The 72089-nt window shown below is 37.4% G+C and overlaps 4 protein-coding genes and 1 pseudogene across 4 annotated transcripts; 1 reads left to right on the plus strand and 4 right to left on the minus strand.

Annotated features, from left to right (window-relative positions):
• Nucleotides 1-7559: 7559 nt before the first annotated feature.
• Nucleotides 7560-8496, minus strand: LOC109267067 (olfactory receptor 52E4-like; annotated as a pseudogene).
• An 11049-nt stretch (nucleotides 8497-19545) lies between these two features.
• Nucleotides 19546-20496, minus strand: LOC109267015 (olfactory receptor 52J3-like). Its single transcript, XM_019449528.2, has one exon. The coding sequence runs from the start codon at nucleotides 20479-20481 to the stop codon at nucleotides 19546-19548; it is 936 nt and encodes a 311-aa protein (XP_019305073.1). The 5' UTR covers nucleotides 20482-20496.
• An 8224-nt stretch (nucleotides 20497-28720) lies between these two features.
• Nucleotides 28721-29662, minus strand: LOC109267068 (olfactory receptor 52E2-like). The gene has a single exon (XM_019449572.2). It carries the CDS (start codon nucleotides 29654-29656, stop codon nucleotides 28721-28723), a length of 936 nt encoding a protein of 311 aa, XP_019305117.2. The 5' UTR covers nucleotides 29657-29662.
• A 21120-nt stretch (nucleotides 29663-50782) lies between these two features.
• Nucleotides 50783-51757, plus strand: LOC109267016 (olfactory receptor 52D1-like). Its single transcript, XM_019449529.1, has one exon. The coding sequence runs from the start codon at nucleotides 50807-50809 to the stop codon at nucleotides 51755-51757; it is 951 nt and encodes a 316-aa protein (XP_019305074.1). The 5' UTR covers nucleotides 50783-50806.
• A 6316-nt stretch (nucleotides 51758-58073) lies between these two features.
• On the minus strand, nucleotides 58074-59015 carry LOC109267017 (olfactory receptor 52E1-like). The gene has a single exon (XM_019449530.1). It carries the CDS (start codon nucleotides 59013-59015, stop codon nucleotides 58074-58076), a length of 942 nt encoding a protein of 313 aa, XP_019305075.1.
• Nucleotides 59016-72089: the final 13074 nt, after the last annotated feature.

Consider the following 72089-nt stretch of genomic DNA (forward strand, 5'->3'; position numbering starts at 1 on the left):
GTATAAAACTGTCTGTGGACGTATGATGCAATTATCATAGGTAAAATTACATAGCAGTAATAAGCAAGGTTGCAGGATACAAGGTTAATATACAAAAGTCAATTACTTCCCAGACTTCTTGGAAAGATGGCAGAGTAGGAGGACCCTGGGCTCACCTCATCCCAAAGATACAACTAGATAACACTCACATCAGTGGTAATACCCCAGAAAATGACCTGAAGACTGGCAGAAGAAACTCCACAACTAAATATAAAGAAGAGACCACACCTAAAAGGGTAGAAAGGCAATGCAGTTGGAACTAATAGACTTTTGGGACTGTCCACAAGAGTGAGGGATGCTGCAGGCATATAGAGGGGAAAGAATCAAACCCTCACAACAGGGGGCCCACATGAAGAAGACAAATCACCATAACATTACCATAACACCAAGTTCCTACAACCAGAAGGACTTAAAACCTGGAATTAAAAAACAAACAAACAAACAAACAAACAGTGTGTTGGCCTCTGAGAGAGCCTGGAAGGAGAGGACACTGAGTCCTTGCCCTTAAAGAGACAGCACAACAAACAACCTAGAAGCAGCAGTTTGAAAGACGCCTAGGGGTGAGTTATTTACTAATCTCAAAATGTGTCCTGGAGGGATAGAAATCTCTAGGGAACTCCTCCAGGAAGACAACTGGCAAACACCATTTCCCTTCCCCAGGGTAAACACAGCGTCAACTGTGGACTCCCTACCTAACTTGCTAGCACTGCCTCACCCTCCACCCCTTCACACACACACTGTGGTTCCACCAATCCACCCCTCTGGACAGCCTGCCTCAGTCTGGGTGATGTAGGTGCCCTGGCACATGGCACCCTGCTGCATTGTACTTCAGCAGATCTGCCTTCTCCAATATGCTATTGGCAAGAGCCCACACAAAGAGGTGCCATAGACCAGGCAGTGTGCAAGCAGCACTACAGTGTCAACACCATTCCTAAGTGAGTCCTGCCCTAGAGAAAAGGAGAGATAACCTCATATACCAGTTAGATAGAGACCCAGCAGTGGGCTGAAAGGAGACAACTGGTCTGATTTGCAGGCTCCGCCCAACAAAAAAAGCTTCTCAGGACACCACAGGAAAAACACCCTTTGGTGCTACTGCGTCTCTGGAAAATGCCTGATCTGAGTCAACTAAAGCCCACGGTATCCCCAGACTGGGCCACTAACACCACAGGGACCAAACACTGCCCACAAAAGGCAAAGAGAGCCATTTCAGATGACTGGACTGAAGGAAAAAGTGGCCCAGCCACAATAGTAGGGCACACACATCACACATAAAAGACACCTATGAAGTGCCAGTTTCCAGTGAACAAAGGACACTGCACAGCAAAGCACTACAGGACTTCTTCATAAGGCCATTACTTTCAAGTGCAGGAGATATAGCTATCTTTTCCAACACACAGAAACAGACACAGAGTTAAACAAAATGAGGATACAGAAGAGTATATATCAAAGAACAGGACAAAATCATAGCAAAAGACTTAAGCAAAATGGAGGTGAGTAATATGCCTGATAGAGATATATAAAGTCATGATCATAGAGGCACCTGGGTGGCTCAGTCAGTTAAGTGTCTGACTCTTGATTTCAGCTCAGGTCAAGATCTTACAGTTCATGAGTTTGAACCCAGCACCAGGCTGTGCACTGATGTTGCAGAGCCTCCTTTGGATTCTGTCTCTCCTTCTCTCTGCCCCTCCCTTGCTCACTCTCTCTCTCTCTCTCTTGCTCTCAAAAATAAATAAATAAACTTTAAAAAAGTCATCATTATAAAGATACTGGACTTGAGAAAAGAGTAGAAGACATCAGTGAGACCCTTAACAATGGAATAAGAAAGAACCAAACAGAGATGAAGAATACAATAAATGAAATTAAAAATACTCTAGATGGAATAAATAGTAAATTTGACAAAGCAGAAGAACAAATCAAACTGGAGGACAGAGAAATGGAAAGTAATCAAGCAGAGCAGGGGAGAGGAAAAAATATTATGCAAAATGAAAATAGACTTAGAGAACTTGGTGACACCACAAGTGTCATAATATTTGCATTATAGGAATCTTAGAAGGAGAAGAGAAAAAAAAGGGATCAGAAAATTTGCTTGAAGAAATAATAGCTTAAAACATTCTGAATTTAGGGACGGAAACAGAAATCCAGATCCAGGATGCACAGAAATTGCCAAACAAAATCAACCCAAAGAGGTCTATAACAAGACACATAGCAATTAAGATGGCAAAATGTATTGATAAAGAGAGAATTTTAAAAGCAGTAAGAGAAAAGAAAGCAGTTATATATAAGGGAAAACCCATAAGGCTCTCAGCTGATTTTTCAGCAAAAACTTTGCAGGCCAGAAGGGAGTGGCAAAACATATTCAAAATGCTGAAAAGAAAAAAAAATCTACAACCAATGGAGCACCTAGGTGGCTCAGTCAGTCGAGTGTCCTACTCTTGATTTTGGCTCAGCTCATGATTCCAGGGTCTTGGGATCAAGCCCTGCATTGGGCTTTGCACTGGGCATAGAGCCTGCATAAGATATTCTCTCTCTCTTTCTCTGTCCCTCTCCCCAACTCATGCTGCTCTGTCTCTCTCTGTAAAATAAAAAAATAAAAAATAAATAAATAGGAAAAAATCTATAGCCAAGAATACTCTATCCAACAAGGTTATCATGAAGGAGATATAAAGAGTTTCTCGAACAAAAAAAGTTAAAGGAATTCATGACCCCTAAACCACCCCTACAAGAAATGTTAAAGAAGAATCTTTGAGTAGAAAGACCATAAGCAAGAGTTAGAAAAGCAAGAAGCACAAAAGCAGTAAAAATAAGCATATCTATAAAAATCAATCAAGGGACTCACAAAATAAAAGGATGGAAAGTGTGACACTTTTTCCCAAAAAGTGGTGGGGAGGAGAGGAGTAAGAATGGGTTCAAACCCAAGCTACCATCAACTTAAATATAGACTGCTATATATGGAAGGTGGTATATACAAACTGAATGGTAACCACAAATCAAAAATCAATAAAGATATGCAAAAAATAAAGATATAGCCATATAAATATATCACTAAAGAAAACCAACTTACTGTGAGCGAAGAGAGCAAGGAAAGAAAGTAGCAGAAAAGAGTTACAAAACAACCATAAAACAGGCAGCAAAATGGCAATAAATACACACCTACTAATAATTAGTTTGATTGTAAATAGACTAAAAACATCAATTAAAAGACATAGGGTGACAGAATGGATTTAAAAAAAAAAAAGACCCATCTATATGCTGCCTACAAGAGACTCATTTCAGACCTAAAGACACATGCAGATTGCAAGTGAGGAGATGGAAAAGCATTTATAATGCAAATTGATATGAAAAAAAAAGCCAAGTCAGCAATATTTATCTCAGACAAAATAAACTTTAAAACGAAGATTGTAACAAGAGACAAAGAAGGACACTATACAATCATTTAGGGGGCAATCCAACAAGAAGATGTAACAATTATAAATATTGGGGCACCTGAGTGGCTCAGTTGGTTGAGCATTTCACTCTTGATTTTAGCTCAGAACATGATCTCACCATTGTGAGATCAACCCCTGCATCAGACTCTGTGCTGGGTGTGGTGGAGCCTACTTAAGAATCTCTCTCCTCTGCCCCTCCCATTCACGAGCTCTCTCTTTCTCTTTAAAATAAAAACAAAACAAAAAACAATTGTAAATATTTATGCACCTAACAGGAAAGCAAACATAAAGGGGCACCTGGTGGCTCAGTCGGCTGAGCATCAGACTCTTGATTTTGACTCAGGCCATGATCCCAGGACTGTGGGATCAAGCCCCACACTGGGCTCTGTGCTGGGCATGGATCCTGCTTGGGATTCACTCTCTCCCTACGCCCCTCTCCCCTGCTCTCATACAAACTCTCTCTCTCTCTCTAAAATAAAAAATAACTAATAAAAAAAATTTTTAATGAAGGAAATAATTGATAGTGATACAATAACAGTAGGGGACTTTAACATCCCATATACATCAATGGACAGATCATCCAAACAGAAAACCAACAAGGAACCAGTGGCTTTGAATGTCACATTGGATCAGATGTATTTAATAGATATGTTCAAAATATTCCACCCTAAAACAGCAGAATACACATTCTTTTCAAGTGAACATGGAAAATTCTCCAGAATAGATCACATAGTAGCTCACAACACAGGCCTCAACAAATTCAAGAATATTAAAGTAATACCATTCATCTTTTCTGACCACAATGTTAATGAAACTGCAAATAACCACCAGGAAAAATCTGGAAAGGCCAAAAACACATGAAAGTTAAACAATATGCTACTAAACAATGAATGAGTTAATGAAGAAATCAAAGAGGAAATAAGAAAAGTGCATAAGAACAAACAAAAATGAAAATACAATGGTCCAAAATCTTTGGGATACAGCAAAAAATTTCTAACAGGTTAGTTTAGAGCAATACAGGCATACATCAAGAAGCAGGAAAAATCTCAAATAAACAGCCTAACCTTACACCTAAAGGAGCTAGAAAAAGAAGAACAAAAAAACACAAACCTAGCAAAATGAAGAAAATAATAAAGATTATACCAGAAAAAATTGACATAGGAACTAAGAAAATAATAGTTTCATTATTATTATTGAACTGTTGTTCAATGAAACCAGTAGTTGTTTCTTTGAAAAGATCAATAAAATTGATAAATCTCTAGCCAGACTTATAAAGAAAAGAAATAAATCAAATAAACAAACTCACAAGTTAAAGAGACAAAATAATAACCAACACCACAGAAATACAAATGATTGTAAGAGAATATTATGACAACTATATGCCAATAAAGTAGACAACTAAGAATAAATGGATAAATTCCTAGAAACATATATCCTACCAAAACTAAAGCAGCAAGAAATAAAAAAATATGAACAGACTTATTAGCAGCAAGGAGATTGAATCAGTAAAAGAAAACACAAACAAACAAACAAACAAAAACAAAACAAAACAAAACAAACAAAAGAAAACAATAAACAGAAGTCCTGAACCAGATGACATACTGTCAAGATGTTAGGTCTTCCCAACTTGATGTATAGATTTCTTATAATCCCAATCAATATCCCAGGAAGTTACTTGTGTATACTGGAAAACTGATTTTATAGTTTATATGAAGTGGAACAAGAGTCCCAGAGTAGCCAATGCAATATTGAAGGAAAAGAACAAAGTTGGAGAAGTTACATTTCCTGACCTGAAGACTTTCTGTAAGTCTACAATAATTAAGACAGTATGGTATTGGTAAAAGAATAAATACATAGGTCAATGGAACAGAATAGAGCCAGAAATAGGTCCCCATAAATATAGTCAACACATTTTTCAGTAAGTATCTTTAATTTTTGGACATCATAATAGTGTGTTGTATGTCACTGAGATTTTAAATAGATTTCCTAATTACTAATGATACTGAGAATGTTTTATGCAGTGATTTTCAATCTGTATATACCTTTTGATGAAAAATTCACTAAAATATCTTTTCCAATTCTATTGAATGGTTAGTTTTCTTTAATTTTGAAACTACTCTGTGTATACTAAATGAAAGTCCATTATCACATATTTAATTTGCAAAATTTTCTTGAACTCTGTAACCTGTGTTTGTATTCTCTTAATTGCATTTTGGAAAAACAAAAACTCTTAAATTTTATGAAATTCAGTTCAATAATTTAAAAAGTATATCTGATTATTATTCTTTAATATAATGTGTCCTAGAAGTTTTTTTAATTTTAAGTTTTACATTTAAATTTATGATCCACTTTTACTTTATTTTTGTATGGGATGTAAGGTATAGTTTGGGGTGCATATTTTCGTATATGATCATCTAATTGTTCCAAATCTATCCATTTTGTATTGAATTACCTTATCCTTATCATTTTGTTGAAAATCAACTAAGACTATATGTGCAGGTCTAGTTGGGGCTTCCTATGCTAATTTACTGATTAATTTTCATATCTTTATGCCACTAGCATTCTGTCTTTATTTCGTCCTCCAATTTTGTTAACATTGTTCAGTTACTTTACATTTCTATATAGATTTTAGAATCAGCTTTTCAATTTCTATAAGAAAAAGTGTGCTGGAAATTATATTGAAATGTGATTAAATCTATATATCAACTTGGAGAGAATAGAAATATTCACAATATCAAGACTTGGATATATGATGATTGTATACGTCTCCTTTTATATATGCCTTCATCAGTTTATCTTAGCAATACTTTTTAGTTATCTCTCTTCAGGTCTTACTTTTCTTTTTTTATCAAATGTGTCCCTAAATATTCTCTTTTTAGGCTATGGCAAGCAATATTTTTATTTAACTTTCTAATAGAATGCCATTAAAATAAGAAATTTAACTGTTTGTATAGTAAACTTGTATCCTCTGAACTCGATAAACTCACATATTAGATCTAGTAGGTTTAGTATGTTACATAAGATTTTCCTACATAGAAAAAAACAGATCATCAGGTAATTTCTTCCTAATATCAATGACTTTTATTTCCTTTTACTTACCTTAATGCATTGGCTAGAATCCCCAGTACAAAAGCAAATAGACATTATAAGAACAGGGAGCCTTGTATTTTTTTATAACAGAGACAAAATATTCAGTCTTTCTTCACTGTGATGTAATCTATCAAATTTCATAGGCTTCCTTTATCCTATTTGTAAGTTCCTTTCTCTTTCTAGTTTTCTGAAATTTTTATCAGGAATTCATGATGGATTTTGTCAAATGTTTTTTATGCATTTATTAACATCACATGTAGTTACTTTTGTCTGAAATTATGGGGGAAACATTAATTGATTTTTAAATGCAAAAATTTCCCCTGCATTTGTAAGATAAGTGCTTCTTGGTCATGATACAGGATAATGTTATATATCATTAAACTCAATTTGCATAATTTTGTTAATAGTTTTTATAGCTGCATTTATGAAGGAACTTGATAACTAATTTTATTTTCATGAATGTTTTCCTCTGCCTTAGGTATCATTATAAAGATGGCAATATAGAATGGGTTCAACTCTTTAAGAAGATAAATTGAGTGATAATTAGCATGCACATTGCAATAACCCTCTGAGTGAAATTAAGAAATAGCTCCAAGATGAAAGTAACATTGGCAGACAAATAGGTAGTTGAAGGACATATTCTAAAATATTGATGCATGAATATTTCCAAAACCTGAAAAATTTTATACCACCAAAATCTTCTTTTTTATCAAATCTGTACATAAATTTTACTGCTGGCATGTCCACATGCATTCAAGAATTTGATTACATCTTTTGCAAGGCCCCACAATCTTCTCTCACCTTCAGTGAGAAAAAGTAGTATATAATCTATTGAAAAAATGGAAATTACATAAAGGCACCAATAAATGTGAGTTTAAGAGACTATAATAAAGGCTGAAGTAATGTCTGAATGACCTTTAGATAATCCCAATATGGGACACCCTGAGAGATGTACAAGTTTAAGGTTAGCCTAGAAGAATTTATTAATTTTTTAATACATTTGGGTCATTCTTTATTTACAAATATTTTCACAACTCGGTCCTGAATTTGCTTTGTCCTGATTCCATAAATGACTGGATTTAAACAAGAGGGAACAACCACATACAGATTGGCCAGGAGGATGTGGATGTAGCAAGGAATATTACTACCAAATCAGTGAGTCATAAAAGAGAAAAATGCTGGTGTGTAAAATGCTAAAACGACACAGACGTGGGAGCCACATGTGCTGAGTGCTTTGAGTCTGGCATCCCTGGAAGGAAGGTGGAAAACAGCTTGTAGGATCTGAACATAGGAGAGGGCAATAAGGATCAAGTCAAAAATCAGGGCAGCAATGGTATATAAGCCATAGATGATGTTGACCCTTATGTTAGCACAGGAAGATGCACGATTCCCATGTGTTCACAGTAGGTGTGAGGAATAATGTAGTATCCACAAAAAGGCAATCATTTGAGAAGAGGGCAGAAAGGGATGACAAGAAGGACTGGCCTCCCCACTACAACAGAGGCCATGATGGCTACCACTCTGTTGGTGAGAATAGTGGTATATGTCAGTGGATAACAGATGGCAACAAAGCAGTCAGTTGCCATGCCAGCAGTACAACGGATTCCATGCCAGTGTAGGTATGGATAAAGAACATTTGGATGAGGCAGCCTTCAAATTTTATCTCCCTGAAGTTGAACCAGAAGATAGAGAGCATCTTGGGAATGGTAGAAGTGGAGAGGCCTAGATCAATAAAGGAGAGAAGAGCCAAAAAATAGAACATAGGTTGATGAAGACTCTGCTCAGTCTTGATCACAACCAGGATTGTGACATTTCCCACAAGTGCTATCAGATAAACAACAAAGAAAGGGAAACCAAACCAGATATGGAAAGCTTCCAGACCAGGTATACCCAGCAGAAGGAAGGCAGAGGGATTTGAAGCAGTGTCATTGACAGAGGACATCCTGCTGAGAACTATTGGAAAATATTCTATGCTCTTCTTCAGTATTTCTGGGGAGACATAAGGCAATATATGGTGTTTGGATATCACTATATATAGTAGCATACCAATTAGACACTAAAAATCATAATGGAAAGTCATTTGAGGACAATTGACTATTAAATTCAAATTATTGACTATCCCACTTAATATTCCATGGGAACTGTGGAAGTTAGAAACAGTCTTTTCTGGTGGTAGTGTGGTGTAGTGATCCATGATCATCTTTAGCTCATTCTTTTGTGAAATCCTCGTCTATATTCACTAGTACCAGCTGAAAACGCTGCCAGTAAGCAAAACTTGTATTACATTTTCAAGTTACTTTGATTAGTTGAGTGGAAACATAAGAGAAAACTACAATATATTGTGAAAAACTACAATATGTTGAGGAATTGGAATGGGAAGAAACTTTGGATATGAGGATCAAGAATGTCTACATATAAGGCTTATTTACCTGTCATAGTCCCTTCTTTGTTAAGTGTTACTTTTCACTTTATTTGCTTTAATGAGACTGTGTTTGTGTATATATACACAAACTTTTAATAAAATGGTGCTTTTATGCTATGGTTGGTGAATTTATTATTAGTATTTTTCTACTTTTACAGTAAAAAATTCACCACATAAACAACTCAAAGAAAAGATAATTTTAAAACAAGTAAAAACTAGTAATTAAATTTAGCATCCATATATGATACTTTAAAAAAGAAACTTAAAGCAAATTAGGCAAAAACTAAAAGTGGTTCAATTTAGTGAAAGGAATATATGAAAAATCTGCAGCTAATATCATACTGAATGGTGAAACACAGAAAGATTTGTTTCTAAGATTGGGAATAAGACAAACATATCGACTGGCATCAATTATATTAATATTTTACTGGAAGTTCCAACAAGGTCAATATATCAAGAAAAAATAAATAAAAAGACAGTAAGATTGGAATGAAAGAAGTCACCTTTCCCATTCATAAGCCACATGAACACTTAGATAAAAATCAAAGAATTTAAAACCATTTAGCTTATCAATTAATCAGGTATAGAATCAATATTTTTCTATATACTGTTAGCAAACAATGAGAAATTAAAATTTAAGTTAAAATTCTGTGAAAATTCATACTACCACTTACAGTGGCATCAAAAGCATGGAGTAGTTAGCCATAAGCACTTAAAATTATAAAACATGACAGTAATTAAAAAGACCTAAAAAAGTTTTAAAAGTGGTTTGAAAGACTGAAATATGTTAAGATGTCAGTTCTTCCTAAGTTGCTTAATAAAACAACTTCAATCAATAACCAAGAAATTTAAGCTCATTCTAAAATAATTATACGAATACCCTAAATTCATTGGAAAAAGAATAACAAAACATCGGAACTTAAAATAAAAGACTTCAAACTTTAAACAGTATAGTAAGTCATTATGATAACGGACAAATAGATAGGGAGTGCTTAATAGAAAGAACAGAATAGACATATTTTACGTCCTCAGTCAAATGTTCTAAAGTGACCAATGTAGTAATTCAGTGAAGATAGCACAGTTTCTTATACCAATAATTCTGGTGCAACTGAATATATATTTTTTATATATATACATGTGTGTGTACACACATACACACACACACACACACATATATATATAGAGCTTTGATTCCAACTTCACAACAAAATCAAATATTAATTACATTTCTAAATTAGAACTAAGTATTAAAAACAAAACAAAACTCCAATTTTAACATGTGTGAAATCAAAGGAAGAAGAGTATCTTTGCAACCCAGTAGGAAGTAATATTTTTTTAGAACACAAAAGCAATAACCATAAGAAAATAGCCTTGTTACATGTTATTAAATTTTGAAATTTACTGTTAAGTGGACTTAGAGGACAAAGACTGGGAGAAAGCATTCACAATCCCTTACTTCTGTAAGAGAATTTGTGTTAGGAACACATGACAATGCTTATAACTAACAAAATAAGAAAACAAGCAATGGGAAAAGGAGAGACCTACACTGACATTTAGCAGAGAAAAATATACAAATGACACTGAATGTCTCAAAATTATTAGGCTTCAGGAATTGTACATTAAAACTAACATGACATCTTGTTACATACCTACTAGAATGGCCAAAATTAAAAAGCACAACACCAAATTTTGGCAAGGATGTGGAGCAACAGATTCTCCTAATTACCTATGACTGAACTCCTAAGAGCTTACTCAAGATGAGGAAAGCATATGTCCACACAAAGAGTTGTATAAGAATGTTTGTAGCGGCTTTATCCACAACTGCCCTGTGTGGAAACAACACAAATACTCATCAACAGTGGATAGACAAATCAATTTTGGAATGTTTACCCAATGAAATTCTACTCAGCAATAAAAATGGATTGACTGTATGTGCAATAACATAGATGACTCTATATCATTATATTGAGCTATCGACTGCTACTAGTTACTAAAGAGTACTAATTATATAATTTCATTTATATGAAGATCCAGAGCATACAAAGAAAATGGGTATCTGGTTAGCTCAGTCAATAGATCCTGTGACTCTTGATCTCTGGGTTGTGAGTTTGAGCCCCATGTTGGGTGTAGAGATTACTTAAAAATAAAATCTTAAAAAAAAAAATGGGTACTGAAAATATCCATTCACTGGTTGCCTGGGGATTGAAATGGGTCACAGACAGATTGGGAAGGAACAAAGAGGATTTTTGGGGGTGATAGAAAAATATTATATCTTTATAAAGGTGTGGGATATATAGGTATATCCTTTTTCAAAACTGTACAGATAAGATTTGTATATTTAAACACATGCAAATTTTACTTTAAAAAATCAAATCCAAGCCTGGAGAGAATAGAATGTTTACAGTTGTTGACATTGTATGATGAGAGCATTATGCATTTGTGTTCATCTGTAGATGTTTGAAATGCTCCATAATTAAATGGTTTGATACATAAAACTACTGAAAATAAGTGCCATCTTTTTATGAAGTATGGTATCATTTGCTTTAATAGAATATTCTGTTTTGGAGCTTATTTTATTTTATTTTACTTTATTTTATTTTATTTTTTTAAGTTTATTTATTTTGAGAGAGAGAGAGGGAGAGATTGAGAGGGAGGGAGGGACAGAGAGAAGGAGAGACAGAATCCCAAGCGGCCCTGCGTCATCAGTGCAGAGACCTATGTGGGGCTCAAACTCACAAACTGTGAGATCATGACATGAGCAGAGATCAAGATTCGGACACTTAACCAACTCAGCCTCCAGGGTGCCCTGGAGCTTATTTTAAATACAGAATTATTTACCTCAATTAATACAGAGCTAAAAATCCAACTAAAATATTTCACAGCCCTACTCAGGGAGCATAAAATAAAATAAATAACCTATCTTAAGGTTATGATTTTGTTTGGAATAGAACTTAACATTTATTCTTGATATTTTTCTTTTTTTTTTTTTTAATTTTTTTTTTCAACGTTTTTTATTTATTTTTGGGACAGAGAGAGACAGAGCATGAACGGGGCAGGCGCAGAGAGAGAGGGAGACACAGAATCGGAAACAGGTTCCAGGCTCCGAGCCATCAGCCCAGAGCCTGACGCGGGGCTCGAACTCACGGACCGCGAGATCGTGACCTGGCTGAAGTCGGACGCTTAACCGACTGCGCCACCCAGGCGCCCCTTGATATTTTTCTTTTTATTCATACTCATACATAAGCTTTTAAGTCAAATGCTAACCATGGTATATTCTTTATGATTATTTGCAACAAATAATCTGATCAAAATTATTCTGAATAATGACATCCGATGGGAAGTATACAACCACACAGCATGCTAGCAGTATATCCGAGGATGTGCCTTAACTATTCCCTCTGAGCTTTCTTAAATGTATCATTTGTTTTGCTAGTAGTATGGTATTTTTGTGCCCTACTAAAATTGTTCAAACATCTTCCTGAACACACTCAATCAAATTTTATATTACTCTATTATTAAAATTCAAACTTATTTTAGGAAGCCAGAGCCTTCATCAACTGGGAATGTATCAATTGAGATGGCCTTTGGGATGTATATTTTTCTCTACTTCAGATATGTACATAGCTATTGTTCTGCTTTATTTGACTGACTTTATGCCAGCAAAAGTCAATCAAAGAAAATAATACTTACCAAACACTGTACTTGATGCTTTATAAATATTCTCATTCAAATTTCAAAACAACTCTCTGAGGTAGATGCTGTTATAGCAGATTTAAAGTCAAATTTAGTATAAATTTGTATAAAGTATAAAACCAAGTATAAAGCTAGGGTTAAGAGAGTCTAAGGCATTTGTCTTAGATAACTCATAAACATAAGTTGTATGATTAGAAATTGAGTATGTGTCTCTCTCCCTGTTACTAAATTCACCTTGAGCAATAGTGTTTTTGCTAAGGTAAATATAGAAGTATTTATAGAGGTAAATTTATAAGTTAAAAAGAAAATAAATCTTCTATTTAAAACTGTACAGCTATTTAAAGCCTATAGATCCATGGAAGTTACTTTATATAGTAAAGTATGGAAATTACTTTATATAGTAAAATATTCATTTTTTTCTTCCTGTTTTATTTTCTGTAGTGTTTAACAGTCAGACAATAAAATAAAAAAGATAATGTGTGTTCTTCAAGAATAAGAAGAAAGAGGTTGACAATTTAGACCATTAATCATCTGATCTAAACTTGGTGGGGGTCCAGGGTGTTCCCAGGGCCAGGAAGAGCTAAGACTGGAAGGAAAGAAAAGCCTGAAGATTTCAGTGGACCTTGGCAACTAGAGCAATGAAAATATGCTGACTTTTTGGGGGAAGGGAAGGGTTACACAAAGCAAAGGCAAGTGAATTTCAGGGAGCTATTTTTGGCTAGGAAAAGGTGTTGGAATTAAAACATAGCAAATACGACGTGTCATTCTCTAAGACTGTATCTCAACTCTATTTGTTGTTATGCTGATGATGCCTGGTAATCATGCTGATGATCTGGTAATAAGTACATCCATTTGAAACTGGAAATTTCAGTGGTTTAAAGTTTAATTAAAGAGAATCATAAACGTGAAGGTCAGACTTTTGAGGCTACTTGGTGAAAGCTTCTTTTCTGTTAACATCCAGAGAGAAAGTCAGTCCTCTCCTTTGTATCTATGGTTTTGCAACCATTTCCATGGTTCTGGGTTCTGATCACTCACCCAGGCTAACATTTGCAGCGAAGTCCACCATACCATAGAGTGCCTGGGTGCTTGCTTTCTGTGGGGCAGCTGAAAATAAAGGGCCCTTTCATCTGTGATATATCTGTAAATGGTACTACCTGGCACAACTTCCCAAAACTCTCCTCAGTGTCTACTGTGCTGAACTGCCCTGCCTATCTCAACTTTTTCATGGGAGACCTTCCACAAGTATAAAAATATAACCTGGGCTACCTTCCCAAGGACAATGTTCTGCCTCCTCTTGCAGTACCAGGCTGGCCTTCCTGCCCAAGATCCCCTACCAGTAAAATTATACATTATATGGTTATTTTTTATAATTAATAAACCAATATTAACTAAAGTTCATATTTTATTAAAGTTCATATGTTACTCAGATTCCCTTAGTTGTACTTGGATACCAAATTACAGTTACTAGTGATACCTAGTTAGTTCTGTTAGGTTCTCTTGACAGTGACAGTTACTACTCAGGCTTTTCTTAATTTTGATGACTTTACAGTTTTTAGAAGTAATAGTTAGGTTTTTGTAAAATATCCCCTAATTGAGATTAGTATGATTATCTCCTCCATGATTAGACTAAAGTTATATTATTGGAGAAGGAGATCGATGAGGTATACTACTACTTATGTCAAAACATATCAAGGGTATATACTATCAACATAGTTTATCACTATTGATATTAAGCTTCATCACCTGGCTGAGGATGTGTTTGTCAGGATTCTCTCTCTCTCCCCCATTTCCAAGTTTACTCTTTGGCAGTAAGTTGCAATGTGTAGCCCACAAATTAAACAGTGACTAGTTACGCTCCACCTCCTTTAGAATAGAGCATCCTCATAATATTGTTTGGGAATATTTTGCATGAGAGTTAATCTAGTCCCTTAGTTGTTTATGTATTCAATCATTTATTTTTATCAGTATGGGCTCTAATATTTATTTTATACTTTAGACCGTAATCCAATACTACTTTATTTTTTCACACTGACCAGCTTTGGCTATTAGGAACTCTTTCAGTTGACTCCTGTGTCCCTTTGACGTAACCTCACAATTGTGTGGGGTTTTTTTTTGGGGGGGGAGGGTCACCTCCTTACTTTTGGAACCATAAATTGCTACAGGTGTATCCTATATATCACCTGCCCCAATCTTAGACTGTGATATTTCTCCAAGGATTACTGATTCCTTTAATTGGATAAGGTTACTGGAAACAAAGTTTTGATGCTGGGTGTGCTTTGCTACTGGACTGTTGTTGGTTTAAGACCCTCTCAGCTGGCAGAGCAAGGAAATTTATATGTGTATCCTAGCCTGTGTGTATGTACACACATATATAAATATCCATCATCTATTTATCTATCATCTTTCTGTCATCTGTTGTCTATCTAATACTAAACATAGTAATGGCTAACTCTAATCTGTCACCACGAGAATTATTCTAGTATCCCTTCATGTTTCTCTGTAAACTGCCGTTCCAAAACTGAGAAACCTGGTCCCCACTATATGCCCTACAGTTACATAATTGTTCAATAACACTATGCATATGTAGCTGTATTAGAATTGTTAACCTATAACCCTATGGGGAAAAATTATCCACTAGAATACAATGCTGTATGTATAGGTCTTTTGCTTTTAGTCTCACAGACTCCACTCATTTCCTGAGTTAGTTAGGTTAAAACATTTTCCCCATCCATTTTAGTGAGGTTTTTCCCTACATTTTAACACACAGTGTTTCTCATATTTTTGTATTTCATCATGGATTCCCCTGAACTCCTTGTTGATTTTTTAAAATTTGCATACATTAAGATCATCTTTTGTGTTCTAAAATTCTAAGAGTTTTGCCAAATGCATATCATAACCCACCTTTATAGTATCATATAGAACCTAAAACCTTCCATGTGCTTCACATATTCAACATCTCCCCACTCTTGCTCCCCCTGGGATGCATGGATATGTTTGTGGTCTCGATAGCTTTGCTTTTTCATAATATAATTTCACTAGAGTCACCCAATATAAAGCCCTTTCAGATTCACTTCATTTACTTCAGAATATGCATTTAAGATTCATTTGTGGTTTTTTCATGGTTTGGTATCTTATTAATGCTGAATATATCCATTGTAGGAGGTACTACAGTTTGGATATTCATTTACCTATTGGAAGGCATCTTGGTTACTTCTAATTCTTTATGAATAAAGTTGCTGTAAGTATCCATGTGCAGGTTTATGTGTGGACATAGTTTTTAAACCCATTGGGTAAATTCTTTGGAATGTAATTGTGAATCACATGGTAAGACTATATTCAGCTTTGTAAGAAACTTCCATATGTTTTTCTTTTCTAAATAATTTTTTAATGTTTACTTTTATTTTTGAGACAGAGTGCTAGTAGGGGAGGGACAGAGAGAGAGAAGGAGACATAGAATCTAAGCAGGTTCCAGGCTCCAAGCTGTCAGCACAGAGCCCAATGTGGACCTCGAACTCACGAATTGAGAGATCATGACCTGAGCTGAAGTTGAACACTTAACCGACGGAGCCATTCAGACATCCCTCCATATGTTTTTCTAAAGTGACTGTGTCAGTTTGCATTTCCACCAAAAATGAGTGAAAAGTTCTCTTGCTTTCTTTGCACCCTGACCTACCTTTGATATTGCTTTATTTTTAATTTTAGCCATTGTGTGAAGTGGAATCTTATTGCATTTTTTAATTTGTAATTCCTTAATGGAAAAATATGCTGAGCATCTTTTCATGTGTTTATTTTCAATCTGTATATTCTATTTGTGGGGTGTCTGGACAAAATTTTTACTCAAGCTTTAACTGGGTTATTAATTACTTTTTAAATTTACGTATGTTCTAGTTCTAGGTTTTAATTTATTTTAATCAAATTGACGGAGCTCTCCTTTATTCCTTGTTTGCTTCATATTTTTATTAGAAATATGTGCTGTTGCCATTTAAAAAAAAATTTCCTTTGACCATTTATATGATCGATATGATTTTTCTTCTGTAGGCTGATGTTCTAGGCTACATTGTTTTCTGAATGTTAAATCAGTCTTATATACCAAAAATAGACACCATTTGGTCATGTTGTATAGTTATTTTGATAAATTATTAGCTTAAATTTACTAACATTTCATTGAAGATTTTTTCATCTGTTCATGAGATATAAGTTTGAGAAATGGTCTATATATATTTTTGGATATCTTTAACTGACTTTGGTGTTAGGATATGTCCAGCTTCATAAAATGAGTCAATATTCTTTATGATTCTATAATCTGGAAGTGATTTTAGAGGATTGACATAATTTCTTTAGTGTTCAGAAGAATTCATCAGTGAAATGATCAGAACCTGATTTTGGGGGGAAGGTTATTAATTAATGATGAAATTTATTTAATAAACAGAGATATCTAGAAATTTAGAACTGTAAATTTTCTTCTGTGCGCTTTATATCATTTATATATATTCAGTTGACTATTGAGCAACATGAATTTGAACTGCGTGAGTCCATGTGGATTTTTTTGTAAACACAGTACAATACTATAAATATATTTTCTCTTCCTTATGATTTTATTACTAACACTCACTTTTTTCTAGCTTACTTTATTGTAAGAATACAGTAGACAAAACATATATAAAATATGCTTTAATTGTTTATATTATTGGCAAGTCTTCAAGTCAACAGTGGGCTGTTAGTAGTTAAGTTTTGGGGGAGTCAAAAGTCATAAGTGGATTTTCAACTGCATCAGTGTGGGGGGGCACAGTGCTTGATCCCCAACAACATAGGGGTTAGGGGCACTGACCCTATATATAGTGTTTAAATATATTTTTAGTGTTGTTGCCACTAAACACTGCTTAGCTTTTAGTCGTAGTGCATGGAATTTATATCAAGAAATTTAGGGGATGATTTGAGACAATGAATATTATGACTATAAAAGACACAGTTAGGACATGAATATAAAGAAACCATTAAAATTTTAATAGAGAACATCACTACTTACAGATTAGCATATCTGAATCCTGTTAATCAGACCAACTGGAAATATGTATGAACTTTCCCTCAAAAGGTAGGACATCGAATTTAGTTTATTTGAGGAAATCATGTTGGCAATCCTGTGTGGCTTTGAAGGTAGGGGGTCATGTATTGAATGGAGATTTAAAATCAACTTATAAAAATAAAAATGTATAAATGTAAACAAATCAATTTTTATTTTATTTTGTTTGTTTTTTTGCTTTTTGGTTTTTGTTTTAAGTAGGCTCCATGCCCAGCATGGAGCCCAGTGCGGGGCTTGAACTCACAACCCTGAGATCAAGACCTGAACTGAGATAAAAAATTGGACACTTAACTGACTGAACCACCCAGGCACCCCTGTATTTTATTCTTAAATATTATTAAATTTGATCTGTAGTTAAAATGAGATGCAACATTCAAATAAAGAAAACACAGGGAAGAATGCTTTTGGGTTCACTTTTGACAAAAGAAGACATCAAAAACTCAGAATGTGCATCTTTCTATACCTAAGAGAAAAGAGCATTTAATGTGCTCACAGGAAATAAACTCTTCAGATAATCATATTTAGATACCCCTGTGTCATCGTCCACTAACTCCTTTCAGAAACTGTTTACCGAAGTCCATGTTCCTTGCTGAAATATAATCTTTCATACTTCCAAATCCTGAAGATACATGTTCTGGCTCAGTCACGTTGCAAAGTTGTACAATCATTTTCATACCATCACATAGTAAACATGCCATCAGGAAATTAGTTTCTAGGCTCCTGAGCAGTCATTTCTATGTTCTATTTCATTATTTTTATGCACACATCAGTTTCTGCTCACAACAAATTCAAGAAGAATAATAAAAAGATATTTGATCCTTAGGAGTCATAGAGGAGATATGTCCCCATAAGATTACACAAAATACTTGTAAATATATCCAGAAAATTCTTGTAAAGTAAGTGACTGAAAATTTAATCTCTACCTGAACTTGTCTAAGATTCATCTACTTTTGCAAAGCATCAAGTCCCAAAGGATGCATGTATGTTGCATTCCACAAATAAAGAGGGATTTGGAGAGGACAAAGTGGTCCTATGGATAACAGGTTGCCCAAATACGCTTCACACACACACGCACCACACTCCCAAGGAAAAATTCTGATTAAATATGACTCAAAACCACTGTTAGAATTTTATACATTCAAGCTTCTCTTAAAAACAAGAGTTTCATCCTTTAACACAAGTATTGTTTTCAGGTACTTTCACTTCATGATTCTCCATAAAGGTAGGAGGTGGCATACTGAGGGCACATAGTGCCTACAGGTTTTCATGAAGAATAAGGAAGAAGGTGCTGAAATGAAAGGTGAAAACCCGAGACATTTTTTTTAACTGCACGAAGTATCCCAGTATTGGCCTCAGAGAAATCGGATACAGAGTTTTTAACTGAGAAATCTATGAAGATCTTTCTTATTTTATATTCAAATTTAGTTATTTTTTTTTCTGAGAAAGCAAAGCAGTTGACATAAACTGATTGTGCCCAGCTGGAATACTATCCTATTTTCAAATACAGAGAGATAGAGGTTCACTAAATCTCCCTAGTTAAAAGGGAAGGGGCTTTGAGCGCGATGTTTGCCCTACTGTAATGGAACCCTATGGTCAGAAGAATATGCATTCAACACCAATATGGAGAGAAGGTATTGAGATTAAAGAACTGACAGCATTCTCCAAAGTTTGTAACTTTAAGATCTTCAGGATCTTTTGATATGAGGAGCATTTAAAAAATAATCAACCCAGAGTAGAGTAAAATTAACTTCCTTTAGTTATATCCACACCTTCAAGAGCTAAGGAAACAAGAGACTCTACTGGGAGGTGAGAGCATGGATCACATGCTCACGAATCTGCTTTGTCCTCACACCGTAGATAATAGGATTGAGGGCAGGTGGGAAGACTACGTAGAGATTGGCAACAAGGATGTGAACATAATGGGGAATTTTCTTGCCAAACCGGTGGGTGAGGAAGGAGAAGAGACACGGTGTGTAGAAAACACACATGACCCCAACATGTGACCCACATGTGCTCAAGGCTTTGTGACGAGCATCTCGAGATGGGAGGAGGAAAACTGCACGGAGGATGTAGGCATAAGAGATTCCAACAAGTACCACGTCCAAAATAAGAAAAGAAGCCACAAAAAGCCCGTAAATGGCATTAACTCGAATGCTGGCACAGGCCAACTTGGCAATGCCCATGTGCTCACAGTAGGAATGCGCAATAATTCGAGTCTCACAAAAGGGCAGACGATGGGTTAGGTAGAGAATGGGCAACATGAGCAGGACAGGACGCATTATAATGCCCACACCAATGCCTGCTAGCACCCGGGGTGTCAGGGTGGTTGTGTAGTGGAGTGGTACACAGATAGCCACATAGCGATCAAAAGCCATGGCCAACAGAACAGTAGACTCCATTCCTGTAAAGGTGTGTATCAGGAACATCTGAGCCACGCAGGCTCCAAAACCAATTTCATGTGCATCAAACCAGAAGATACCCAGCATTCGGGGCACTGACGATGTGGAGAGGGCCAGATCTATGGCTGATAAGATGGCTAGAAAGTAGAACATAGGATCCCGCAGAGTACGGTCAGACCAGATGATCAGCAAAATTGTAACATTGCCTAACAGAGCCATTAAGTAAATGGAGCAAAAAGGTAGGGAGATCCAGCCATGGGAACCCTCAAATCCTGGGATGCCTGTGAGAAAAAAGGTGTCTGGGTGGAAAGCGGAAGTGTTTGTGTGGAACATCTTGCCATTGATGAGAAGAGAAGTAGTTGAATACTTCTAGAAGGAAAAAACAAGAGCTATGAACACATTTCTCAAAAGTCTCCGGTAGGCTTAATTTTTATCTGTAGCTTTCTTATTATGAAAGCAAATACTAAAACTTGAGTTCAAAGTAATATGTAGGCACAGACTGAGCACTCTACAAATGGAAGAAACATTAACTTTATGAGAAGTATACTTCTCAGGTTTTGGACGTGAATATCATATTCATTTGCTGAAACCCCATATAAAACCTGGAATTAATTTAAAAAAACATGAAAGGACTTATATTGAGATATCAATCCTCTTTGAGGACAAAATACACTTTACCTAAACACATCAACACAAAAAGCATGGAACAGATACAGACACCCGCACACAGAACATGACAATACATATAAGAATATAAGATACCTAGACCTGTAGAATGATAGGAAATACAGTAAGACTTCTTAAATCAGTTTGTTCTGTATCAGTTGTGACATTGATATATATTTAGAAAATCAGATCCAAAATGAAAAACGGTGTTTCATTAATGTGTCCCTCCATATTTACTCATATGCTCCCACAGACATGCTGTACTGTATCTGAGATATAATAAGAGTTGCACAAAGACAGACAGACACTGTACTATACAAAGATAGGAAAACACTGCAGCTGGAAGTCACCTCCAGCACAGAAATGCATCTCTTTGCTACAATATTCTGATAGGAATTAAATTAATAAAAAATCCCAAGGTTTCCATTGGTTGCCAAATTCTCAAGAATGTCCTAAGATATCCAACAATTCTACCTATCATTGCATAGGTGTGTGGGGGAGAGTTTGGGGGGAGGGAGATAGCGAAAAGACATATTGGAAGGAGAAGCATTGAGAAAAGTAAAGATTTGTTTCCAATGACAATAATGGTGGTCAACATCAGGCTTAAGAAATCCATGCTCCTGATTTACCACACTCTAGTTATGATTGCTCTCTCTCTCTCTCTCTCTCTCTCTTTCTCTCTCTCTCCATTCTTTCTTCCCTCCCTCCTTATTTTCCTTCCTTCCTTCTTCTTTCTTTTCTTTTTTCTTTCTTTCTTTCTTTCTTTCTTTCTTTCTTTCTTTCTTTCTTTCTTTCTTCTTCTTTCTTTCTCTTCCTGTCTTTCTGTCTGCCTGTCTTCCTATAGAAAAAGAAAAGAAATATAAGAGAGCACAATAGAAAAAAAATAAGTAAGGGATAGAGAAGTATAGGAAGAGAAAGGAGGAAAGGTAAAAAAAGAAGAAAGGAAAGCAAAACAGAAGGAAACATAAAGGAAGAAAGGTAGGAAGAAAGTTGATCTCAGCTCCAGTTGACTCCTGAGCAGAGTGACAGAGAAAAGTCCAAATTTGGGGAAATATTTTATTAATGACATTAAAAAAAATAGAGACTCTCCAGTTATGTAAGTACTGAAAGACTATAAATGTTCATCTCCAGGCTATTTATTTATCTTCTTCCTTCTTTGTAATCAATTTTAAAAACCTGCACTTAACTCTGGGCCCCTGATGAGCATATTTTAAAATTATTATTATAGAAGACCATGCCCTAATACACAGTTATCACTGAGAATTGAGGTTGTTTATACCACAACTATAAGTTCCCTCTGTAGATGGTTATTTTAAAAAATCTAAGTTGTCTTGGGGTGCCTGGATGGCTCAGTCAGTTAAGTGTCCAACTTTGGCTCAGGTCATGATCTCACAGTTCGTGAGTTCGAGCCCTGCCGTCAGGCTCTGTGCTGACAGCTCAGAGCCTAGAGTCTGGTTTGGATTCTGTGTCTCCCTCTCTCTCTGCCCCTCCCTCACTCATGCTCTCTCTCTCTCTTTCTCTTTCTCTCTCTCTCTCTCTCTAAAAAAAATAAATAAAACATTCAAAATTTTGATAAAAAAATCTATGTTGTTTCAGCATAATCCAGTAATGACCTCTTTCAGTCAGGAAATCTTTCTACGGTAGTGAGAATATAGTAGCTTAATAAATTTAGCTGTAACCTGTTCCTTAATTGTTAGACGAGAGTCTGTGATCACTGTTCATCTCCATCACACATTTAATAGGAAACTCACCTGCAGCAGGACTAGGGCTAGAGAGCTCTGGTATATCCAGTAATGGGAATAAGGTTTTATACTACCTATATTTAGGGCCCTTGGGGGCCTGTCTGAACACAAAGCCAAATCCCCTGCATGAACCATAGCTAACACCACAGAACCTCCTGAGAAAGATTCCATTATCTGCACTTAGGATAAAGGGACTGATGGAGAAGCAAACATCTTCCCTACATCCCCTACACATCTTGTCAATAGAAAATCAGAGATGCGAAACTAATGCTACCAAATGTGTTCATATGAAATATGACGTGAACAGAATCTCTTATTGGGTAAATTTTGCATCATAATTTTATTAGATATCATAGCAATGCACATTTAGAACATAATTTACCTATATATATATACCTATATATAGGTATACCTATATATAGGTATATATATATATATATATATATATATATATATATATATCCCCTTCCCACATCCATGTCTTACTACTCATCAATAATATATCATAGCTATCGAATAAGACAAAATATCTTATTTCTATCCTATGTAGTGCTAGTCTTACTGGCTTTATTTATTTATTTATTTATTCATTAAAGTTTATTTTTATTTTTTTTTTAAATTTTGATTTATTTTTGAAGGAGAGAGAGAGAGAGAGAAAGCATAAGCAGGGGAGGGGCAGAGAGAGGGAGACGCAGAATCTGAAGCCAGCTCCAGGCTCTGAGCCATCAGCACAAAGCCTGACGCCAGGCTTGAACTCACCCAACTGTGAGACCACGACCTGAACCAAAGTTGGTGCTTGGCCGACTGAGCCACCCAGGTGCCCCAAATAGAAGTTAATAAAAATTAATTTAACATAAAAATGAAAAAAAAACCCATGAATTTATGTTTGTTTGTTTGTTTGTTTGTTTTAAATGTTTACTTATTTATTTTGAGACAGAGAAAGAGAGCAGAAGCACATGAGCGGGGCAGGGGCAGAAAGAGGGAGAGAGAGAGAATCCCAAGCAGTTTCTGCACTGCCAGCATAGAGCCTGGCACAGGCTTGATCTCACAAACAGTGAGATCATGACCTGAGCCAAAACCAGAAGTCAGACACTTAACCAATTGAGCCACCCAGGCACCCCACATGAAATGTATTTAGAGACATGAAACACATGGAAACCAAAGAAAAAGATCCATTACACTAGTATTACAAAATAAGGCCAAATGTATTTTTCAATGTAATGAATAAAAATAAAGTGAAATTACATTACTTAATCATAGAAAAATATAAAGGGCAGCTGGGTGGCTCAATCAGTGAGGCATCAACTCTTGGTTTTGGTTCAGGTCATGATCTTAGGATCCCTGACTTCAAGCCCCATGTGGGGCTCTGTGCTGATAGCATGAAGCCTGCTTGGGATTCTCTCTCCCTCTCCTTCTGCCCCTCTCCCCTCTCATGCTCATTCATGCTCTCTCTCAAAAAATAATTGTTTTAATTAATTTTTAAAAAGAGTGAAAAATATAAGAACACCACTTACCAAAATTTCTATTAGGATGGTGACACAGGAGGAAAATCACTGACTGGGAGGTGATGTTCCCAATACATATATTGGTTAAAACACTTATATTAATAACACATTAAAATAGTGAATTGAAATTATTATTAATCTATAAAGAAATGACAAAACAATGTAAAATATAAGAGCAAATACTTACTCTGGCACTTTAAAGGAAAATAATATCCAATGAGCATAAGAAAATTTTTTCATCACTGTTACTCATCAGGAAAATAAAGCACCATGCTATACCTACAATCTTTCCAGTATGGCTGAAAATTAAGACCGCTAATTCCAAGTGTTCATAAAGATAGGAGCATCTGCTGACCACTTTGGAAATTGGAAGTGTCTGCTAATTCTAAATATTCCCAGCAATTACTATTACATAAATGTCCAAAGGAAATGAGTGATTATGTTCACCAAAATACATACACAAAAATGTTCATAGGGATTTATTCAGAATAGAGAAAAAAATTAAATAATTAAAATTATTCAACAACAGTAGAATATATAAATTAATTGGGTTTATTCATTAAAGAAAATACTATCAGGGCACCTGGGTGGTTCAATGGGACACCTGGGTGGCTCAGTCGGTTAAATGTCTGACTTTGGCTCAGGTCATGATCTTGCAGTTCGTGAGTTTGAGCCCTGCTTCGGGCTCTGTGCTGACAGCTCAGAGCCTGGAGCCTGCTTCGGATTCTGTGTCTCCCTCTCTCTCTGCCCCTCCCCTGCTCATGCTCTGTCTCTGTCTCTGTCTCTCTCTCTCTCTGTCAAAAATAAATAAACATTAAATTTTTTTAAAAAAAGAAAATACTATCTATGAAGAAATAAAACAGCACAATAAAAACAATAAGAAGCAAACCAAAAGAAAATTCAAATGAATTACTATTACATGCAAAATGGATTAATCTAACAAATCTTGTAAAGCAAAAACTGGACACATCAAATTGTGTTAAGATTTTGATGCTTGAATGTTTTTATGTGAAACTCTGGGGCAAGAAAAAAGACAAAAAGAAAAAAGAAAAAGAAAAAACCACTATACTATATCTGCATGAACCAGAAGATAAAAATAAGAAGAGATGAAGTGAGTGTTAAGCCAAGGAATGAGTGAAAATTGGAAATATGCAGATAATCATAATGGCTTAAGAGGTAACAGGACTATCAAGAAAAAATCACTGTTGCACATCTGCCAGATTGTAGTCTTATTATGATGCACATGGTAAATGCATTGAAATAAGCAAAATCAAAAATACAATGCTTGCAATGTTTGCTTTTTATTTTCCTAGAATGTACCAATTATTCTATGCCCAGAGAAATCAATTTACCCTTCCATACAGCTTGACTGTGCTCTCTTTCCTGATTGATCATCACCACCCTCATATCTCTCCCTGCCTCCCTTTCATTATATACACACAGCCCTCATTGTTTTCATTTGGAACATCATGTATGCTGATATTTCTCATCTACTAGGGAGCAAATTCCTGAAATTATCATGTACATCCTTATGCATACCCCAGTAGTTGGCACAATATGCTGAGTAACATTTCTTATTAAATTTTGTTGAAAGAATGACTAAGTTATTGACCTGAGCAACATAAGTCATTTCAAATTAAAAAATGTAGTATTATGGAAGATAAATGCTAATAACATGAGATTATGGTATTTAATTTCAATTTTATATTCTTCAATGAGGAAATATTTTTATATGATCATAATTTATGTATCTTGATTAAATGGGTATGGCCCTACTTGTGCAAGAGAAAGAAAAGAGTCTGTAGTCAGTGTTTCTACTGAGGAAAGCACAGGGACATCTGGTTCTTAACTCAGGAAGTAAAAATCATGAAATAGTGTGCTAAGGCCACATTAGAAAGGCTTTCAAGAGGAAGGAATTTTGAATCAAGTTTTTAAATCACTATTAATGTGATATTGGTCATTTTAGAAGAAGTTGCATAACAGAATATTTTCCATTTTGTAAATTCCCCCAACATTGTGTGTATGTGTGTGTAAATCTATTTTTATGTGTTCATATACATATATACACGTGTGTGTGCAAGCACATGTTTAGGAGTGTGTGTGTACGTGTGTGTGTGTGTTTAAGAAAAAATGGCACAATGAGTAAAAAAAGAAGTAAAAATATGTATATTCCATTTTGCATTAATAAATCAGTTGAGTTGGAAACATGTGCTGTATGCACTCACTATTTTTAGAATTATATCATTTATTCACCTCTTTCTGATGTAGTATAATATCCTATTATCAGTCTGTTTTTGTACATTTTTTTAAATTTTGGCAATGTAGCTTACACCAATGCACACGTTTAATGTCAACTTTATTGTATTATATTGTGACTAATAGTAAGTACGTGCATTCTTTAATTCTTACTTAGATTGATTCATTCAGCATACATTATTGAGTAGCTGTGTGAGTCACACTATAAGTAACTAAGTGGATAAATAAAGTAATGTTAAATTCCTTATCGCCCAGGAAGAGAGAGGATGAAATGTACACATTGCAAGTGATTATAATATTAAGTTGTGAGTAAGAGAATGGAGCAGAAGTGCACAGAAGGCAAAGAAAAGTGAGTATTGCTCTATCTTCAACAGTATGAGGATAGTTACCCTAAAATGTGCATACATATAGAAATTCACTCCTATGTGAACCAATGTTTTTCTTTATCTGAAACAAGATTTTATTTGAATAGTAGACTTTGAAAATTAAAATGCAAATACCAGAAAATTGGTGTGCCATTAGTATTTAGCGAATGAAGGAGAGACAGGCAATAGGTCTTAGAAAGTAGGTATATTTGGAGTGTAGAGGGGTTTATGAAGGAATAGGCATATCTCTATAAAGCAAAAACCAAGGATGTTAATTGTGATATGAAACCTGAAATCAGGAGGATGTTTGGCATGGGCAATGTCACAAAGGTCCTAACATCACATGCTGGTCACTAGGAATACTAAATAAAATGGTACCACTGGAGACAGAAAACAAAATACCTGAGAGATATTTATGAAACAAAATCAGCTAGTCTGGAAGACTGGAAGTGGCTGATGATAGAGGTACTTCAGAGATAGAGTGATCACATACAAGAGATCAGGTTACAGAAAGTTAGAAAAAGGAACATATGAGTGAGATCAAGAGATATGAGCCCAAATAACAAAAGATTGTGGAGATAATGGAGATAACTTGCCTCGCATTACACAATGAGGAAGAGAAGGATAAATGATGAAAATAATTATTTCCAAATTAAAAATTTCTGTTTTAAAGACTAAGAGGTAATACCAAATATATACATGAAAAATATAAATGTCATTTTTGATGGAGTTAGGTAAAATGAGCATTTTGAAAATTTTCCTTAAATAATAACTTTAAGAAAATCAAGTTTTTATAAAATATCAACCAATTAGTTGTGGACTAGTATCTTGTGTGTGTGTGTGTGTGTGTGTGTGTGTGTGTGTGTGTAGTACATATACAATGTATATATTATGTTAGATACTTTTTGTACTTTGTGTCACTTTAGCTTCAGGTTATTTTATGTGAGGGTGGTATTAAAATAAAACCCATAAACACCTCTTATAGAAACACTGTTGTCAAGGGTGAGAATAATAAACAAAACATAGTAATACAAATAATGATAATACTAATGACTAACAATTATTTTGTATTTATTGCAAACAACATCCTGGGAACTATGCTGATGACTTTAGAAGCATCATATAATTAAGTCTTCATGCTTAATCTCTGAAATGAAACTATGACTATATTTGGAAAGTAAAGAAATTGAGGCCACTGAAACTTACGCATCAAAGATAGAAGTAGGAGTGGAATCAAGTTCTGTTTAACTGTTCAAATCATATATGAAAAGACAGGACAAAAGGAAACAACTACAAGATGACTCTCAAAGCAAGTGAAAAAACCAATAGAACCCAGGAGGTGACAGTGGGCAGCCTCTCCGGGCTGCAGGAGGTTTTTTCCTTCAAGTTTACATCAGAGTTGGGTCTATGTAAACCTAAATATATTTGTGAGAAACGCCACACAAAAATCTAGGAGGAAGGTTTTTGTAGCCACATTTATTTCTATGTATAAAACCAGGACTTAATCTTATGATATGATTCTGGATCTTTGCAGTATTTTGATGAAATCACAGGATATCACAATACGGTTTTTGTAATGCAATGAAAATTTGCATAATTTCTGAAGAGGAAAAAAAAAGAAAAAGAAGAACAGATGGGGGGGGGATGCAAAATAAGGAGAGAGAAACCAATACAGGGACACCTAGAGATAAAAAAGGAATAAGAATCATCAAAGAAAGAGCCATATAAATGATAAAGGGTAACCAGTACGTGTCCAAAAAAATACAGCATGCCCTATAAATTCTACTTTAAATCATCTACTAACACCATTTATTAAAAATCACATATAAAGACTCTGAAATGCCCTCACTTACCATATAAATTGGATAACAAAGCTTAAGCTTTCAGTCTCTGAATTCATTAAAATATTTACAGAATGGACCCCCTTCCCCCCCAAAAAATAAACACTGTCAAGCACATTTAAATTTACTAAATTTAATATCACAAGGCGTTTCTCTGCTCAGAAGTTCCATCTATATACATATTCCATTTTAATTCTTTATTTTTGCAATATTATTTTCTTCACACGGTCACAAATCTGTTTGGTTCTGACTCCGTATATGACAGGGTTGAGCATTGGTGGCACTACAACATAAAGATTGGCCAGGAGTATGTGGATATAGCGGGGGACGTTATGGCCAAAGCGATGTGTCATAAAGGAAAAGAGAGCTGGTGTATAGAAGGCAAGAATTACACAAACATGAGAACCACATGTGCTGAGGGACTTGAGTCGGGCTTCGCGGGAAGGAAGATGGAAAACGGCATAGAGTATCTGAATATAAGAAAGGGCAATGGCTATGATGTCAAATACTAGGATTGAAATAGCACCCAGGCCATAGATGATATTGCTCTTGATGCTGGCACAAGACAGACGAGCCAGACCCATGTGTTCACAATAGGTATGGGGAATGATATGATTCCCACAGAAGGGCAGTCGCAAAATAAGAAACACAAATGGAATAACAGAAATAAATGACCTCACTAACACACCAACACCAATCACAGAGACAACCTTGTTGGTGAGAATGGTGCTATATCGAAGTGGGTTGCATATGGCCACATAGCGGTCATAAGCCATTGCCAACAGGACTGCTGACTCCATACCAGTGAAGTTGTGGATAAAAAACATCTGGGTGAGACAAGCATCGAAGATTATCTCCCTGAGACTAAACCAGAAGATCCCAAGCATCTTGGGGATGGTAGCTGTGGACAGACCCAAATCAATGGTAGCCAACATGGCCAGGAAGTAGAACATGGGCTGGTGTAGGCTGCTGTCAACCTGGACCACAAACAAAATAGTGAGGTTTCCTATGAGTGCAATCATGTACACAGCGCAAAAGGGAAAGCCAATCCACATGTGGACAGTTTCCAGTCCTGGGATCCCCAGCAGCAAAAAGAAGGAGGGATGAAACTGGGTGTCATTGGGAAGGGACATGTTGATAGGTAACGCATAAGTCCATGTTCTTACAATTATATGTTCGTTAATCCTCAGGACACAAGGTAAAACTCTGCAACGTTTTAAACCTAAAGAAAAATAAGATCATACAATTTTGTACATTCTCCTCTTCAGTTAATTCACACAATTAAAATGTACAATCAGAAATCCATCTCGAGCAACGTGAGGAAGTGAATTCTCAGTGAAAACCTTTGGAAGCAGTTATGCAGTGGATTATAATAAAAAATTTTTCATAATATATTCATCTTTGTTAGCAACTTTCTTTTTTCTTTTTTAATTTGCAATGGTCTCACCACTGGTATTAGGCTAAGATTTTGCCTTAATACCTACTTCATTAATTATCTTCTGTCATCACCAACATAATTTACTTTCAATTTTGGCATATACAGAGTTGTGCTGGCCTATGTAAATAGTTATTTCTGTTGGTTCCATTTGGTTAGATGGTAACACATAGGTGTTGACATACAAGATGGGTAACAAGTGTTAATGAACACAGATTCATTAAAATGTAGTCTCAACTATTAGAAATAAGTCTTTAGGATTAAAATCCATCCATTTGTTAATATTTATTCATTATTATTACAAAATAAGAAGCAAATGTGGTGAAAACAGAAGCAACTACCATTTTTTTTATTTAAAAAAAATTTTTTAACGTTTTTTTATTTATTTTTGAGACAGAGAGAGACAGAGCATGAACGGGGCAGGGGCCGAGAGAGAGGGAGACACAGAATCAGAAGCAGGCTCCAGGCTCTGAGCCATCAGCCCAGAGCCCGACGCGGGGCTCAAACTCATGGACCGCGAGATCATGACCTGAGCTGAAGTCGGACGCTTAACCGACTGAGCCACCCAGACGCCCCGCAACTACCATTTTTGAAGGTACTGCCTATTGCTTTCCACGTTGTCGGCACCTATGCAAGTACCAGCTCTAATCTTTATAAACACATATAGGAGAACATAGTTAACCATATTTTTACATGTGGATCTGAACCTTAAATAGTTTAAAACCCTTGTCAAACGCTTGAAGCGCTTGTAGTTCTGGAGCTGTGGAAAGAAGGTAGAGAGGAAATAATTAAATTGGAATGGAGAGAGATTGGAAATAAGGAAAAGCTGACTCATGCCTCAGTCACGTCAGATCCACACAGCTTCCCTTTGTCCACACACATTCACACAAACACATAATCTCTTTTAAACTCACATCCCTCTGAATAAGAGATATCAATGTCTTCATTATAAATCTCAGGCAGTCATTATTTTAAGAGTTAAGATGCATGACAAATATGTTGAAGAAAAGACCAGGTGGCATATTCTGAGCAAGCTGAATCTACCATATCCAAAGCTACCCAAGCTGTTCTACATGTTCATGTACTTTATGTCATTTGTTAGAGTATTTCTGAAGCACTTGATCATTCATTACATGTAATTGTTTTCTGGTAAAAAGTGTCTTTTCATGATTTTATATCATTGGAGGATTCCAGAGGAGCAGTAGTAATTATGATCCCAGTTTCAGTTAGACAATCAGAGTAATAGCCAGACATTGTTGTATGAGAAGCAGAGGCAAGAAGTGTCATGTCTGTGATAAACAACTAATAGAGGGAGTAGTACCATGTGGGTGAGGAAAGCTGGAACTCCTGGGAAGAAATGGTAGACATTTGAAAAGGAAGGAAGCTAAAAATAATAGATATTATGGTTTCTTTTTAAGTTTATTTATTGATTTTGAGAGTGAGAGATCATGCAAGAGAGAGCATGAGTAGGGGAGGAGCAGAGAGAGAGGGACAAATGGGAATCCCAAGCAGGCTCTGCACTGTCAGTGCAGAGCCCCAATAAGGGCTTGATCTTATGAACTGTGAGGCCATGACCTGAGCTGAAAACAAGACTCAGAAGCTTAGCCTACTGAGCCACCCAGGTGCCCCTAGATGTTATTTGTAGGGGATGCTCTGTGACATGACTGTAAGAATAGTCTCTCTTCTATAATCCTCTGGCCTTGTAATGGTGAATAAAAAGGCATGATGTGATCAACACAAGAATAGAAAGTAGGATTCAATTATGGGAGCTGAATTTTCTATGATTTATCAATGTAAGCAAAGTGCCAATGGCAGATTCTTTTATTAAATAATTTTTTTATATTCTTCAGTAACATCTCAGAAGATCAAAATTGTAGGCAATAGTCTCAGAAAGCTACAAAAACAAAACCCAAACAAACAAACAAACAAAAAGGGTGATGCTACTTTTCAAGTAGATTTAAAATCAGTACATTTATCTCTGTCCTCATGGGATCATTTTTGGGGTTTATTACGACACAATACTTTACAGTGCTTAAAAGCATGAGCTCTATAGTTTGACCAATTGTGTCAAAACTCAGTTTCCTGACTTAGTCACTCTATAATCAAAGGAGACTAAATAACAAGCACTTTTCATCTATAAAATAGAGATTAGAGATAATAAAGATTAAAACCCTAAGTATGTTGTTAGTTTTAAACAGATAATTTTTTAAAACACTCTGAACCATGTTCCAAAGATACTAATTATCCATCATTCTTTAGATATCAGGCAGACTAATTTTTCTAAAATGCCCATTGAATGGATTCAGGCTGAAATCCAAATGCTTTTCCTAGAATTATATGGTTTTTCCTAATGTAATCCTACTCATTCTCTAAACTTCAGTCCTAGTCCTCTATCCCCTACACTTATCCCATGGCTCTTCTCTTCCTTTCCTATCCCTCTCTTTCCCTTCAGCCATCACTGTGACATAAGGAGGCTCTGTGAGCTGGGAGATGGGGAAGACTCACCAGAATGAGCACCAGGATAGAATCCTGTCTCTGTTTTATCTCAACCTGCTCAGTCTTTATGAGGGTGCTGCTCTTTGCCTGTGAGGAGCCTTTAACAGGAAATTCCCTATAGCCAGTTTTGTAAAAACACACAAGGTCTCTGAGGAATCTAATTTCTAATTCTGACTCAAAAAGAGAGAACCAATAGGGAGCTATGGCTTCTGAGAAAATGAAGGCAGAATAGCGAGGTTTAAGTCAGCAAGATGACGGAATAAGAGGACCCAGGACTCTTCCCAATACGAAAACACAGATTGAACAAGCATTGATGGATGAAAAGACCTATACGAGAGTTCCAGAATTCAGTTGAGAGATTACAGGATCCTGGTGGCTCATACAACAAGAATAGACAAATGGAAAAGGATTAGAAGAAAAGTTTCACCTGACCCACATCCCCTCTCCCCCAACCTGGCACTATTCTGCGCCAAGAGAGATTCCCTCAGCCCATTAGTTCTCCCGTGGTGGAAAGAGTGTGGTGGAAAGAGTGAGCAACTCTGCCCCTGCACACCTATATGTGTATCCACACAAACATAGTTCTCATTATTCTCAATAGCTATGTTCTATAACACTGAATTATGTTCTTGAACACTGAATTAGAAAATTTGGAACCATTGCTCTTAGGGGAAATCTAGAGTAAGATTCCTACAAGCATCTTGTCACAACATTTTTGTCAATCAGCCAATACACAAACTTTTTTTAAATGTGTGTTTCTGTGAAAATACACCTCCTTTAATACATAGTTCTTACAAATGATTAATTGTACAGTCCTTAAATGATTGAAAACCGGGGGCTGTGGATGCCACTTATGTTGGTTCCTTCCACAAAGTCTTTATAGGACAAGCCAGTCTCATTGGTGTTGATACTTGTTTTCCACTTACTGCTTACTGCTTAATGCCATTTAATAGGCATTTGAAGAACTCATCTGCAGCCTCCTGATTAGCAAGACCTGCCTGAGGCCTGAGCTCCAAGTTTAACATTGTATATTCTTTGTTGCCTTTTTTTTTTCACTATATGAAGTTTATTGTCAAATTGGTTTCCATACAACACCCAGGGCTCATCCCAAAAGGTGCCCTCCTCAATACCCAACACCCACCCTCCCCTCCCTCCCACCCCCCCATCAACCCTAGTTTGTTCTCAGTTTTTATGAGTCTCTTATGCTTTGGCTCTCTCCCACTCTAACCTCTTTTTTTTTTTTTTCTTCCCCTCCCCCATGGTTTCTGTTAAGTTGATTCTCAGGATCCACATAAGAGTGAAACCATATGGTATCTGTCTTTCTCTGTATGGCTTATTTCACTTAGCATCACACTCTCCAGTTCCATCCACGTTGCTCCAAAAGGCCATATTTCATTCTTTCTCATTGCCACGTAGTATTCCATTGTGTATATAAACCACAATTTCTTTATCCATTCATCAGATGATGGACATTTAGGCTCTTTCCATAATTTGGCTATTGTTGAGAGTGCTGCTATACACATTGGGGTACAAGTGCCCCTATGCATCAGTACTCCTGTATCCCTTGGGTAAATTCCTAGCAGTGCTATTGCTGGGTCATAGGGTAGGTCTATTTTTAATTTTCTGAGGAACCTCCACACTGCTTTCCAGAGCGGCTGCACCAATTTGCATTCCCACCAACAGTGCAAGAGGGTTCCCGTTTCTCCACATCCTCTCCAGCATCTATAGTCTCCTGATTTGTTCATTTTGGCCACTCTGACTGGCGTGAGGTGATATCTGAGTGTGGTTTTGATTTGTATTTCCCTGATAAGGAGCGACGTTGAACATCTTTTCATGTGCCTGTTGGCCATCCGGATGTCTTCTTTAGAGAAGTGTCTATTCATGTTTTCTGCCCATTTCTTCACTGGGTTATTTGTTTTTTGGGTGTGGAGTTTGGTGAGCTCTTTATAGATTTTGGATACTAGCCCTTTGTCCGATATGTCATTTGCAAATATCTTTTCCCATGCGGTTGGTTGCCTTTTAGTTTTGTTGGTTGTTTCCTTTGCTATGCAGAAGCTTTTTATCTTCATAAAGTTCCAGTAATTCATTTTTGCTTTTAATTCCCTTGCCTTTGGGGATGTGTCGAGTAAGAGATTGCTACGGCTGAGGTCAGAGAGGTCTTTTCCTGCTTTCTCCTCTAAGGTTTTGATGGTTTCCTGTCTCACATTCAGGTCCTTTATCCATTTTGAGTTTATTTTTGTGAATGGTGTGAGAAAGTGGTCTAGTTCCATTCTTCTGCATGTTGCTGTCCAGTTCTCCCAGCACCATTTGTTAAAGAGACTGTCTTTTTTCCATTGGATGTTCTTTCCTGCTTTGTCAAAGATGAGTTGGCCATACGTTTGTGCGTCTAGTTCTGGGGTTTCTATTCTATTCCATTGGTCTATGTGTCTGTTTTTGTGCCAATACCATGCTGTCTTGATGATGACAGCTTTGTAGTAGAGGCTAAAGTCTGGGATTGTGATGCCTCCTGCTTTGGTGTTCTTCTTCAAAATTACTTTGGCTCTTCGGGGCCTTTTGTGGTTCCATATGAATTTTAGGATTGCTGGTTCTAGTTTCGAGAAGAATGCTGGTGCCATTTTGATTGGGATTGCATTGAATGTGTAGATAGCTTTGGGTAGTATTGACATTTTGACAATATTTATTCTTCCAATCCATGAGTAGGGAATGTCTTTCCATTTCCTTATATCTACTTCAATTACCTTCATAACCTTTCTATAGTTTTCAGCATACAGATCTTTTACAACTTTGGTTAGATTTATTCCTAGGTATTTTATGCTTCTTGGTGCAATTGTGAATGGGATCAGCTTCTTTATTTGTCTTTCTGTTGCTTCATTGTTAGTGTATAAGAATGCAACTGATTTCTGTACATTGATTTTGTATCCTGCAACTTTGCTGAATTCATGTATCAGTTCTAGCAGACGTTTGGTGGAGTCTATCGGATTTTCCATGTATAATATCATGTCATCTGCAAAAGGCGAAAGCTTGACTTCATCTTTGCCAATTTTGATGCCTTTGATTTCCTTTTGTTGTCTGATTGCTGATGCTAGAACTTCCAACACTATGTTAAACAACAGCGGTGAGAGTGGGCATCCCTGTCGTGTTCCTGATCTCAGGGAAAAAGCTCTCAGTTTTTCCCCACTGAGGATGATGTTAGCTGTGGGCTTTTCATAAACGGCTTTTATGATGTTTAAGTATGTTCCTTCTATCCTGACTTTCTCAAGGGTTTTTATTAAGAAAGGGTGCTGGATTTTGTCAAAGGCCTTTTCTGCATCGATTGACAGGATCATATGGTTCTTCTCTTTTTTTTTTGTTAATGTGATGTATCACGTTGATTGATTTGCGAATGTTGAACCAGCCCTGCATCTCAGGAATGAATCCCACTTGATCATGGTGAATAGTTCTTTTTATATGCTGTTGAATTCGATTTGCTAGTATCCTATTGAGAATTTTTGCATCCATATTCATCAGGGATATTGGCCTGTAGTTCTCTTTTTTTACTGGGTCTCTGTCTGGTTTAGGAATCAAAGTAATACTGGCTTCATAGAATGAGTCTGGAAGTTTTCCTTCCCTTTCTATTTCTTGGAATAGCTTGAGAAGGATAGGTATTATCTCTGCTTTAAACGTCTGGTAGAACTCCCCTGGGAAGCCATCTGGTCCTGGACTCTTATTTGTTGGGAGATTTTTGATAACCGATTCAATTTCTTCGCTGGTTATGGGTCTGTTCAAGCTTTCTATTTCCTCCTGATTGAGTTTTGGAAGAGTGTGGGTGTTTAGGAATTTGTCCATTTCTTCCAGGTTGTCCAATTTGTTGGCATATAATTTTTCATAGTATTCCCTGATAATTGTTTGTATCTCTGAGGGATTGGTTGTAATAATTCCATTTTCATTCATGATTTTATCTATTTGGGTCATCTCCCTTTTCTTTTTGAGAAGCCTGGCTAGAGGTTTGTCAATTTTGTTTATTTTTTCAAAAAACCAACTCTTGGTTTCGTTGATCTGCTCTACCGTTTTTTTTAGATTCTATATTGTTTATTTCTGCTCTGATCTTTATTATTTCTCTTCTTCTGCTGGGTTTAGGCTGCCTTTGCTGTTCTGCTTCTATTTCCTTTAGGTGTGCTGTTAGATTTTGTATTTGGGATTTTTCTTGTTTCTTGAGATAGGCCTGGTTTGCGATGTATTTTCCTCTCAGGACTGCCTTCGCTGCATCCCAAAGCGTTTGGATTGTTGTATTTTCATTTTCGTTTGTTTCCATATATTTTTTAATTTCTTCTCTAATTGCCTGGTTGGCCCACTCATTCTTTAGTAGGGTGTCCTTTAACCTCCATGCTTTTGGAGGTTTTCCAGACTTTTTCCTGTGGTTGATTTCAAGCTTCATAGCATTGTGGTCTGAAAGTATGCATGGTATAATTTCAATTCTTGTATACTTATGAAGGGCTGTTTTTTGACCCAGTATATGATCTATCTTGGAGAATGTTCCATGTGCACTCGAGAAGAAAGTATATTCTGTTGCTTTGGGATGCAGAGTTCTAAATATATCTGTCAAGTCCATCTGATCCAATGTATCATTCAGGGCCCTTGTTTCTTTATTGACTGTGTGTCTAGATGATCTATCCATTTCTGTAAGTGGGGTGTTAAAGTCCCCTGCAATTACCACATTCTTATCAAGAAGGTTGCTTATGTTTATGAGTAATTGTTTTATATATTTGGGGGCTCCGGTATTCGGCGCATAGACATTTATAACTGTTAGCTCTTCCTGATGGATAGACTCTGTGATTATTATATAATGCCCTTCTTCATCTCTTGTTACAGCCTTTAATTAAAATCTAGTTTGTCTGATCTGAGTATGGCTACTCCAGCTTTCTTTTGGCTTCCAGTAGCATGATAAATAGTTCTCCATCCCCTCACTCTCAATCTAAAGGTGTCCTCAGATCTAAAATGAGTCTCCTGTAGACAGCAAATAGATGGGTCTTATTTTTTTATCCATTCTGATACCCTATGTCTTTTGGTTGGCGCATTTAATCCATTTACATTCAGTGTTATTATGGAAAGATACGGGGTTAGAGTCATTGTGACGTCTGAATGTTGTATGCTTGTAGTGATGTCTCTGGTACTTTGTCTCACAGGATCCCCCTTAGGATCTCTTGTAGGGCTGGTTTAGTGGTGATGAATTCCTTCAGTTTTTGTTTGGGAAGACCTTTATCTCTCCTTCTATTCTAAATGGCAGACTTGCTGGATAAAGGATTCTCGGCTGCATATTTTTTCTGTTCAGCAAATGGAAGAAATCATGGCAATCCTTTCTGGCCTGCCAAGTTTCAAAAGAGAGATCAGTCACGAGTTTTATAGGTCTCCCTTTATATGTGAGGGCACGTTTATCCCTTGCTGCTTTCAGAATTTTCTCTTTATCCTTGTATTTTGCCAGTTTCACTATGATATGTCGTGTAGAAGATGGATTCAAGTTACGTCTGAAGGGAGTTCTCTGTGCCTCTTGGATTTCAATGCCTTTTTCCTTCCCCAGTTCAGGGAAGTTCTCACCTATAATTTCTTCAAGTACCCCTTCAGCACCTTTCCCTCTCTCTTCCTCCTCTGGGATACCAATTATGCGTATATTATTTCTTTTTAGTGTATCACTTAGTTCTCTAATTTTCCCCTCATACTCCTGGATTTTTTATCTCTATTTCCCTCAGCTTCCTCTTTTTCCATAACTTTATCTTCTAGTTCACCTATTCTCTCCTCTGCCTCTTGAATCCGAGCCGTCGTCGTTTCCATTTTGTTTTGCATTTCGTTTAAAGCGCTTCTCAGCTCCTTGTGACTGTTCCTTAGTCCCTTGATCTCTGTGGCAAGAGATTCTCTGCTGTCTTCTATACTGTTTTCAAGCCCAGCGATTAATTTTATGACTATTATTCTAAATTCACTTTCTGTTATATTATTTAAATCCTTTTTGATCAGTTCATTAGCTGTTGTTATTTCCTGGAGGTTCTTCTGAGGGGAATTCTTGCGTTTGGTCATTTTGGATAGTCCCTGGAGTGGTGAGGACCTGCAGGGCACTTCCCCTGTGCTGTGGTGTATAACTGGAGTTGGTGGGCGGGGCCGCAGTCTGCCCTGATGTCTGCCCCCAGCCCAACTATGGGGCCACAGTCAGACTGGTGTGTGCCTTCTCTTCCCGTCTCCTAGGGGCGGGATTCACTGTGGGGTGGCGTGGCCCGTCTGGGCTACTTGCACACTGCCAGGCTTGTGGTGCTGGGGATCTGGCGTATTAGCTGGGGTGGGTAGGTAAGGTGAACGGGGGCATGAGGGGCAGGCTTAGCTCGCTTCTCCTTGGGTGATCCACTTCAGGAGGAGCCCTGTGGCAGCGGGAGAGAGTCAGATCCGCTGCTGGAGGTTTGGCTCCACAGAAGCACAGAGTTGGGTGTTTGCGCAGAGCGAGCAAGTTGCCTGGCAGGAACTGGTTCTTTTGGGAATTTGGCTGGGGGATGGGCGGGGGAGATGGCACTGGCGAGCGCCTTTGTTCCCCACCAAACTGAGCTCTGTCATCCGGGGTCTCAGCAGCTCTCCCTCCCTTTGTCCTCCAGCCCTCCCGCTTTCTGAGCAGAGCTGTTAACTTATGATCTCCCAGACCCTAAGTCGCGCTTGCTGTCGAAACACAGTCTGTCAGGCCCCTCCGCTTTTGCCAGCCAGACTCGGGGCGCTGCTTGGCCGGCGAGCCGCCCCTCCGCCCCGGCTTCCTCCCGCCAGTCCATGTAGCACGCACCGCCTCGCCGCCCTTCCTACCCTCTTCTGTGGGCCTCTCGTCTGCGCCTGGCTCCGGAGACTCCGTTCTGCTAATCCTCTGGCTGTTTTCTGGGTTATTTAGGCAGGTGTAGGTGGAATCTAAGTGATCAGCAGGACGCGTGGTGAGCCCAGCATCCTCCTACGCCGCCATCTTCCCTCTCTCCCTGTTCTCAGTTTTTAAGAGTCTCTTATGCTTTGGCTCTCTTCCACTCTAACCTCTTTTTTTTTTTTTTCCTTCCCCTCCCCCATGGGTTTCTGTTAAGTTTCTCAGGATCCACATAAGAGTGAAACCATATGGTATCTGTCTTTCTCTGTATGGCTTATTTCACTTAGCATCACACTCTCCAGTTCCATCCACGTTGCTACAAAAGGCCATATTTCATTCTTTCTCATTGCCACGTAGTACTCCATTGTGTATATAAACCACAATTTCTTTATCCATTCATCAGTTGATGGACATTTAGGTTCTTTCCATAATTTGGCTATTGTTGAAAGTGCTGCTATACACATTGGGGTACAAGTGCCCCTATGCATCAGTACTCCTGTATCCCTTGGGTAAATTCCTAGCAGTGCTACTGCTGGGTCATAGGGTGGGTCTATTTTTAATTTTCTGAGGAACCTCCACACTGTTTTCCAGAGTGACTGAACCAATTTGCATTCCCACCAACAGTGCAAGAGGGTTCCCGTTTCTCCACATCCTCTCCAGCATCTATAGTCTCCTGATTTGTTCATTTTAGCCACTCTGACTGGTGTGAGGTGATATCTGAGTGTGGTTTTGATTTGTATTTTCCTGATGTCTTTGTTGCCTTTTGACACATTTCCTAGCCAGCCTGTGCCAGCCTAGAAGAGTGATTGTTATTCTGACCTGGAATGATATAACTGAATACCTTTGACCTCCTCACACCAGGGTTGTCCCACTAGGCTTTTTTTTTTTTTTAATTGTCATGTCTTGAATCCACAAGTTTAACCCCTTTTTCATCTTTTCCATATTTTTATCTCACACTACCTACCGATGTTATTTTAGTACTTTCTAGAGTGCCTTCACACACAGATAGACAAGTTTCCTCTTCCTTTATTGGGGTATATATTATATTTTTGATTCATTAATCTTGAACTCACAACCAACAATGCTATAACTCACACTTGAATGGAGTTTATCTAAGATGGTTATTTTCTCCGTAAGGCACATTACAATCTTGCACTTAGAAACACTAGAAAAGTATTATTTATACCAGTAAACTCCATAAATGGTAAGATATTTACGTATTCTAGTGTGCATCAGCCGTATGCATGGGGGCCATTTTAAACAGTGGAATCAACAAAAAACACAAAAATATGAAAATATGGCATGAAACAGATTGCAAAAGCACTTGTTTATAGCTAAAATGAGAAGTCAGAACCTCACCTTAATCAATCTCTGGGAATGTGACTGTCAGGCAACTCAAATATTTACCAGCTCTTTGCATGCTGCAAATAACTGTTAAAGTGCCATGAGAATTTATTTGACAATAATTTAAGTTACAATTTAAATTGTATGGAGTGGGGGGGAAATTGGAGATGGTGACACGGGAGGACGCTGGGCTCACCGCGCATCCTGCTGATCACTTAGATTCCACCTACACCTGCCTAAATAACCCAGAAAACCGCCAGAGGATCAGCAGAACGGAGTCTCCGGAGCCAAGCGCAGATGAGAGGCCCACAGAAGAGGGTAGGAAGGACGGCAAGGGGGTGCCCGCTCCACGGACTGGCGGGAGGGAGCCGGGGCGGAGGGGCTGCTCCTCGGCCAAGCAGAGCCCCCGAGTCTGGCTGGCAAAAGCGGAGGGGCTGGACTGTGTTCCCACAGCAAGCGCGACTTACCATCTGGGAGGTCATAACTTAACAGCTCTGCTCCGGAAAGCCGGAAGGCTGGAGGACAAAGGGAGGGAGAGTTGCTGAGCCCCCGGACAACAGAGGTCAGTTTGGTGGGGAACAAAGGCGCTTGCCAGCGCCATCTCCCCCGCCCATCCCCCAGCCAAAATTCCAAAGGGAACCAGTTCCTGCCAGGGAACTTGCTCACTCGGCACAAACACCCAACTCTGTGCTTCTGTGGAGCCAAACCTCCGGCAGCGGATCTGACTCCCTCCAGCTGCCACAGGGCCCCTCCTGAAGTGGATCACCTAAGGAGAAGTGAGCTAAGCCTGCCCCTCATGCCCCCGTTCACCTTGCCTACCCACCCCAGCTAATACGCCAGATCCCCAGCACCACAAGCCTGGCAGTGTGCAAGTAGCCCAGACGGGCCACGCCACCCCACAGTGAATCCCGCCCCTAGGAGACGGGAAGAGAAGGCACACACCAGTCTGACTGTGGCCCCATAGGTGGGCTGGGGGCAGACATCAGGGCGGACTGCGGCCCCGCCCACCAACTCCAGTTATACACCACAGCACGGGGGAAGTGCCCTGCGGGTCCTCACCACTCCAGGGACTATCCAAAATGACCAAACGCAAGAATTCCCCTCAGAAGAACCTCCAGGAAATAACAACAGCTAATGAACTGATCAAAAAGGATTTAAATAATATAACAGAAAGTGAATTTAGAATAATAGTCATAAAATTAATCGCTGGGCTTGAAAACAGTATACAGGACAGCAGAGAATCTCTTGCCACAGAGATCAAGGGACTAAGGAACAGTCACAAGGAGCTGAAAAGCGCTTTAAACGAAATGCAAAACAAAATGGAAACGACGACAGCTCGGATTGAAGAGGCAGAGGAGAGAATAGGTGAACTAGAAGATAAAGTTATGGAAAAAGAGGAACCTGAGAGAAAGAGAGATAAAAAATCCAGGAGTATGAGGGGAAAATTAGAGAACTAAGTGATACACTAAAAAGAAATAATATACGCATAATTGGTATCCCAGAGGAGGAAGAGAGAGGGAAAGGTGCTGAAGGGGTACTTGAAGAAATTATAGGTGAGAACTTCCCTGAACTGGGGAAGGAAAAAGGCATTGAAATCCAAGAGGCACAGAGAACTCCCTTCAGACGTAACTTGAATCCATCTTCTACACGACATATCATAGTGAAACTGGCAAAATACAAGGATAAAGAGAAAATTCTGAAAGCAGCAAGGGATAAACGTGCCCTCACATATAAAGGGAGACCTATAAAACTCGTGACTGATCTCTCTTTTGAAACTTGGCAGGCCAGAAAGGATTGCCATGATTTCTTCCATTTGCTGAACAGAAAAAATATGCAGCCGAGAATCCTTTATCCAGCAAGTCTGCCATTTAGAATAGAAGGAGAGATAAAGGTCTTCCCAAACAAAAACTGAAGGAATTCATCACCACTAAACCAGCCCTACAAGAGATCCTAAGGGGGATCCTGTGAGACAAAGTACCAGAGACATCACTACAAGCATACAACATTCAGACGTCACAATGACTCTAACCCCGTATCTTTCCATAATAACACTGAATGTAAATGGATTAAATGCGCCAACCAAAAGACATAGGGTATCAGAATGGATAAAAAAATAAGCCCATCTATTTACTGTCTACAAGAGACTCATTTTAGATCTGAGGATACCTTTAGATTGAGAGTGAGGGGATGGAGAACTATTTATCATGCTACTGGAAGCCAAAAGAAAGCTGGAGTAGCCATACTTAGATCAGACAAACTAGACTTTAAATTAAAGGCTGTAAGAAGAGATGAAGAAGGGCATTATATAATAATTACAGGGTCTATCCATCAGGAAGAGCTAACAGTTATAAATGTCTATGTGCTGAATACCTGGCCCCCAAATATATAAAACAATTACTCATAAACATAAGCAACCTTCTTGATAAGAATGTGGTAATTGCAGGGGACTTTAACACTCCACTTACAGAAATGGATAGATCATCTAGACACACAGTCAATAAAGAAACAAGGGCCCTGAATGATACATTGGATCAGATGGACTTGACAGATATATTTAGAACTCTGCATCCCAAAGCAACAGAATATACTTTCTTCTCGAGTGCACATGGAACATTCTCCAAGATAGATCATATACTGGGTCAAAAAACAGCCCTTCATAAGTATATAAGAATTGAAATTATACCATGCATACTTTCAGACCACAATGCTATGAAGCTTGAAATCAACCACAGGAAAAAGTCTGGAAAACCTCCAAAAGCATGGAGGTTAAAGGACACCCTACTAAAGAATGAGTGGGCCAACCAGGCAATTAGAGAAGAAATTAAAAAATATATGGAAACAAACGAAAATGAAAATACAACAATCCAAACGCTTTGGGATGCAGCGAAGGCAGTCCTGAGAGGAAAATACATCGCAAACCAGGCCTATCTCAAGAAACAAGAAAAATCCCAAATACAAAATCTAACAACACACCTAAAGGAAATAGAAGCAGAACAGCAAAGGCAGCCTAAACCCAGCAGAAGAAGAGAAATAATAAAGATCAGAGCAGAAATAAACAATATAGAATCTAAAAAAACGGTAGAGCAGATCAACGAAACCAAGAGTTGGTTTTTTGAAAAAATAAACAAAATTGACAAACCTCTAGCCAGGCTTCTCAAAAAGAAAAGGGAGATGACCCAAATAGATAAAATCATGAATGAAAATGGAATTATTACAACCAATCCCTCAGAGATACAAACAATTACAGGGAATACTATGAAAAATTATATGCCAACAAATTGGACAACCTGGAAGAAATGGACAAATTCCTAAACACCCACATTCTTCCAAAACTCAATCAGGAGGAAATAGAAAGCTTGAACAGACCCATAACCAGCGAAGAAATTGAATCGGTTATCAAAAATCTCCCAACAAATAAGAGTCCAGGACCAGATGGCTTCCCAGGGGAGTTCTACCAGACGTTTAAAGCAGAGATAATACCTATCCTTCTCAAGCTATTCCAAGAAATAGAAAGGGAAGGAAAACTTCCAGACTCATTCTATGAAGCCAGTATTACTTTGATTCCTAAACCAGACAGAGACCCAGTAAAAAAAGAGAACTACAGGCCAATATCCCTGATGAATATGGATGCAAAAATTCTCAATAGGATACTAGCAAATCGAATTCAACAGTGTATAAAAAGAATTATTCACCATGATCAAGTGGGATTCATTCCTGGGATGCAGGGCTGGTTCAACATTCGCAATCAATCAACATAATACATCACATTAATAAAAGAAAAGAGAAGAACCATATGATCCTGTCAATCGATGCAGAAAAGGCCTTTGACAAAATCCAGCACCCTTTCTTAATAAAAACCTTTGAGAAAGTTGGGATAGAAGGAACATACTTAAACATCATAAAAGCCGTTTATGAAAAGCCCATAGCTAACATCATCCTCAGTGGGGAAAAACTGAGAGCTTTTTCCCTGAGATCAGGAACACTACAGTGATGTCCACTCTCACTGCTGTTGTTTAACATAGTGTTGGAAGTTCTAGCATCAGCAATCAGACAACAAAAGGAAATCAAAGGCATCAAAATTGGCAAAGATGAAGTCAAGCTTTCGCTTTTTGCAGATGATATGATATTATACATGGAAAATCTGATAGACTCCACCAAAAGTCTGCTAGAACTGATACATGAATTCAGCAAAGTTGCAGGATACAAAATCAATGTACAGAAATCAGTTGCATTCTTATACACTAACAATGAAGCAACAGAAAGACAAATAAAGAAGCTGATCCCATTCACAATTGCACCAAGAAGCATAAAATACCTAGGAATAAATCTAACCAAAGATGTAAAAGATCTGTATGCTGAAAACTATAGAAAGCTTATGAAGGTAATTGAAGTAGATATAAGGAAATGGAAAGACATTCCCTGCTCATGGATTGGAAGAATAAATATTGTCAAAATGTCAATACTACCCAAAGCTATCTACACATTCAATGCAATCCCAATCAAAATGGCACCAGCATTCTTCTCGAAACTAGAACCAGCAATCCTAAAATTCATATGGAACCACAAAAGGCCCCGAAGAGCCAAAGTAATTTTGAAGAAGAACACCAAAGCAGGAGGCATCACAATCCCAGACTTTAGCCTCTACTACAAAGCTGTCATCATCAAGACAGCATGGTATTGGCACAAAAACAGACACATAGACCAATGGAATAGAATAGAAACCCCAGAACTAGACGCACAAACGTATGGCCAACTCATCTTTGACAAAGCAGGAAAGAACATCCAATGGAAAAAAGACAGTCTCTTTAACAAATGGTGCTGGGAGAACTGGACAGCAACATGCAGAAGAATGGAACTAGACCACTTTCTCACACCATTCACAAAAATAAACTCAAAATGGATAAAGGACCTGAATGTGAGACAGGAAACCATCAAAACCTTAGAGGAGAAAGCAGGAAAAGACCTCTCTGACCTCAGCCATAGCAATCTCTTACTCGACACTTCCCCAAAGGCAAGGGAATTAAAAGCAAAAATGAATTACTGGGACCTTTTGAAGATAAAAAGCTTCTGCACAGCAAAGGAAACAACCAACAAAACTAAAAGGCAACCAACCGCATGGGAAAAGATATTTGCAAATGACACATCGGACAAAGGGCTAGTATCCAAAATCTATAAAGAGCTCACCAAACTCCACACCCGAAAAACAAATAACCCAGTGAAGAAATGGGCAGAAGACATGAATAGACACTTCTCTAAAGAAGACATCCGATGGCCAACAGGCACATGAAAAGATGCTCAACGTCGCTCCTCATCAGGGAAATACAAATCAAAACCACACTCAGATATCACCTCACGCCAGTCAGAGTGGCCAAAATGAACAAATCAGGAGACTATAGATGCTGGAGAGGATGTGGAGAAACGGGAACCCTCTTGCACTGTTGGTGGGAATGCAAATTGGTGCAGCCACTCTGGAAAGCAGTGTGGAGGTTCCTCAGAAAATTAAAAATAGACCCACCCTATGACCCAGCAATAGCACTGCTAGGAATTTACCCAAGGGATACAGGAGTACTGATGCATAGGGGCACTTGTACCCCAATGTGTATAGCAGCACTCTCAACAATAGCCAAATTATGGAAAGAGCCTAAATGTCCATCATCTGATGAATGGATAAAGAAATTGTGGTTTATATACACAATGGAGTACTACGTGGCAATGAGAAAGAATGAAATATGGCCCTTTGTAGCAACGTGGATGGAACTGGAGAGTGTGATGCTAAGTGAAATAAGCCATACAGAGAAAGACAGATACCATATGGTTTCACTCTTATGTGGATCCTGAGAAACTTAACAGAAACCCATGGAGGAGGGGAAGGAAAAAAAAAAAAAAGAGGTTAGAGTGGGAGAGAGCCAAAGCATAAGAGACTCATAAAAACTGAGAACAAACTGAGGGTTGATGGGGGGTGGGATGGAGGGGAGGGTGGGTGTTGGGTATTGAGGAGGGCACCTTTTGGGATGAGCACTGGGTGTTGTATGGCAACCAATTTGACAATAAATTTCATATATTGAAAATTTTAAAAAAAATAAATAAATATAAAAAATAAAAAAAAAATAAATTGTATGGAGTGGGCAAATTTGCAAGTATGGAAATCCCCATATAATGGAGCCCTGCTGTGTATTTGTAATTTATATGACTCATATCTAAGATGTCCACAAAGAATGTAAGTAAATGTAAAATTAATCTGATAAAATTCCAACCTCTACATCTTAAAGATTGGTGAGATTGACACAAAAATGATGTAAAAACTGTTCAGTGCTCTCAAAGGAGCCTGAAATACATGCAAAAGCATAGTAAATCTAGATGGCTGAGAGGATTGCATGTTTATTAAAGTTGTCAAATTTTCCACATTAATGTTTAGATATAATTCAACTTTCACCAAAATCCCATTTTGATTAATTTCATATAATCAAATAAATCTTCCACAAAAATTATTCTGATGAATTGTGAAAGGAATAAGATACATGTTACAACATGTTATTTAGACTCTGATATAAAATGTTAAAGTCTAATACGACTTAAATATTCAAATGTATATGAATATGAAAATCATGGAATAAAATTAAACCAAATATCAAAGTGACAGTATGGTTGATGTTTGTTTTGTGTTTATATTTTCCTATATTAAAAATAAAAAGGCATTATTTGAAGTAAAGGAACTAGACACTTATCTATCCTTTTGTGATAAATACACATGATGTATTTAAGAACAATTCCGAGACTCAAGCAATCCTGCTGAGAGGCGGGCTCCAGAGACACTCCAAAAAACTCACCTTCCCTCTCCCCACCCTTGTTAGATTCTCCTGTTATTAAGATGTTAGTGCTAAAGACTTAGAACCTGAGTTCTGAGCTCAAATTGAACTCCCAGCGGTTTCTTCTCTTGACATGTTGGGAGGCCACCCCCACTCTATGCCCTTGAGAGCTTTAGAAATCAGAAAACATGTCTATAACTGAGCTTATTTGGAAATTCTATAAGTCTTGAGAGAACTAAAGTGTTCCTCAGACCAAGATGCTCATCCTCACAGGTCCCCTGTTAGGTAAGGCACTGTTTGGTCACACTCATTTGTGTCATGGGCTGACTAAGTGGACCATAGCCAAAGAGAAGTTTTCAGGGCTCTAATAGAACAAACAAGCTCTATTAAAAAACATCTTGTATAAGATTTCTTGGGGCACCTGAGCCTATTTGGCTTTGTGGCACCTGAATAGACTACCTACCTCTGTTTTACCCTGTATGGGCTGAGATTAGACTGCAACTTTTATTGAGAATAATTTTGTGCATGGGCTTCTCTGCTTAGTTCAGTACATCAGAGGAAGTCTGATGAAGGAAAGGATGGGAGTATAGTTGTGTCAGTTCTTTAGCCTGAGTGAATCTATGGTATTTGAGCAATGTCTCATACTTCTCGTGTAGTCATAAATGCATTATGCCATTTTACATTTATAAAACCTTAAGAAGTGCTCATCTCCTAAAGCTTAATGTAAAGATTACAAACTTTGTAATTATACTTAAGTAGGGTTCAAATTCCACATCCTTGAATTCATAGTAGAATAGCTTTGGGAACGTAAATTAACATTCTTAGGGTTTTTTTAAAGCTGTATTATGAGTATGGTTATCTACCAACCCCCTTCCTTAAGGATTAAATGGGATAATGCTTGCAATGTTAGTAATATAGTACCTAATATATGCCAATGCATGTTGATTAATTTTTGTAAGGAGATGTATAGGGTTGTAGAATTTAGCCAGAAGATATAATTTTTTTTTAATTTTATTCCTCCCCAAAAGCAGATGTAAGTTTCTTTTCCTCTGAACCTTCTTTTTATCCATCCTATAATCAGACAAGGAATGAAATGCTGACAATTCAATTTTGTTAGAAACTAATACCTGGGTATGTCTTAAAGATTTAATATTAGAATCAGGAAAACTGTTAATGCACTATAGTGTTTGAAGATAGTGTGCACTATAATAAATTTATAGTGATTCCACTGGTTGTCTTAAATTTATATTGAAATTATTTACCAGAAAAATAACAACATTCCTTTGTCTTTTCCTTTTCTCTTTTTCTTCATTCTTTGGAACAAGCAAATATATGAAAGTACATGGCCTCTGCCAAGTATTTTATTTGCAATATATATATTTACGATATAATATATTTATTTGCATTATACATATATATATATATTTGCAATATAATAGATGAGAAAACATGCAGAAATAGACAATATGACAAAAGATAGAAGACAGGTAAGCATACATATCGTAGTAACACTTGAGGGATATCAGTGGTGGTTCAAAGTTCCCAGAAAAATAATCTCACAGGAGCTGATATGTGAGTAGAGTCTTCAATTCTAACCAAATTACTAATGGTTTGTATGTGTGAAGAAATGCTATGACAAATAAAGACACAGGGTTACCACCTTCATGAAGTGAGTAGATGACCAGTTCTCCAAGGAGAGAAATATAGGAAAGGTATTTCAAGGGGTTAGAAAACTTGCTAATATTTTACAAGACATAGAAAGCTACATCTTCTTTGTAACTTCTTGGGTTGTACATTTTTCTGATAAATACATTTGTAACTCTGTATTATTTACTTACATACTTTAAACAGAGCCCATATTTTAGACCTCTCCTACATTGAGTGTATATCCTTTTTAGGTTATTTCTTATGTTTATAAAAGTTTTATTATAAATGTGTGTGTCTACACCCACACCCATACATGCACACACACACACACACACACACACACACACACATATGCTTAATTTTTGCATGTGTGTCAATGTTAATGGAAAAATAAAATTTATGCTTCCTTTTTTCATTTTTCTGTCAGTTTGCAAAAATATACTTTACTTATTCTAAGTGCTTCTGAGTATTCTAAAATATAAATATACCACAGATTTTTAAGTTCAGTATTATTTTACTGATGGGCATTTTGAATGTTTCAATATTTATTCTTTTACAGGAACTTTTACAATGAAAATTACTGTATATACTTCCACATGTATATATGAACATTGTCCCCTGAGATGGCACGTAGTTAAATTGGTCTGTCCAAAACTTTGTTTTTAATAAGAATGATCACTATACAATTTTCCACTAAGAGCAGGTTCAATTTTCTCCAATCAATTGGGCATAACGATCGCTCTTTAGCCCAAACCTCACTAATGCTTATTTTCATCATTCCTGAAATTCTGTTGGTTAAAAAATCAAATTCATTTCCTGACACATTGTTATCAGCCCCACTCTGGCCATCATGCTGAATGAGTTCCATGTCAGTGTGAATGAACTTCCTCCTGGTCCTTCCAAAGAAAGTCACACATCCTCCCAAATTTTGGTGTTCCCTTCTCAAAGCTATACACTATCACTTGGCATCTTGGCATGAACTAATATGACTAAAATCTAAAAGAAAAGGTATATTTTCTATTTAAAACTTCCTATCATCCCTCCTGCCTTTCTAACCTGTGTCTTACAACTGTTTCTAAGTCCTCCAAACCCATGACTCTTACACATTTTTCCCCACATGATTCTACATATACATTTACAAATACATGTATCGTAATGAAAGAAGAAGTTAGTTGAAGGAGCCATTACATACAGTGTGTTTTTGATGAATTAATCATACAGAAATTCCACTAAGCATCTAAACTTATTTTTATTTTTTTATGTTTTTATTTAAATTCCAGTTAGTTAGCACACAGTGTAATATGGGTGTTATATGTAAGTACTGAATCACTTATCACAATATACCTGGGACTCTTAAATATTTTTTAGCATATTACTTTTTACATATTACTTTCTTCTCAGTGTGTAAAAGATTTTGGATTTTCACACATTAAGCTCCAATTTTTGGTGCCTAGATATTTTCCCTCATATAGCATCCATAGATCAGCCACATTGTAATTACAACTGTGAAATAATATCTGATAATCAGATACGATGATGAAATAATTCATAAATATTTACAGACATTGGAATTATTTCATGACCTGCAATTCCCTGCATTTTGGTTTACTTAGCTCATCAAAGGCTTCAAAATTTGCAAGCTATTATTTTTTTTTGTTGTAGAGGAAAATACACCAAGAGAAAGCTAAAACATCAGGCACTTGTTATGTCAGCATACAATAAGACTGATGTCCATCCATCAACCTTCATCCTCATTGGCATTCCTGGGTTGGAGGCTGCCCACATCTGGATCTCCATCCCCTTTTGTGTGGTATACCTTTTGGCCCTCCTGGGAAACTGCTCTCTTCTGTTTATCATTAAGACAGACCCCAGCCTCCATGAGCCAATGTACCTCTTCCTCTGCATGCTGGCTGTGGCTGATCTGGTTGTGTGTACTACAGCTGTACCAAAACTTCTTAGCCTTTTCTGGTTCCATGATGGAGAGATTCGCTTTGAAGCCTGCCTCACTCAAGTGTTCCTGATTCACTCTTGCTCTACCATGGAATCTGGCTTCTTCCTGGCCATGGCTTTTGACCGTTATGTAGCCATTTGTAACCCATTAAGACATTCAGGTATTCTGACACATGCTGTAATTGGGGGGATGGGTCTAGCTATAGTACTCCGGGGCACAGCACTTCTCAGTCCTCACCCCTTCCTGCTACGTTGGCTTCCCTACTGCAGAACCAATATCATTTCCCACACCTACTGTGAGTTCATGGCCCTCATCAAGATTGCCTGTGCTGAGACAAGAATCCGTAGAGCCTACAGCCTCATTGTTGCCTTCCTTACTGGTGGCCTGGACTTCATATTGATCATTTGTTCTTATGTTCTCATACTGCACACTGTCTTCCACCTCCCATCCAATGATGCCCGATTCAAGACCTTGGGTACCTGTGGCTCCCATATCTGTGTCATCTTAGTGTCTTATACTCCAGCCTTCTTCTCTTTCCTTACCCACAGGTTTGGGCACCATGTGGCTCCCCATGTCCACATATTTGTGGCCAACATCTATCTTCTGGTCCCACCCATGGTGAACCCTATTATCTACGGGGTAAGGACCAAGAAGATACGGGACAGGTTTCTTAAATTTTTCACTTTTTCAAAGCCTGTGAAATAAGTCTTTTGTGTTGATGAGTAATATATGAACAAATGTTATATTATCTATCTTAGAATGTGTGATTTCTTTTTTTTTTAATTTTTTAATGTTTATTTATTTTTGAGAGAGAGAGACAGAGTGTGAGTGGGGGAGGAGCAGAGACAGAGGGAGACACAGAATCCGAAGCAGGCTCCAGGCTCTGAGCTGTCAGCACAGAGCCCTACGTGGGGCTCAAACTCACAAACCACGAGATCATGACCCAAGCTGAAGTCTGATGCTTACCGACTGAGCCACCCAGGAGCCCCAGAATGTGTTATTTCTTCAGAAAGATCCTCTTTTAATGGTCAGAGGGCTAGGACTTTTCTGTGGGAAGTAATTCTTCCAAATATACATTTTATGTTGTAACAATCATTACCTACAGGCAAACATATCACTGAGTATGCCTCTTTACCAAAATATTAAAGTATTATTTCCTAAAAAACATAAAACTAGAATCATCTGTGGCTAAAAATAAGAAATTTAAAATTAACATGATGCATAATCACATATCTTTGGTTTATCACCTAAGACTTACTACCAGGTTTAAAAATTCCATCCTCCCCGCCCCCCCCCCATTTTTTTTGCCCCAATCATTCCTTTTTGACTTATGTCCTTCTTTCTCAAGTATATACCTCACCACTTAGTGAGAGTTTCTTGGTGCTAACTTCTGTGTTCTGTGTTCATCTACAGTTTTCTTTAGTTCTTCTTGAATGATACTGTTCTCTTGAATGATACAGTTCCATTCTCCAGTTACTACGTTTCCTTAGCTTTTTGATGTCATTATCCTACAGTCTTTTAGAATCTATTATTACTTTGAGAAAACATTGTTGGCCAGATTGTCATTAATTTGTAGGTAATTATCTTTTCTGTAATTTTTTTTTCCTGTCATTAAATGCTATTGCTTTGGTGTTTTGTAGTTTCACATGGATAAATCTCATGGGCAATATGCTAAGTGACAAAAGATCACATACTGCATGATTCTGTTTAAATGAAACTTTAGGGAAGAAAAATTAGTGTTGGGGTAGCATTTAGGCATCCATGTTTTAAAGTTCTGTAGGTGATTTTACTTGCAGCTAAAACTGACCCACACCTGGAGCAGCTGGGTGGCTCAGTGAGTTAGGTGTCCAACTCTTGATTTTGACTCAGATCATGATCTCACAGTTCATGAGTTTGAGCCCCACATCTGGCTTTGAGCTGAAAACGCAGAGCCTGGTCGAGGTTTCTTTCTCACTCTCTCTCTCTCTGCCCCTCCCTGCTTTGCTCTCTCTCTTTCTCAAAAAATAGACACAAAAAAAAAGTGATTAAAAAAATTGACCTGTGCATTGAGACACAGAGACATTAGTTGGCCACAGGGAAAATATTTTAGTCAAGTACCTCACCCTTCAAGCTAAAATGTGAGGCAAATCAACATTTGTTAAGCATTTACTTAAATAAGCTGTTTATTGTAAGTTATATATATATATATATATATATATGCTGTTTATTATAAGTTTTATATATATATATATATATATATATTACTTAACCCTGATATTTTTTAGAATTATCATGATAAGTAACTCAACAAACTTGTATATACATATATATATATATATATATATATATATATTACTTAACCCTGATATTTTTTAGAATTATCATGATAAGTAACTCAACAAACTTGTATTCAATGGGCTAGTTTAGAGGAGCTAGGATTTGAAGTTTGTCTAGCTCCAAAGCCATAATTTTCTTATAATGTCACAATGAATCCATATACAGCCAAATCAATGCGTGGGACTCCTAGGAACATAGTCTCTCACAGGCTGAGATATCAAAATTGTTGCTACTGCTCAATTCATTCTCCATAACCACATTCAGTTTCATTCCATTTAGCTAATTTACTTGTTCATCCAATTCACCAAGGATATAGAAATGAGTAAGGCAAGGTTTGTAATCAGTTTCAGAGTCTCAGAGGTACACATGATCAATATAGCCTTTCTTCTCCATATGATTCCTGAAAATACTGAGACTGAAGAAAGGTGTGGCTAATGTGAGTTCAAAATACCATCTTTCTTAGTTATGAAGGACCTAGTCTATTTTGAAGGACCTAGTTTGGTTCAAGAGTCAGTGAACATTCTATAGAGTGCCTGGGTGGCTCAGTCAGCTGAGCATATGACTCTTGGTTTAGGCTCAGGTCATGACCTCAAGGTTCATGAATTCAAGCCTTGCATGGATGTCTGCACTGACAGTGTGGAACCTGCTTAAGATCCTATCTCTCCCTCTCTCTCTGCCCTTCCCCTGCTCAGATTCTCTGTCTCTGTCTCTGAAAATAAATAAATAAAAACATTTTTAAAAATTTTAAAAAGAGCCAGTGAACATTCTAACTAAACCCCAGAGTTAGGCATATATTCTGAATCAGAACAGTTATACTTACTATATGGAGGAACACCAGAGAACATATGACTGCCTTAGAAAGTCTCACTACCAGGAAGTGTGTGTGTTGGGAGGTAGGAGGGCATGGAGAGAGAGGTCTTAATAAAACTTATTGAGTTTACTCCCACCAAATTTTCAAGTCTACAGCTTCTGCCTAGCACATAGTGAATAAGGGTATATATAAAATAAAAAAAGATGGACTTTACAATACATTAACATCCAGAGTAGGCTAGAAACATTTTGTTCCAGCAGTCTGATAAAGTTGATTCAGACATGCAAACACTTACTTTTAGTATAATAACATGTAACACTTATATAGTGTGTACATTCTCATAACCACTCCTGAATTCTTTACATATATTAATCCATTAAATTCTTGTGCAAACTAAAAAAGATTTGTAGCCTTAATATCCTCACTTCACAATATAAGAAAATGGAGAAATGGAGAAATATTTGGCTTTCTCATAGTTACAGATGGTTAAAAAGGGAGACAGGATTTGAACCTAGGAAGTCTGACACCAAGTTTACATTCTCAGCCACTACACTGCATTTAGTCACATTACAATATAGCAATGTGACAAGTGCGATGATAGATGTAGAAGACAGATAAGTAGTCATCCAAGGCCATGGAGTTTAGAAAGTCAAAAACAGTTCCAGAAGATAAAGACATCAGGAACATCAGATAGGCAACTAAACTAAGTTCCCTGTGGATTAGGTCAAGTCAGGTAGGTAGAGTGTGGTGTGGGGAGTGAGGGGAGGGAGTGTTAAGAGTGGTGTCCAGTTTTGAGTTTTGAAAGCCAATTCTTTCAGTCATTTCACTTCCTAGAGTTTATCCCATGTTCTTCATCTAACAATCAACCAATTTGTTTATTAACCAAGTTTCAAGTTTCTAGAATGATAGTTTTCAAAATTTAGGCTTGAAGACTCTTAAAAATACATATTGCTTAGGCCCACTCTAAAACTACTAGATTCAAAATGTGTATGGTGTATCCCATAAGTGAAATCCCATTTAATTTTCCTCAGTCATTCTGTATATTTATAATTCAGTGATCCACAGTCCATGCCACTGTTGTAGGAAGCAGAGAATCAACACATAGCTGTTCTACTCAGAGGATACAACATGATTTAAAATTCCTACCAAGATTTATACTCTTTACCTAGAATATAAAAACTTGGACAGAATGTAATTCAAAACCTTTTGACAAAGAAAAATATTGCTGGATAATCAAAAAACTCACAATTTTCGGGGTGCCTGGGTGGGTGGCTCAGTTGGTTAAGTGTCCAACTTTGGTTCAGGTCATGATCTCATGGTTTGTGAGTTCAAGCCCCGCATCTGGCTCTGTGCTGACAGCTCTGAGCCTGGACCCTGCTTCAGATTCTGTGCCTCCCTCTTTCTCTGTCCCTCCCCTGCTTGCCCTCTATCTCTCTTTCTCAAAATTAAATAAGCGTTAAAAAAATAATTTAAAAACTCATAATTTTCTTGGACCTGTCAGAAAGTTGCAATCACAGAGCAACTAACTAACCCAAAATATAAGGAAAGATTGGTAACTCCAAAGAGAGATGGAACATGATTCTGTGCTCACCAGGTGCTAGATACTATATAAGCCATTCTACAAAAAATCTGTTAAAATTTTAAACCAAATTATTCACAGCTGAATATGAACCTGTGTGAGAATACAAAGTGTCTGGGAGTCTTGTGTATATGACACAAAAGGGACTTCACACCCTTTTCGGTTTTTTTTCTCCCTAGACCTAGACCAGGTACTCATTAGAAAGCCTGAGTGCAGGACTAGAGACCAGAGAAGGCCTTCATCATAGAACAGACCCGATGGAGGCAAAAGGCAAATAGCAGCCACCTGAACGTAAGAATGACCCCTCATCCAGTTTCTCTCCCCTAAGGAGCAAAAGCATTTACCCTGGAGGAAGAGGACAGCAGAGACCCATTGCTGCTGAGACAAAAGAGCAGAAATGAACTTTGTAGCCCAGGGTGAGGCCTGTTCCCGAGAAACTGTAGGACACTTCTAGGGAAGGGGCAGGATGACTGAGAGGCTTTACTTTCAAGACCCAGGGACATAGCAGCCCAGTTGGTCATGCTGTATCTTCCGGCTCTCACTAGTAGACTAGCAGGGTTCGAGTAGTAAGTAACAGTGTTCTGCTCCTGAGGGAATGTAGAGGACATGAAGAATGGCGTGATTTGTAGCACAGCAACAAAGGGAAGATCTAATACTGATAGTGGGTTGGACATCAGGCAAACCCAATTCATGAGCCCACACCCTGAACAAGGGTAAAGTTAGAGGAATGTGATACGTTTACTGAGGACATTCAAAGCAAAGACATGAAGAAATGAATTACTTGAATAGTTGTTTACCTATTAAGTAAGTTGAATCCAGAGTTAGCAACCTTCTAACACAGAAAACTCCAGGGCCAGGTGACTACATTGGTGAATTTAGTCATTGAAAGGTTAAATACAATTCTCCACAAATTAGCCAAAACATCTAAATGGAATGAGCACTGACCAAATCACTCAAGGTATAATTGAGGCCATATCATTAAAATCCATTTCATAAGCAGAATAAATAGATAGGGATGAGCTCAGTGTCACAACAGGATTGCAGGAAAAGCTGCTTGTGCCTATAATTTTACAGCATAACTGATTGTTTCAAAGAATCCCAAGTTGGGTGGGATCCCAAGGATGTGATGTTAATTAATATAAATTCCCACTAAGAGTTTATGATGTCATTTTTTATATTATAATAAAAATAAGTAGGATTTTTTTTTCTAAAGTGCATGCTACAGAATATTAGCGTCATAGGTTGGTCAAAGGAACATTCTGAAGCCAATATCACCCTAAAATTTCAAATGAATGAATTTGAAAATGAATTTTCAAAATTCAAATTTCAAATTAAAAATGTTGAGAAATCCCACAATAAAAATATAGGTAAAAATTTAGTTTTATTGGCCAGGATTTGCAAACATAATTTCTCTGAATCCTTCACACAAATAATGCCAATAATATCACCTAGAACTAAAGAACACTGAGAGGTAGCATATGGAACAAGAGTTCCATGTTTAAACACACACACACACACACACACACACACACACACGTACTCACTTGGCTAATACTGTACTTGGAACATCACCAAAACCTCCTGCTTTCCTCAAGAGGGAAACTCCTCCATGAAGTGGCAAAAGACACAGAGACAGTACTTTTTGAAAAAGAGTTGTTTGAAAAGAAGTATCAATAAGCCAGATTTTATAAGTATTCATCCATCAAGTAAACGGTACAATTTAAAACCAAAAGACTACCAACTTTTTGCAATTCTATTCCTGGTAAAAAATAGCCAGTTTTCTTACATGATTATGGTATTCACAGGATCAATTTCACATCTTCTGACATTAACATGGTAGAGGCAACAGTAACCCATGCTTTTTGATAGGGAGTCCAGCCATATGGGAAGTGTTTGAGCATCTATTATTTTGGGGACCAGCATTAGTAAGGGTGATGAACTATTTTTGTTTAAATTAGGATATGAAGGAATTTATGGGTGTTTTTATTATTTGTGTGGTATTTCCTTTTTGGAGGGTTGGTTTTGCTTTAAAATGATGCCAACTGTGGAATGCAATATGTTCGATCATAATGGAAACAGAACAAAGAGTTCGTTTTCTTCCACATGAGGAATCTGAATGATTTCCAAACAATGGAAAATGATAAAACACTTTTACTCATGTGTTAGACATGGGCCTAACTTTCCATTTCTGGGTTTGAGAAGGAGGGTGACATGACTCCCCTAAGATAGGCCAGTGTAACTTTCAAATGTTCTCTTTCTGTTCTGAACATAGAGAATTAGTGCTGATCCCTTCTTAAATGGATTATTTACAAGACTTACGGTGTTTTCTTGGAAAATACCTTCAGCACCTGTTCTCTAATCTGTTTAGTTCTGACACCATAGATTACAGGGTTGAGAGCTGGTGGAATGACTACATAGAAATTAGCCAGAAGGATGTGAATATAACGTGGTATATTCCGGCCAAACCTGTGGGTCATAAATGAAAAAAATGCAGGGGTGTAGAAAGCCAACATGACACACACGTGAGAGCCACAGGTGCTGAGCGCTTTGAGCCGAGCATCATGGGAAGGCAGTCGAAAGACAGCATGAAGGATCTGGGCATAAGAAATGACAATGGCTATGATGTCAAACACCAGGTTAGAGATGGCATATAAGCCATAGATGATGTTGACCCTGATGCTGGCACAGGACAGGCGGGCAATGCCCATGTGCTCACAATAAGTGTGAGGGATAAGTTGGTGCCCACAAAATGGTAACCGTAGGATGAGTGGAACAAAGGGTATGGCAAAAGACAAAGGCCTCAGTAGAATTATCAATGCAATGATGAATACCACCTTGTTTGTCAGCACCAGTGTGTACCGAAGAGGGTTACAGATGGCCACATAGCGATCATAGGCCATGGCCACGAGCACAGCCGACTCCATGCCAGTGAATAGATGGATGAAGAACATCTGGATGAGACATCCCTCAAAGGAGATTTCTCTCAGGCTGAACCAGAAGATTCCAAGCATCTTGGGGATCGTGGAAGTGGACAGGCCCAGGTCGATAGATGACAGAATGGCCAGGAAGTAGAACATGGGCTGGTGGAGGGTGCTCTCAGTCTCAATCACAGAAAGGATGCTGATATTCCCAAGAACAGCTATCAGGTACACAGCAAAGAAAGGGAGACCCATCCAGATATGCATGTGTTCCAGCCCAGGGATCCCCAGAAGGAAGAAAGAATATGGATGAAATAGGGTGTTATTAAGTGAGGCCATCTTTCTGGGATAAATTTATAGTGAAATATATTATAAATCAAGTACCTCTCATTCACTGAGTAGGTCTCATCCTTGCTTAGTGCACAGAGAAAGTGGGGAAACCAGTGAAACATTTATTGTATCTACCCATATCACTGCATCATAGACTCAAAAGCATACAAAATTGAATGGTAAAATGAAGGCACTTGACTTCAGTGTACTTCATCATATCCATTCAATTGAATTAAATATTTTTACTCAACCAAAATTGACTGAGTATCTAGTATATATGTGTCAAGCTCTGTGCTAAGAATGATTACAAAAGATGAATTAGAAAAAAAAATGAATTAGAGAAGGTTCCTTTTTTAATGAAAGTTAAAGTTTTAGTGGTTGAAACAGTTATACAAATCAACCATTTAAATTAATAAAATAATTATTAAGATAAAGGTGTTCCCCTGATACTTAGGTGCACAAAACATTTTTCTTAAATTTATTTATCATTACTTTATAGAAAAATTATTTGATTTATGACTACATACATTATGTACAAGGTAGGGACATAACATAAACATAATGACAGCCATTATGATTCCACATGTACAACATTTCTGAGCTGAACTTATATAATGCACTCTTCAAACTGTAAATGTAGCAAATGTAGCAAACCGGAACTTTGTAAGACAAATTTGGATCTATGTAGGCTTCTCACTAAGTATCCCAAACATTTTTCATGCCATAGTCATCTTCTGATCTCTCCTTTCTTGCTGGTGCAGTATCAGGTGCCTTGAGGTTTCAAAATGAAGCCACACAGAACTTCATTTTAGGATAAACCTCTTAATCTGGGTGGGTCTGCTGAGAATGGAGCATACATATTCTTCTTCGTTTCTGTCCTGATGATAGGCAAACCCTTGCCCTTTAAGTGCCCTCCTGCTGATGCCTGTCCAGAAAGAAATGCAGATTTATACATGGAAACATAAACATTTATGTTTAGGTTTATAAAATATCCATAATCATCAGGTAAAGTGAGTTAATTTATATAAACCACTCTTTGAAGCTAAATTCATCATTTCTCTTACTATATAAGTTGTCACAATATATACACCTTAATAATTTTAAGTACATTGTGATTAGGAGCTCTTGCTTGCTCTTCTATAGATAGATGATAGATGATAGATAGATAGACAGATAGACAGATGATACATCGATCGATCTACACACACACAGAGAAGGTCTGAACTTAGAAGTGCTAAGTAGAAATAAAAATTATTAATTTAAGGAAATTACCATCATCAGGAAAGTAGATCTAATCCATACCACCAGGAGGCTATCTTGTTATTAACATGAGAAGTTTGGAAGAACTCAGAGGTCTGAGGTAAAATGTATTACTGTTATAGATCACCTTCGATGTACTCCACTCCCTTATAGATAGAATTGGACCTTTCCATTGTTCCTCTGCTCAGTGTTCTGTGAAACTCCTAAGTACTGTGCCAAGCAGGAACAGGTGACATTAGCCAGATTGACTGTATTAGAACAGTACTTATGGGGATGGAAGTGTGTGTGTGTGTGTGTGTGTGTGTGTGTGTGTGTGTGTGTTGCAAGGGTGCATTGCAGCTTGGGTCTTGGACAAATTGCTTAAGAAATCCTAGAAACGGTTTGCTCACAGGTACAGGAACGAAACAGTTAATTAGTCAAAGGCAAGCAAATTACTAGATTGAGAAAATAGAAGAGGGATTTCAAGAAAGAGAGAAGAACTATATAGAAAACGATCTCTAATTTGAACAGGGATGACTATAGGCAAGGAATGGCATTAAAATCCAGGGGATTCGGGAAGAGGATGAGGTAGAGTCCTATAATCAGATCTCTCTTCTGTGATTGTGGTTCAGCTAATTTAGAGTTTAGTGTATGAGAAATGGTATACTGTTTAGAATTAGACAATAGGAACTGAAGCCAGGGTCTGCATGCCATGTGAATTTGGCAAAATTACTTATCTTCATTGGGTCCATGATTCTTCACCCTTAAAATGAGGCTGAAAGGCCTACATAGCAGGATTCTTGCCAAGTTTGCATGACTCAAGATGGGTCATCAAGAAAGTGTAGTTACAGTTACTGGTTAACCTGTTGATAAGAACATGATAAAGTAGAGAGTTTTTGTGGAAGTGGTTCTGACATATCTCAGGCCTTCAGGTAATCCATACATCAGGGGTCAGCAGACTAAATCCTGATCTTCACTTTATCCACCTATAAATATTTAGGTAGGGTTTCCAGCCTTTATAATAGAGTATATCTGATTACCATATCCTTAGACATTTTCCCAGACATTAGCATTACACACTTGGAGGCCAAACCATTCCAAAATGATCAGTACTGCCTTTAGTTAGAAGAAAGTAACAAGTGGTTTGGTGTGTTTTACTAGGTTGTAAGTTGTGAGAGATAATTTCTGAATAGTCGAAGGTAAATTCAATTATTGCTCTCCCTCTGGGTCAAATATGGACTCAGGATGGGGATATTTATCCAACCTTTAAATTAGACTAGAAAGGATTGAGGGAGCGATAACAGTGAGAATGAGGCAGAAAAATTGAAGAGAAAGAACTTGGTACATTAGTGAATCATTAGGCTGCAGGTCAGTGAAGAGCTCTACGCACAGAAAGAATGGCAGAGGTGTGAAGAGATAAAGAAGCTGCACACAGAGATGGTGTAGGAGGTATTAGAAATGAAAGCAGAGGTTGCTCACATGCATATAAGAGATTACGCCAGCACATTCTTACAGACAGTTCCCTTATCCCCTCCCTTCAGTCAGGAGGTTTTCCTGTTCCCCCATCTGATCAGCTATCCCTCTTTCCCTTGTGCTCAGCTGGCCACAGATAAGGACCCATGCTTCTAAAGCATTGCTTACCAGCAAGGACTCCTGGAGAAGTTAGCAAATCTCCCCTAGCATACTTCTGAGCTCCATTTGCTTTGGTGGGAGGATTTTTTATATGGTTGCCACAGCCTCTAGAGTGAGAACTTAGCATGTCTTGGAACTCCTTGGGGATAGTGTGGGCTACAAAGCTCTGAGATCTGTATTGACTCCTTTCCTAGTGGAATATACCAGACATCAATAGACCATGTCCCGATTCTGGACCCAGACTCTCAAATTTAGGGTTAGCATATTTCCAGGGCAATAATTGTTATTATCTTGGCCTTGTAAGCTCTGTAAACATTTTTTCCAGCAGGGTTCCTGGAACTGGTCTTAGGATATTAATTCTGAATTCCTCAAAGGGGGTTTAGATGGCTCATACAGGCCCCAAATATACATAAGCTAATGATTGTATTAAATCTGGGTATATCTTCTTACTATTGTGCAATTGTCATATTGACTCAATATTTATCACAACTGAAGTGCTAAAAAGTAAAGAAGTGCACTAAAATTGAATCATAATGGTTCAACATTTAGCGTAATTTCACGACCCTGAAGTGAAGTAATGCATACAGTTTTGCATCACAACTGAAATCTATCATGTCATTCCAGTGGACGTTCCCTGTCACTAAGGAAAAGTAGATATGAAAATCTGGAGGGCAGAAGCTAGTCATTTTATCAGTCCCCACTGACTACTTATTTAAAACCTGTACAAGTTGGCTTATTCTCTCAATCTTGATTTTGAAACCTGTAAAATGAGGACATTTGTCAAGCAAGTTTTAGTGTCCTATAGTCCTAACATCATATGAAGTTATCACCCCATTTTACTGATGAGGAGACAGAAATAGAGAAGGGAAGGGGAGGTAGAGTTGAGTGTTCAAGCTTCCATCTAGAAGGCTTTTCCGTGAGTAATGGGGACTGATCTTGGACATTCAGGTGGATACACCATTTCAAGGTTCATTCACTGATGAATTCAACAACTATGCACTGACCATCTTCTATGTGTCAGGTACCATTTCAGGCACTATCCATACAGTAAACAGGACAGACAGAATACCTTTTTCTCTAGTAACAGGAAGATAAGAAACAGAATAATTACATAGATGACAATATGAGCTGTGTTGAAACATAAAGCTGGGAAGTGGGGGAGATGCTGATGGTCAGACTTAGTCATTCTAAGTAACATTGTCAAGAACGTGATGTTTATGTAAGGGTTAGGGGATGAGGGAGCCAGCCACGTGGGATTGGAAGTGGGGCGATGTCTGGGGTGAAGCATTGCCGGCTGAGGGGACAGCAGATGCAAAGACACCGAAGCTGAAGCATGTTCAGTGTCATCAAGAAAAATGCAAGTTTCACAGAATCCAGGTCTCAAAGATGTGGGCAACACTGAGAACCCTCAGACCTCCACACACTTAAGTTTCAGAGGGCCATGATCCATTAGGATAAACACCAAAGGAGATCCACATACAGTGCCTAGCAGTTAGGAGATCTCGTGGTTACTATTACAATTAAGGAGCCATGTTTAAATCAACTCAATTCCTTGCTCTTTGTTTTGTTTTATATAGAAAAACATGGAAATAGAAAAAAAAAACAGCTCAATCAATAGTTAACTTTTTTTTTAATTTGCTGATACAAAAATGTATGTCTATGCCTTCTCATTCGTAATATTGCAGTTTTTAAAAAATCTGTTCAACATACCATATGACCCATAAAGTTTTATGTTTTATGTTTCTTTAATTTTTGAAATTATTAGTCATTTTTTCAAATATTTTACCTCTTCATTTATTATTTCCCTCCTTCTAAAATTCATCATCTATGTCTTTGGCAATTCTACATTAATCTTCCAATATATCCAATTTTTTGCATTTTCTTACATCTGTTCATTAGTGATAATTTAATAATTGCTTTATGATCTATTATGTAACAGGTTTTTTTTAAGTTTATTCATTTATTTTGAAAGAAAGAGAGAGAGTAGTGTGCATGAGCAGGGGAGGGGCAGAGAGAGAGAGAGAGAGAGAGAGAGAGAGAGAATCCCAAGCAGACTCCATGCCACCAGCACGGAGCCCTACACAGGACTCAAATCCACAAACTGCGAGGCGATGACCTGAGTCAAAACCAAGAGTCAGTCACTCAACCAACTGAGCCACCCAGGTGCCCTTATGTAACAGTTTTTGTGTGTGCATGTGCCATAAATGATATTCAGTAATCTTATGTGCAGAGTTTTACCCATATTGATTAGATCAACTCTACTGAAGTGTCTTTTTTTCCCAAATATTCTATATAGGAATTAATTCTATGAAACTTGTATTTGTTTCCTACTGCTCCTATAATAAATTATCACAAATTTATTTGCTTAAAACAACACAAATTTATTAGCATACAATTTTATAAGTTAGAATTTCAAAACATATGTCACTGGACTAAAATCAAGATGTCAGGAGGGGCGCCAGGGTGGCTCAGTCGGCTAAGCATCTGCCTAAGGCTTAAGTCAAGATCTCACAGATTGTGAGTTTGAGCCCCACATCAGGCTGTCTGCTCTCAGCACAAAGCCTGCTTCAGATCCTCTGTGCCCCTCTCTCTCTGCTCCTCCGCCACTTGTACTCAGTCTCTTTCTGTCTCTTCCAAAATAAATAAATAAACTTAAATAAAAAAAAAAAAAGATGTCAGCAGGGTAGCATTCTTTTCTGGAAGCTTTAGAGGTGAAACCTTTTTCTTCACTTTTCTAGCTTCTAGAAGCTTCCCACATTCCTTGATTGTTTGTCTTCTTCGGTGTTCAAGGCTGGCAATGGATGGTGTCAGTCCATTCAGGTTGCTATAACAGAATACCATAGATTGGCTGGATTTACCATTTTGGAGATAAATCTCCGAAGTCCAAGATCAAGGTGCAGGAAGATTCAGTCTGTGGTGAGAAGTTTCCTGGTTCACAGATGGCTGTCTTCTTGTTGTGTCCTCACGTTTGGGGTCTCTTTTCAAAAGACATTGGTTCCATTCCATTCCATTCCATTCCATTCTATAATTAGGCTCCATCTTCATGATCTAATAACTTCTCAAAATTCTTGACTTCAAATACCATCACATTGGGGATTAGATTTCAACATCTGAATTTGGAGGGAGGCACAAACATTGCTTACAGCAGATAGTCAAGTGTTTCTCACATCATATCCTTAGACACTAACTCTTCTGCTGCCTTTTCACTTCCACTTTTAAGGACCATTGTGATTACCTTGAACCCCTCTAGATAATCTAGAATAATGTTTCTGATTTAAGGTCTGATCATTAGCTTTAAGTCCATCTTCAGTCTAAATTCATCTTTATTTTGTAAGGTAAACTACCCACAGTTTTGGGGGACTAGGATATGAATATCTTTGGGGGGCCATTTTATGCCTACCACAGAGGTTCTTTTTATTTCTTAATAACATTAAGATATTTTTGAAATTTAAGAAATATTTGTTTATGTTATACTTCCTATATAGTGTTTTATTTTCTTGTTGTGGTGTGTGTGTATCTTAATTACATATTGAAATCTTGGTGTTACTACTTAAAAACACCACAACTTTGGGCATTTACTCAACCTCTCCATTATACAAGCATCCTAACAGTGTTGAAGTAAAGACTCTTAATTTCTTAATTTGGGTCTTAGTATTACTTTTAGTCATAGAATATCCGTTTGAATCTTTAAAAATACTCCAGTTTCTTTCAATCTTTTCAATCTTGTCTTTCATTTTCTCAAGTATATTTAATCATACTTATTATAAAACCTGACTGAAAACTGTATTATTGAGTCTCCTATGTTTCTTCTTGTTTTTTTTTATTATTAGATGTTTTTATTTTATGTTTTTTCTGTGCTTTGTTATTCTAATGCCAGATATATTGTGTAAAAATAAAGTATCAATAATTTGAAGTCTAGGATAGTGCTATATAATGCTAGGTCAGTCTAGAAGATTTCCATTTTTTAGCAGGTGACAATGGACACTAAAAGTCTCAAGTCAAAAGGCTAAGAAAAATAGTGTGGAAGAGAGATCATGACAGTGATGAAGTGAATAAATTAAAATACTTTGGACAAAAAGGACATGTCTTTTGACAACTTTTGTAACAAAAGGGCATGTTGATGAATTGGATGGGGTAGGAAGGTTTGAATAATTGAGGAAAATGCTTAGTTTTAACATTTTACCAACTGTACAGCAAGCGTTACATTTTCCAAGATGGAAATATTAAGGCAGCTATGGAGAATCCTTCCTTGACCATGTGATATTTGCTGCACCTTTTAGACATATAGGCAGAAATATTTAGTACACTGTTTCACATATCACTGTGGATAGCAGTAGAGAGATAAGGGATGGAGAGGTACAGTAGAGTTTCTAGTGTTCATACAGTTTTTAAAGCCAATTACTGAATAAAATATCTTTAAAAAGAGTATAGTATATAAGAGAAATAAAAGCAGAAGTAAGACCTAGGGTACTCATGACAACATTTAGAAATCAGGCAGTAGAGAAGGACCCAACCAATATTAAGAAATGAGATCATGTAGTGAGGTGGGAGGAGACAAAGCATGTAAGGGTAGTTTTTAAAAAAAATGTATATGAAGACAAGCATTTTCAAATGAGCGAATGGTCAATTTCACACACTGCTGAAAGTTGTGTTATGAGGGCAGGGTTTGTCTGGGTTTGGTGACCAGAGATCATGTACTTGACCAGAGAGGTGTTGGGGAGGATGCCAGACTAGAGAGATGAGGTGAGGTGAGGAAAGACAGATTATACACCTGATTGTTTTTTCATGGTCTGTTTTCACATATTGTTAGAGAATTCCAGTGGATCCATAATCCTTGAGGGATGATATTGTCACTCACTTGTTTTCAAGTGTTATCACCAGAAACATGTACACAGTCCTAGATGCAAGTTCTAGGATTTCAACTCTCCCCATAGGAATTTCCACCTCTGTTCCACTTTGTTGTAGGGTCCTGGGCTGAGTGATATGGACGTTTTCTGCTCTTCACCTAACACTTTGGTGCTCAGGTTCCCTTGGCAGGAATGATTCAATCTGCCAATGCAATTGGAGAGCTGCCATGAAGTGAGAGTACTGTCCCTCTGTGTCAAAGTACCAAAATACAGCTGATTATCTTCCTTCTCCTCTCCAATTACTGGGTTCTAACAACTGCCTAAGGTAGCACTCTGGCCTCAGAAATTCTCACAACTCTCCCCATTCCCTTCCTTTTGTGCCCATAAAAGCTTTTCCTTTAGAGAGCTGCCCCCCCTCAGTTTTCTTCTAGGCCTATCTTTTTAGGGGAATGCAAATGAAGAGTGAAAAGGTAACACCTGTTCCGTAAAACTTGGAGGAATTGATGAAGTGCATTCACCACTCTAATTCCCAGTGTGTGATGGAGGTCCTCATGGTGCAGAGGTAAGACAGGTTTCTGAACACAGAGCTAAAATGTTCCAGTGGAAATGGTAGAAGTTTCAGAAGGAAGGGGTTAGATTCTGATCATACATCTCTTTAGTTTCCTCAGTGACATTTCAAAACCTGGGAAGTGCAAGATCAAAATGCCAGCTGATTTTGTTCCTGGTGAGAGCTCCCTTCATGGCTTGTAGATGGCTGCCTTCTTGCTATTTCCTCACATGGCCTTTCTTTCTTTGTATAAAGCCATTAATCCCATCCTAAGGGCCCCACCCTCAGGACCTAATCTAACGCTAATTACCTCCAAAGACCCATCTTCAAATACTATGACATTGGGGGTTGGAAGTTCATTTATGAATTTGGTGAGTGGAGGAGGAGGGCACAAACATTCAGTCCATAATATTGCCCTGAATTTTCAGGTGTTGTGTCTGAGCCAATGTCTTAACCAGGGCAGGTTTCATGACCTGAGAAGCCCGGTGCAAAGTGAAGTTGGTTGGCCATTTATTCAATATGCAGGGAGAAAAAGAGCTCCCCCCCGCCCCCCACCATGGTCTGTCTTTTAAACAGTCATGGTGTTTTCCATGTTCTCTTTTACCTTGCTTTCTTTGGGGTATAGGAAAAACGTATGGGGTAAGTGCAAACATGCATAGGAGCACAGGGTCGCTGTCCTGTGAATGGAGCACTGGTACAGGTGTGGATAGGAATTGAGGTCAGGAGCATGCCAAAGGCAGCCTCAGTCTCTAAGCAGGGAATATCCTGGGAATATGTGGGGTGGGGGGGGGGGGGGTGGTATAGCCCATGAGAATGTATGAGTCAGCCTGACTCATACAGGCTTCCTGACTCTTACATTCCCCAGCCCCAGCACCTGCCCCATTTTCATATCAGATTTCCATTACAGAAAATAAATGCAAAGATAAAATTATTTAAAAATTTGATACAGGGTAACATCCCAAATACCACAGAGATTAAACCCCAAGTGAAGGGCCCCTTTTTGAAGGCAGAGTCCTGAGTACTGCAGTGGTTACATACCCATGAAGACCCTAAAAGCATTAACTAAGCCACAACAGGTCTAACTTTTGTGATATTATTGGTTAGTTACTGAGGAAGAAACAAAGCAAAAGGACTGTGTGGGACCATACCTGCACCGATAAAGTTTTTATTTTTCATAGAATAAGTAGATCGACTTGAAACATTCAAAACACAGTACTAGCATCTGCTTAAAGTTATTGATTTACAGGGGTGCCTGGGTGGCTCAGTCAGTTAAGCATCCGACTTCAGCTTGAGTTAGAGCCCCGCATCAGGCTCTGTGCTGACAGCTCAGAGCCTGGTGCCTGCTTCCGATTCTGTGGCTCCCTCTCTCTCTGCCCCTCCCCTGCTTGCACTCTGTCTCTCAAAAATGAATAAATGTTTCAAAAAATTTGAATTATTGATTTACAGTGTTTACAGAATTTCATTACAAAATTTTATGTTAATTTTGCCTTTTGTGTGTAACTCAAAATTTAATCACAATGGTGAATGTCAATAAAAAGAATTGAAAGAGTAACTGATTACACTTATGAACTGAGAAATAGGTTGGTGCAGTAAAACAGAGGGAACAACTGAAAAATAAATGGAAAACAAAATTATGAGGTTAAATAAATGGAAAACAAAATTTTGAAGTGTAAAGAGCTACCAGTAGAACAGCAGTGTTCTGACTTGAGAGCCCTGTTCTTGAACACAAAATTATACTGTCCCCCATAGTGATGATCTGGGATGGTGAGAGAATGATCTGTATCAAACATCGTGTGCTTTAACACAGAGCAAGTTACCAAAAGGTTAATGGAGACTCACAAAGCAACCAAGAAACCTTAGTTTTTCCTGCCTTCATTTCCTTAGAAGTCATGTCTTTCCACTCATGACTCAGGACTAGATTAGAAAATAGACTCCTCAGAGACTTTGTGTTTTTTATAAAACTGGTACCAGGGGATTTTCTTTTTTTTTTTTTAATGTTTATTTATTTTGGAGAGAGAGAGACAGAGCATGAGTGGAGGAGGAGCAGAGAGAGAGATACACACAGAATCTGAAGCAGACTCCAGGCTCCAAGCTGTCAGCACAGGGTCGGACGCTGGGCTTGAACCCACAAACCATGAGATCATGACCTGAGCCGAAGTCAGATGCTTAACTGTCTGAGCCACCCAGATACCCTGGGGATTTTCTATTGAAGGCTCCTCACAGGCAAAGAGTAGCACCCTCATAAAGACTGAGCAGGCTGAGATAAAACAGAGACAGGATTCTATCCTGGTGCTCATTCTGGTGAGTCTTCCCCATCTCCCAGCTCACAGAGCCTCCTTATGTCACAGTGATGGCTGAAGGGAAAGAGAGGGATAGGAAAAGAAGAGACAGGAGATAAGTTTCAAAGAAGAATAAGGCTTGAAGCTTAGAGAATGAGTAGGATCATGGTCAGAAAGGGCCATATAATTTTAGTAAAAGCATTTGGATTTCAGCCTGAATACACTCAATGTGCATTTTAGAAAAAATCACTCTGCCTGATATCCATGAAATGATGGATAACTAGTATCTTTGGAACATGGTTCGGAGTGTTTTAAAATAATAATCTATTCTAAAATTAAGGGTTTAATTTTTGAAAGGTTTATTTACACTTATTTCTATTTCCTAGATGAAGAAACATAGGTATAGCAATGTTATAGCTCTTGTGCAAGGCTCACACAGCTAATAAGTAATACTTTACTTACTTTCCTTCAACTCTAGAGTGAATAAGTCATGAAGCTGGTTTCAACACAATTAGTCTCGCTACAGAGCTCATGCTTTTCAGCACTAGAAAGCACTGTGCCATAATCAACCCAAGAAATGATGGCTGGAACTGTTCCAGTGAGGATGATGACAACTGTACTGATTTTCAGGATATTTTTAGAAATAGAATCAATAGAGTTTTTTTTTTAAAGAGGTGGAGAAGGGAAGAGGATGATGCTCATATTTCTAAATTGGTCAAATAGTTAAATGGTAATGACATTTACTGATATTAGACAAGAGTGAAAGTAAGATTGAGTTAAACTGGGAGTCTGGTAGAGACAGGTTTGGGGATTCAATTTTAGGAATATTTTATTTGTAATATTTTGGCAAAAGAAGAGCAAAAGTAATTGCCAAGAAGAATTTGGTTTTGAGAACCTGAATTTGATAAATCCTGAGGGTTAGCAACTTTTACTTAGGATTTTTCATTGTAAAGATAGCTATCAAAGCAATGGATGTGAATGGGATTGTTTGTACAGATTAAAGTGGATGAGAAAGAGCAGTAACTACAGCTGATGGTTAAGGATCACCAATAGTTAATGAATGGTCAGAAAAATGTCTTTAAAGGAAAATGAGAAGATGCAACCCAGAGAGATGGAAAAACATCAGAAATGTTTAGTATTATAGCATTTATCTTTCTGCAGATTACAATAATGCAGTTACAATGTTTTATATTTTAGTTACAGATGTCAGGATGTGAGGCAGTGTTGGCATTTATAGGGAAGCATTTGACCTTGATACTGAGAAGTGGTATGTACATATGAATCAGAATAATAATTTTGAGAAATTCTACTCTGTATTTAAGAATAGATTGTATGATTAGATCAAAATGTTGGTGTAGAGTTTCTTTCACTATTGATAGGATAGTTCCATGCATTTATTTATAGAAATTTGTTTTTCTTGCATATCTTTGTTTATAAACATTGCATCAGATTATATATAACATTTTTTATTATGCATGATTGCACAGATCTCAATTTTAAAATGTCTCAGAACAGTTTCTGACACATAAAACACATTCTGTAGTATTTATTTAACAAATGAGTAATGCATACATTAATATAAAACTATTAACAAGAAGATTAGAGAGCAAATTAGTCTGACCCAGGAATTATTTATTATTAACCCCTAATATTTATTACCATTAATAATTTATTAATTATTAATCACTTAAATATTAACTTCCTTGATACAGTAGATTCTGCACGTTTGGTAAGTAGTTTACATTTTAAATTAGATACAGAGATGTAAGCATGAGTGACACTTGTAATAATGCTGTAATACAAACCTGTATTAGATCCTATAGGAGCCCAGAAAGGATCAAGTAATTCATCAGCACCTTGTATATGGACCTTAAATATGTCTTGAAGGATGCTTTTCAAAAATTTTTGATGGAACTTTCCATTATTGTTAATGCACTTTTGTCCATGAGAGGCTTAGGTATAACACTGATGTTTTTATCAATTCAAACACAAGGGAGTCAAGAAGATATCAGGGTATTCCTATGGTAACATCAGATGCATAACATATCTCTGGGAAGGAGTAAAAATTCAAGATGGCTTAAGCACATGATTGTAGGTATTCTTGGCTTGGAAGATAAGAATCAAAGTTACTAGTAACCCTTCCTTTAACACATCCATCTCACTGTAACTTTGCCCCACTTAAACTTTTGTAAATACTAAAGACCTCGTCAACAAGTATAAGACTATCTTTGCTATTCTTTCCCATGTTTATATATTCACGTTGCCCTTGGGGTTTTCCAAAATTTTTTCTTTAATAGTCACCTAAGAAAAACTATTTAATGTCCACAGGAGCATAAAGATTCAATTGTGAGAAATCAGATCTTATTCCTGTCTCCGTATTCCTTATTTCCACTCTAGGTTTTTGTGTTCTTTGTCTATATTTGTCTTCTAGTTGGTTTATTCACACCATTTTCTAACGTCTTATCTCATATTATCTCATACTGCATCATTGTGGAATATAATTGTATGACCAGGGAGACATAATTCCCTTATCTTATTT

Source organism: Panthera pardus, unplaced genomic scaffold, assembly GCF_024362965.1.
Source record: "Panthera pardus isolate Hobbes unplaced genomic scaffold, ASM2436296v1 HiC_scaffold_12, whole genome shotgun sequence".
Taxonomy (NCBI): domain Eukaryota; kingdom Metazoa; phylum Chordata; class Mammalia; order Carnivora; family Felidae; genus Panthera; species Panthera pardus.

Bases quoted from the DNA above. Each gene is read 5' to 3' on its own strand.
- LOC109267015 (XM_019449528.2), bottom strand. From the start codon at position 20,481: ATGTTCCACACAAACACTTCCGCTTTCCACCCAGACACCTTTTTTCTC.
- LOC109267068 (XM_019449572.2), bottom strand. From the start codon at position 29,656: ATGTCCCTTCCCAATGACACCCAGTTTCATCCCTCCTTCTTTTTGCTG.
- LOC109267016 (XM_019449529.1), top strand. From the start codon at position 50,807: ATGTCAGCATACAATAAGACTGATGTCCATCCATCAACCTTCATCCTC.
- LOC109267017 (XM_019449530.1), bottom strand. From the start codon at position 59,015: ATGGCCTCACTTAATAACACCCTATTTCATCCATATTCTTTCTTCCTT.